Below are 71432 nucleotides of genomic sequence, written 5' to 3'. Positions count from 1 at the left end.
CAGGCCCTATGCTCTTAAGTTCTTTCCCAAAAATGATTTCAAGTTACGCCATTAAAATTCTGAGTTATATTTGAAAGTAGTAGATACAGCACATAAACATTCATCCTCTGGAGCCAAAGCAACCCGAGTTAAAATCATACCTTAGCTGCTTGCTGTGTACCAGGGATCAAAGACACTTCCAGTTTCGATGTTTTCTGATACCCTGCCTGCCAACATCCTCCGTCGCCCCGCCCCCTCACCACCAAGCGCAGGGAGCCCAAAGGCTACATGAAAGCGGGCAAATTTGTTCTGTTTTTACTTCCCCATATCCTCAGCTATGTTGACGCCTTGACACTGAGCAACCCTTATTCTCTAGGATGCCTCGACTCTCTTTCTCTCAGTCCGAACGTTCCCAGCTTCTGCAAAAGAATAAAACTCACGCCGCTAGGCGGGGCCACGCGTTTCCCTTCCCTAACAGGGAGGAACTAAAGTTAAAGTGCCAGGGTTGTTTATCAAATGACTTCCCTGTTACTATGGTAAAGCCGCCGCCACCATCATCTTTGTGGTCGACAATTACTTGCGTTAGCCTAAGGAAAAAATGAATAATAAGAAATTCTATAAACTAAAAGCCTTCCAATTAACCGAGCTCTAGCTCAGAACCGGTTTATTCTCAAGCGGGTTACGGGGAGAGGGGGGCGGGGCGGGGGCCCTGGCGCTCCAGTGGCAGTTATACGTGCCGACTGTGACGGAATGACGCCGGGGGAGGGACCCTGCGTCCGTCCGGCCCCAGCGTCGGCTCAGGCGCTTCCGGCTCACGGGCCGTAGGGAAGTGTGTTCCGCGCTGGGCTCGAGCGCTGTCCAGAAGTCTTCGGCGCACCGGAAGCCGCCAGAAAAGAGCGATGGCGGGTTTGACTGTGAGAGACCCTGCGGTGGACCGTTCTCTACGTTCAGTGTTCGGTGAGAGGAATTCTGTGGAACCAAGCATCGGGGAGGGACAGAAAAAGACTGGGAGCGGCGGGGGATCCCCTCCCTGCGCCTCAGGAATCGCCATGGGAGCCATAGGTCGGGCTTACAGTTCGACCTGCCCATCCTGTGGGGCCCCCAGCCTGATAGACTCGTGATAAAAGTGATGCATCCCTTCCCCCAAGGTCTCTCAGCAAAAACTACAGTGTTGTAAAAAACTACCGTTTAGCTTCTATGCGTTTCTCTTTTCATGAGCTTCAATTATTAGCCAGAAGCGAGGGATCATGGCAACTGTCCTGTGGTACTTCTCACCCTCTAACTAGAATACAGGTTGTGTGCTGAGGGTATTAGAGCCTGTGTTCACTTCCCGCCCTCTCATAAGGGCTTTCATCCTCTGCTTTTTACCGGTTACATTTTAGTTCGTGTTTAGTAGTAGTGGCTACCTGGCGTCTTAAGGTGGATTGTAAATGAAAGAATGAATGAATGAACGAACAATTAAAACCACGTTGAAGAAATTTTAAAGAGGGTCGAGTCTATTCTGAGTAATCTTCAGCCAAAATAAGTTTTTTTTTTTTTTTTAAGTACCCGTGGTGATTTTAAAGCGTCTTTTGGAAGAAACGTGAGGAAATAGTTCCCAATATTTTTTGTTATAGTTGTTTTACAACAGAATAATTTTTAAACATCCTCTAGTACACTCATGGTCATTCTCCTTTGAGTGCATGTATATGTGAAAATAAAGACATATGCGCCAGCTTTAAAAATTATAATATTGACATTTTTAGTAGTTAATGATAAAACTTAAACAACTTCAGATAAATACCAATGTCTAAGTATTTATTCTCACCATAGTTAAGGGAAATCTAACATTTGTCATTCTAGTCTGAGAACTGATACTTAGAGTGCCTTCTTCTTTTGTGTCCAGTCTCAGTGGTTTATTTCTCTTGTAATTGAAGTCAGCAGCCAGAATTAAAATCTTATCTAAGGGACTACCAGGGAACTGAGGTTGAAGGATCATTGTATTTGAACCAGTTGTTATATTGTCAGTGATATATTCAGATATTTTGTCACTAAAGATCTAGGTTAGAAAAATCAGAATTTTGTTATGTTATCTATTTTCTTCCTTAGTGGGGAACATTCCTTATGAGGCTACTGAAGAGCAGTTAAAGGACATCTTTTCTGAGGTTGGACCTGTTGTTAGTTTCAGGTGAGATCCTCTTTTACTACTTGGTGGAAGTTTCTTAAGAATCACCACAGACTTGGCCCTTAGTAATAATGGCAAGGTTTTTACTGTTGAGTTTTCACATGCATTTTTCTTCTTTGTTAGTCTGTAACAGCTTTATTGAGATTCAGCTTTATTGAGATTCACATACCATAGGACTCACATTCATTTTTACTAAGATGCATTGTTTTCAATTAAAAAGATTGTAAACAATGTTTCACTGGGACAGAGCAATGGGGTTATTTGTCTTACCTAGACCAAATTACAAGGCAGTGATAGTGGGAGGGGCTTCCCAGGTAGCCCAGTGCTAAAGAATCCTCCTGCCAATGCAGGAGACTTGGGTTCAATCCCTGGGTTGGGAAGATCCCTTGGAGGAGAGAATAGCAACTCACTCCAGTATTCTTGTCTGGAAAATCCCATGGACAGAGGAGCCTGGTGGGTTACAGTTCATGGGGTTAGCAACTAAAACAACAGTAATGGTAGTAGGAACCCTATGTGTTTGTAACATTTGCACCTGATGCTTGCTTCTGCTCTCCAGGTTGGTTTATGATAGGGAGACAGGAAAGCCAAAAGGTTATGGCTTCTGTGAATACCAAGACCAGGAGACAGCACTTAGTGCCATGAGAAACCTAAATGGGCGTGAATTTAGCGGGAGAGCACTTCGAGTGGACAATGCTGCCAGCGAAAAGAACAAAGAAGAGCTGAAGAGTGAGTATACATCCAAGCTGTATATAACATGAGTTAGTGAAGATGTAACAATGAAGATTTCTCACTTAATGATATGTTTTAGTATCTGTTGAAATGGTTATCAACCTTTTTACTTGACCTACCTAAAGTGCCTGCATTAGGGAAGTGTATGTGTATCTTTGAGAAATAAGGTAAAATTGGCTTAAGCCCTTCCATTTCCAAGGAGTTAATTTCCAGTTGAAGATGAATTTCAGGCTTACCAAGCCATAAGTCATGTTAACTGTCATTAGTGTTTGCCACTCCTGTAATTATGTTGCCAGATCTGTAACTGGTGGGGATACCAAGGCATTCTTATGGCTTTTGCAAAAGGCAAAAGATCCAAAAATTCCATTTTGAAATTAGAATTTTTTCTATTTGAACCTTTTGCTTCTGAAACGACTTGTGAAAGGAAATGGATATGCCTAGTCCCTAATTTAGGTTAACACTGTTCACCTGTATGCTGTTGGTCTCAACTTTCATCAGAGAACAGAAAATACACTCTGTGACTTTACTTCACAGAAATAAAATATTTGCAAATCACTTATTTCTAGGCTCCAGAAAATTTAAAGTTATCAACAAGTTTTTACAGCAGCCTTGGAAAGTAGATACATGAAATGATTTAGCTCTTTATTTTACCTCCTTAACATTTGTACCTTCTTCCCAATCAGGCCTTGGAACTGGTGCCCCTGTCATTGAGTCACCTTATGGAGAGACCATCAGTCCTGAGGATGCCCCTGAGTCCATTAGCAAAGCAGTTGCCAGCCTTCCACCAGAGCAGATGTTTGAGCTGATGAAACAGATGAAGGTGGGAGGAGGGATTAGGTTATGATTAAATCATATTTTGTCATATCAACTCTTCAAGGAGTCATTGATAAGTTAATGGAAATGATATCCTGAGCTCAAATAGTAGATTTGCCTGTTGACCAACATTTCTTACACCTTCAATATTCCACATGTACACAGTGTATTATATATTTCATACAAAGAGTTTTCTATTTTTTGTGCACAGACACACCTACACAATCTGGCTGGGTTTTTGTGGCCCATAGATATCATATGTAGATATTAAAATGTGGCTTTTTCCCTAAATGGTGATATTATGGTATTTGAAATACCTTCTCCTATTCTGGCCTGCCATGCCCAAGATTTTCTGTGCTATGTAAAAATTGATAATTGCTTCTTTTTAAAAAAGTAATTAATTATCTATGGCTGTGCTGGGTCTTCATTGCTGCATGGGCTTGTTCTAGTTTCAACAGGCGGGGCTATTCTAGTTGCAGTGTGCCAGCTTCTGATGTTGCAGAGCATGGGCCTTAGAGCATGTGGGCTCAGGAGTTGTGGCACATAGGCTTAGTTGCCCTACGGCATGTAGAATCTTCCTGGACCAGGGATGGAACCAATGTTTCCTGCATTGGCAGGTGGATTCTTAACCAGGAGACCCCCAGGAAAGTCCCAGTAATAGCTTTAAAAGCTTCTTGTATATTACATTTCTCAGATGAGAATAGCTCTAAATCACTGTCAATTTCTAAGTAATAAGTATTGAACCTAATGATGAATCTGTTTATCTTCACAGCTCTGTGTCCAGAATAGTCCTCAAGAAGCACGGAACATGCTGCTTCAGAACCCTCAACTGGCTTATGCTTTGCTACAAGCACAGGTAGTCATGAGAATTGTGGATCCAGAAATTGCCTTGGTAAGTGCTTCTGGTTCTTTTATGGAAATGCTAAGGTAAACCATGAGTAGGAAAGAAACAGATAGCATATAGATTTGTCTTCTCACTTTTTAGAAAATTCTGCATCGCCAGACAAATATCCCTACGCTGATTGCAGGCAACCCTCAGACAGTCCACAGTGCCGGACCTGGCTCAGGATCCAGTGTGTCAATGAACCAGCAGAATCCTCAGACACCTCAGGCCCAGACTTTGGTAAGATTTTATCCCTTAACATTTTTAAAAATTTGCCTTGAAAATGTCAATTTCATTTTAGAAAGGTATATTGAAAGAAGAATGTTCAACAGCCAGAGATGATAATTTAAATTTCCAGGCATAAAAACAGTTAACAAGGTTGCATAGTACATGACATCTGAATGAAGACATATTTGGTGCCAAGTTTGTAAAACAAAGATCCTTGCTTTATGTCCTTTTTTATAAGCTAATTTTGTGTGTATGCAGGCATGGCACTGTGGTTGGTACTTTGTTCTTCCATAGATATTATCTCATTTAATACTTAGAGCATTGTATGATGTTGGCACTCTTATCTCCATTCTTACCGATGAAAAAAGTGAAGCTAATTTTCTAAGTGTGACACAAAACCTTGAAGCCATGAAAATCAATATATTTGAAAACTGAAAAATCCTGTATGGAGAAAAAGAAATAAACACCAAAGACAAACAAAAAATTGGAAAAAAGTATTTGCCACACACACGATGCACTGCAGGCTGACTAGTTAAGTTAGTCCTGTTCTAGAATGTTTATCACCACTTTATAATAGTGAAAATTGGAAACATCCTAAATGTATAACAATGGAAGAATGGAGAAAAGTGTGTTTATTTAATGAAATACTCTATAACAGTTCAATAAAATGCATTGTGTCACCATGAATAACTTTCAGAATGTAGTTTCATGTAGCAGTTAAGGTGAACTAGGATACATGTTATCAACACAGATAACTCAAAAATGTAATGCCATACAGAAGTGAAAATAAGTAAATGTGGAAGTATTTCCAAAATATGGAATGTATGTGTCTGTATATCCCAAAAGCATGTTGAGTGAGTTGCAAAGAATATGTTCAATATGTAATTGTTTACATAAAATTTCAAAACATCCATCAGAATTGTTCCGTGGTTGTCTTAAGAGGGAGATACAGGATACAACTGGCGAAGACCTATGGGAGATTTCAATTGTATATGTATATGTGTATATATATGTATACACATATATGTGTATATATATGTATATGTGTGTGTATATATATAATATGTTTCCTTGGGCTGGATGAAGCAGAAGCTAGAATTAAGATTGCAGGGAGAAATATCAATAACCTCAGATATGCAGATGACACCACCCTTAAGGCAGAAAGCAAAGAGGAACTAAAGAACCTCTTGATGAAAGTGAAAGAGGAGAGTGAAAAAGCTGGCTTAAAACTCATTGTTCAAAAAACTAAGATCATGGCATCCAGGTCCCATCACTTCACGGCAAATAGATGGAGGAAGAAATGGAAACAGTGACAGATTTTATTTTCTTGGGCTGCACAATCACTGCAGATGGTGACTGCAGCCATGAAATTAAAAGACGCTTGCGTCTTGGAAGGAAAGCTGTGACAAACCTAGACAGCATTTTGAAAAGCAGAGATGTTAGTTTCCTAACAAAGGTCCTTCTAGTCAAAGCTATGGTTTTTCCAGTAGTCATGTATGGGTGTGAGAGTTGGACCCTAAAGAAAGCAGAGGGACAAAGAAATAATGCTTTTGAACTGTGGTGTTGGAGAAGACTCTTGAGAGTCCCTTGGACAGCAAGGACATCAAACCAGTCAATCCTAAAGGAAATCACTCCTGAATGTCCATTGGAAGGACTGATACTAAAGCTCCAATACTTTAGCCACCTGATGTGAAGAGCTGACTCATTAGAAAAGACCCTGATGCTGGGAAAGATTGAAGGCAGGAGAAGGGGATGACAGAGGATGAGAGGGTTGGATGGTATCACCGACTCAATGGACATGAGTTTGAGCACACTCTGGGAAATAATGAAGGACAGGGGAGCCTGGTGTGCTGTAGTCCATGGGGTCACAAAAAGTTGGACACAACTGAGCCACTGAACAACAAAGTGGCCTCACTGCACAGACAAGGCTTGTGTATCTCTACTTTTAGAATATGGTCTCTCTCAGTCATGTTCTGTGTAACCAGGTTCATTGTATGTATTGCAACTTCTATTCAAAGTGTTGTAAATCTAATGTTGCATTAGACATGCGGTAAGAAAAGCGTATTTGGTAGAATATTTGGTGCTGTCCATTTGAAGACTTTGCATGTTGAGTCTCCACAGAGGCATATACATACTCTGGTTTTTCTCTTGGTCAGAGTGGAATGCATGTCAATGGTGCGCCGCCTCTGATGCAAGCTTCCCTGCAGGCTGGAGTTGCAGCACCAGGGCAGATACCAGCCACTGTAACAGGACCTGGCCCTGGTTCCTTAGCTCCTGGAGGTATGTTTTCATTTAGAGTCTTTGCCATTTTGGTGTTTTGCTAGTGTTTTGTTACGGATAAGGCAATGGCACCCCACTCCAGTACTCTTGCCTGGAAAATCCCATGGACGGAGGAGCCTGGTAGGCTGCAGTCCATGGAGTCTCTAAGAGTTGGACACGACTGAGCAACTTCACTTTCACTTTTCACTTTCATGCATTGGAGAAGGAAATGGCAACCCACTCCAGTGTTCTTGCCTGGAGAATCCCAGGGATGGGGGAGCCTGGTGGGCTGCTGTCTCTGGGGTCACACACAGTCGGACATGACTGAAGCGACTTAGCAGCAGTGTTTTGTTATAGCAAATGGCATAGTATATAGCAAAATTATGATGTGGCAACGAGATCTTGATACTAATGTATAGCTAGGCAGTATATATCCTAGGTGGAACAAATAGTTGATTTATTGTATACAAATTTACATGTCTGATTATGAGAGCAAGGCAAAGAATGACAAAATTCCTAGTTAATGAGGGGGAAAATAGAATGAATGGAAACTAGACCAAATCAACAAATACAGAGAAAAGGAAATGACATTGTGAAGTTATAATAATAAACACAGAGTTAAGGTGGAAGGAATAAAGTCTCATGTAGTCATTCTGCTAAATGTGAATGGACTCAGTTCTCCCACTAAAAGCCAGAGACTGTTAGGTTAGGTTAAAAAGTACATGGGATGGGTGGGGGCAAGAAAGAAAAACAAAATGCCTGGTCTTGTTACCATTATGTTTAACAAACATAACACTGTAATTTCATGAACTATAGTGAGACAACAACAAGAGGAAAAAAGATTTTTAAAAACAAATATGTTCACTAAAATTGTGTATGTAGGAATTAATATTACACTTACAGCTTTTCATCATTCAGCAACCATAACTAAAAATGTTATGGGTGGAATAGTGATTCCTCATATGAAACACCTGTGTGAACATATGACATGTATTTAAAGTTTTTTATGCAACAAACTTGCTTGTTATTTTATCTAATCTGGGTTAGTTTAACTGCAACACAACTAATAGGTGATAATTTGGATTTAAATTTTTCTGCTTTATAAAGAAACCAGTCTAAAGATCTAAGTTGACAGGGAATGGGAGAAGGGATTTTTTTTTCATTTTAATTGGAGACTAATTACTTTACAGTATTGTAGTGTTTTTTGCCATAAACTGACATGAATCAGCCACAGGCACACATGTGTTCCCCATCCAGAACCCCCCTCCCACCTCCCTCCCCATCCCATCCCCCAGGGTCATCCCAGTGCACCAGCCCTGAGCACCCGGTCTCATGCATCAAACCTGAACCGGCAATCCGCTTCACATATGATAATATACATGTTTCAATGCTACCCTCTCAAATCATCCCACCCTCATCACCCTCTCCCACAGAGTCCAAAAGACTGTTTTTTACATCTCTGTTTCTTTTGCTGTCTCACATATAGGGTCATCGTTACCATCTTTCTAAATTCCATATATATGCATTAGTATACTGTATTGGTATTTTTCTTTCTGACCTCCTTCTCTCTATAATAGGCTCCAGTTTCATCCACCTCATTAGGACTGATTGAAATGCATTCTTTTTAATGGCTGAGTAATATTCCATTGTGTATATGTACCACAGCCTTCTTATCCATTCATTTGCTGATGGACATCTAGGTTGCTTCCATTCCTAGCTATTGTAAACAGTGCTGTGATGAACATTGGGGTACATGTGTCTCTTTCAATTCTGCTTTTCTCTGTGTGTCTGTCCAGCAGTGGGATTGCTGGGTCGTATGGCAGTTCTATTTCCAGTTTTTTTAGGAATCTCCATACTGTTCTCCATAGTGGCTATACTAGTTTGCATTCCCACCAACAGTGGAAGAGGGTTCCCTTTTCTCCATACCCTCTCCATCATTTATTGTTTGTAGATTTTGGATAGAAGCCATTCTGATTCTGACTGGCATGAGATGGTACCTCACTGTGGTTTTGATTTGCAGTTCTCTGGTAATGAGTAATGTTGAGCATCTTTCCATGTGTTTGTTAGCCATCGGTCTGTCTTCTTTGGAGAAATATCTGTTTAGTTCTTTGGCCCATTTTTTGATTGGGTCATTTATTTTTCTGGAATTGAGCTTCAGGAGCTGCTTGTATAATTTTGAGATTAAATTCTTTGTCAGTTGCTTCACTTGCTATTATTTTCTCTCATTCTGAAGGCTGTCTTTTCACCTTGCTTATAGTTTCCTCCATTGTGCAAAAGCTTTTAAGTTTAATTAGGTCCCATTTGTTTTATTTTTGCTTTTATTTCCATTACTCTGGGAGGTGGGTCATAGAGGATCCTGCTGTGTTTTCTGTCAGAGAGTGTTTTGCCTATTTTTTCCGTGTTTTATAAATTTTCTTGTGTTATAGGTTCCTAGCTCATCTTAAAATATCACAGGTTGTATGTAACGTGGTCCTAGTACACATGGCAAGTGGGCAACTTGTGACATGCAACTCATTACTGAGTTGAGAAACACCTAAGCTGGTTTATGCCCTGTTCAGGGAACCTAGTGCACATCATGCATTTGTATGTCACAGCAGTGTCAAGCTTCTATAAAAATGTCTGCTCTCCATTTCTGTACTTAACATTGTCATGAACTGTTAACATACAGTGTATAAATATTGTCATCTGTAGACAAAACATAAGTAAGAATGTTGAGATATAAAATAATGGAACCAGTAAGCTTGATTTAATATATAGAGAGAACCTTACTATTTTGACTAGAAAATATACTCACGTCATTAAAAAGTGACTGCTGCTGCTGCTAAGTCGCTCCAGTCGTGTCCTACTCTGTGCGACCCCACAGACACCAGCCTACCAGGCCCCCCTGTCCCTGGGATTCTCTAGGCAAGAACACTGGAATGGGAAAAAAATAAAAACAAGTTTTAATATGTAGAGATTTTACATGCTGCATTCTTTGCTTATAAACCAATAAAGATAGGAATAAATAATTTAAAAAACCTTTTAAAGTTAAGGAGCATAGTCTTGGTAATCCTTGAATTAAAGAGGAAATAAAAAGAAATTTATAAATTATCAAAAATACAACAAAAAGTAATACACGCCATTAAAAAGTGTGTGGGGAAATAGTGAAAGCAGTATTTAAAGGAAAGTGAATATCCTTAGCACTTTATTAAAGAATAAAGGAACTTTGCTAGTTCTAGAGTATTAGACAGAGAAGGCAGTGGCAACCCACTCCAGTACTGTTGCCTGGAAACTCCCATGGACGGAGGAGCCAGGAAATGGCAACCCACTCCAGTGTTCTTGCCTGGAGAATCCCAGGGACGGGGGAGCCTGGTGGGCTGCCGTCTATGGGGTTGCACAGAATCAGACACAACTGAAGGGACTTAGCAGCAGCAGCAGAGTATTAGAAACTTAAAATAAGTGTAAAAGGAATTTAATTGAATTTTCAAGTTTTTTTTAATGAGTTTGTAGCATTTATAGTTCTAAAGTTATTAAAACTTCACTACAAGTTTTGGGATACCCTGTACGAAGCTCTTTGGCAGTTGCTGAGAAGGAGAAACAAACTAGTAAAAAATAAGCAAAGAAAATGAGTAGGCACTTCATAGAAGAGCAAATCCAGATGGCAACAAAAACATTTGTTTCTTTTCAGGGGATTGCAAATTAAATAAAAAGATTTCACTATACTTGAGCCTAGCAGACAAGCAAAAGTTTTCAGAGATGACACTTGGTGGAGGGAGTGATACTATACATTGCTAGTGGAAATGTGAAGTTTTTCATCTTTTTAATAGTCTCACATTAAAAATTCATGTATACTTTATTTAACCTACCAGTTCCACTTCTGGGAAGCTAACCCATATAAACAAAGGTGCCGTTACGTGATAGTGTAATGAGAAATTAGGCCCATGGTGCCTTCTGCTACTGCTTACCTCAGATCCTAAATCTTTGTATTGTTTTGGTGAGTGGTCTGAATAAATCATGGCATGTTATAGCTAAAAGAGAACTTTGAAATCATTTAGACCTCAGATGTTAATGTGCATTAGCTTCACCTGAAGGGCTTATTAAAACACAGATTACTGGTCTCCACACCCAGACTTTCTAATTCAGCAGGTCTGAGGTAGGGCTCTGAGCTTTGCAGTTCTGACACATTCTTGGTGATGCTGATGCTGCTCATCTGGGGACCACGTTCTGAGAAGATACTCATTCCCTGTACAGATGAGCAAGCCTGGAGGCTATGTTAATTTTATCAAATCAGTTGTCTAAAATGACAATTACTTAGTAACATTGTTAGAGCTAACACAGATTCAGGTTCTCAATTCATGGCTCTTTGGTGCCTGACATGTTAAATGGGATAAGAGAATGTGACATGTACTTGGGTATTTTAGATAACTGCTACAGAACTGCAAATAGTTCAGCCTGTCTTTTCTCCCCTTTCACAGCAAATATTACTGTTTTGAGGAAAAGAAAATTACTGCTGTGTGGGAAGGACCAGACAAGTACTTATGGTATATGTTTAGTCTTTGTATAGCAATCATACCCCTGCTGGTTAGAGCAGACCTGTCATTCTCAACACTGTTAGACACAGTGACTCCTTTTTGTAACAGATATCTTACAGTGATGCTTTACTATCCTAAAATGAAAAGTACAGATGACATAACATACTTAACATGGTTTCCAAGAAAATTCGGTATAGTTACCCTAACTATAATATAAGGGGGAAGTAAAAGGAAATTAACTTATAATAAAAAATATTATAAATATGTAAGTATTTAAACAAAAGTATACTAGAAAACAAAAAATAACAGATGCTTGCACCTATACTATAAAAGACAGATCCAGGTATGTTTTGCAATTCAGATACCACAAGGACCATTGACATTGATGATGTGATTTTCTAAATGGTGAAAATGAAAACTCTTGGTCAAGTTATTTACAAGAGACAGTACCCATAATACTCAGTAATTGCATTTTTGGAAAATTCAGTGTGTGTATGTGTTGGTGTAAAAACAGGGCAAAGAAGCTCTTTGCTTACAAATAAAACAGACAAGTTTTAAGTTCAGACGGTTGTAAAAAGATTTTCATTTATGTGAATATTCAGCAAGACGTGAAAGTTTTGCAAGATAGAGTAATGCTCAGTTTGATAGAACTGTCTCACACTTTGCAGGACATCTATTAATAGTATACCTGTTGGCTTCTCATAAAATGCCCGCTGTGCCCCCACAAATCTTTGTCACCACTGAAACAGTATATTCACAGATTTATAATACAAAGTACCCTGGGAACAGTACTACCTCTTGTGGGAGGAAGTATGTGCCATTATGCTGTATTATAGAACCCCCTGCCAAGGTTTTGGTAATGAGTGAGATTAAGAATCTTAATCTTAACTTGCTTAATCTTACTTAATCTCACATAACTCATTTTTCTGTCACTGAAGCTTAAGTATACTAACAAACTTCCCATCTTCTGTATAAATCCATTATTTAGTGGTAGTTAATGATCCTCCTTTGTAGGTTTCTGCTTGTGGGGCAGAAAGAAGAAATTTGTTAACTCAGCCGCTGTCCAAAATTTTCCCCTACTGTCTTTATGTTTACTTTCCTGCCGTTTATCTTCTAGGAGGAATGCAGGCCCAGGTTGGAATGCCAGGAAGTGGACCAGTGTCCATGGAGCGGGGACAAGGTAAATTAATACTAATATCCAATTAATGTGTAATAGACATGGAAATGTTCTATATCTGCACTGATATGGCAGCCAGAAACCACACGTGGCTATTCAAATATGAAATTAATTAAATTGAATTAAATGGAAATTAGGTAAAATCTAAAACTCAGTTCCTCATGCACACTAGCTGCATTCTAAGTGCTCAGGAGCTGCATATGGCTAGGATACCATACTGGATATTGCAGATATAGAACATTCCCATCATTGCAGAAAATTATGTTGGACAGCACTGTCAAGTGATTTAGAGCCCAACTCTACAAGAATTAATGATGAAGCAAATGAACCCTTTATTTCTATTTAACTTGTATCACATTTTCCTGGTAGTTTAATGCTTCTACTCACATGTTCTCTCTGCCTCTATGGAGATCTGAGTAAGGAATTTTAGTAACGAGCATGTAACATATGGCTAGATATGTGGAAGACTAAAATTAAACCCCAGAGAAAACTGGGGGGGGTGGGGGCTGGGAATCAAAGGTCTGTGATGCCTGCTCGGTAAGTGTGTTATACTGTGGTAGTAACACTGGATTCCACCACAGCAACAGCCACTCCAACATCACCATGTTATTTCTATTACTGAAGTTTGAAGAAAAAGAATGCAGTGATTTGTTTGAAACCAACATTGGGAAGCGAGGGAAAAAAAAAAAAAACAGAGGGAACTAACAATAAAACTGAGTGCATCCTCTAGGCCACGCACTTTGGTTTTCATAAACAACCTTGGGAGTTGGGGGTGGTGACGGGGCTGGCAGCACTTCAGTTTTCAGATGAAGAGCCGGAAGCTCAGAGTTCTAAGTTACTTTCTCAAGGGGACAAGGTAAGTAAATACTGGTATCTGAATAATGTAGACTGGGCTTGGTGCACTCCTCTTCTCTTCCAGCTAATAAGTTGCAGAACTAAGATTCCAAAGTCTCTGACTCTAAAATCTCTCCTCTTTCTGTCAGTCCACACTGCTTCTATTAACTTCCAAAAATGCTTTTTAATGTATTCTGTTCTAATTCATGGGCTTCCCTGGTGGCTCAGATGGTAAAGAGTCTGCCTACAATGCGAGAGAGTGAGCGAGCTGGGTTCGATTCCTGGGTCAGAAAGATCCCCTGGAGGAGGAAATGACAACCCACTCAAGTATTCTTGCCTGGGAAATCCCATGGACTGAGTAGCCTGGTGGGCTGCAGTCCATGGGGTTGCAAAGAGTTGGACACAACTGAGTGACTAAGCACATATTCTTGTTCATTGTGTCCTTGTGATTAGAAAGAACTGCTTTGGATAAGTATAGGGAAGCTTAAATTACTTAATAGCATGTGGTCTATAAGTAAAATCCATTTTTGAATTAGTTTTTAATTTTTTTTTTAGCTATGCCCCATGGTTTGGGGGATCTTAATTCCCCAACCAGGGATTGAACCCAGGCCACCTCAGTAAAAGCACTGAGTCCTAACTACTGGACTGCCAGGGAATTCCCCCAAACCCTTTTTTTTTTTAAAGCAGAATACTAAGATAAAAGTCTATGCACTGTACTCCTTGTCTGTGGTTTATAAGTGACAACGCATAATCTTGTCAAGCTGTTGACAGTGGAACAGGCTTTCATCCAAACACCTCATCTGAGCAGCCCATGCTTTTGTGGTGTTGTGCCCTACCCAGCTCGGCCACTATCAGTACTATGTGTCACAAAGTATTTCTGCTTTGAATACTTAGAAAGAAGGAATTAGAGTTTCAGTCATACCTTTGCCTCTCCCCCAGCCATGAATAAATCAAACTTTGTTTAATACATACTTCCATAAGACATCTTCCCTCTTGATGTAGTTATCTTCACCTTTCTGGTCAAAAGTTAACAAAGGGAAGTGAGTTTTGAAGGTATATCAAGGATGTATTCATGAAGAGATAAAATGAGACTTTCCTCCTAGTTTTCCTTTAGTACCCAGCAGAAGAAGCAAGAATCTTCCATTTGTACCCAGTTTGTCATTCTTTTCCTGCAATCCATACTTCTTTTGAACATTTGTAAAGGTGGAAAGAGACAGTGAGATGTTTAAGAAGAGACTTCTTGCCCTCTGCTGCCTTAGTTTAACATTGGTGCCCTTGTCATCTTATTAGTCTTTAATGATGTCGTGGTGTTTGTTTATCGAAAACTTACAGTGGCTGAGTACTTCTTGAGAAGTGATATTCTCTTTCTTTATCTAAAGTTCATTCACTGTATTTCCCCATTTGATAGCAGAAATTTTTGTGCCTTAAAGTATGATAGAAGTAATACTGTCCCACTTTTGTTATGGGCTTTTCCAGAATAAATCTTGCCTTCCAGATTCACTGCGATTTCTTCCATTTTTTGCTTATGAAAATATGTTTGCCTTCTTTGCCTAACTAGAGAGAGATTCAGTAGCATCTGTTTTATATTTTGTTCCTTTTTTTCATAGTATCATAAGATTTAAGGGGAATCCTAGTGGCAGAGGTGAAAATTACAAGTGGCTGGTTATTCCTGCCCAGATAAAATCAGTGGCCTACAAGTTTTACCTTAGGAAGCAATCTCATCAAAGCAGGACAGTTTCAGATCATATAGTTTAGGAAGATTTTGTAGCCCAAGGCAAGCTAATGACCTCTTCAACTTTTTAACTGATACTATGAATAAATCTCCAGTGTCTGTATGCTTCTGCATGTGTGTGTGCAAGCTATTTTAAGTGTCTGCTCTTTCTCCTTTTGAACTTGCTGCTCACTTAGGAACTGTACAGCACTCGCCCGTGGGACCCACCGGGCCTGCATCAATTGAGCGAGTTCAAGGTACCCATTGTATCTGCGGGTTTCCTTTTGCTTGTGATGTTCAGGGTGGGACATTGAGAGGGTAAGGACTGCTCGGCAGTCATCCTCACGTTCGGAACCCAAAAGGGTAGCATTTGGGGTTTGTTTGTTTGTTTCCTCTTGGGGCCACAGGCCTAAGATTGATGTCTTCACACAGGGCAGAGAACATGGAGGATATGGGCATCTGTCTGAGGCTGTACTCCCTCCCTACTGGTGTCAGGAGGCTTGGATGGAATAGCAGTCTGTAAGGAGACAGCCAGTTCTCACAGAGCCATGGCAGTGTTCACATATGCCCAGACCCTAACTTTTGTGGCTCTGGTCCTTGAACTAAGATTGATTCTAAGCAAAACCACGGGCCCAAGTTTCTTCTTCAGATTGCAGTGCTAGGCCTTGGCAGGTTGCTCCCCAGTTTGCTCTTTATATAATTCCATCCATACCTCTGACCTGGCACAGATTCTGCCTATACCCTGCTTCTGTTCTTGAACTGCAAGAGGACTCTGCTGTGGTGAGCTTTCATCCACTCTACAGTGTCTGAACTACGTTGTCAGTGGTAGAGTCATTCCTTGTTGCCATATGTGTCCTTCACAGCAGTAACTCCCCGTTTGTTTCCCTGTCAGTGCCAATGCAAGACCCCAGAGCAGCTATGCAGCGTGGGCCCTTGCCTGCCAACGTCCCAACGCCTCGAGGTCTATTGGGAGATGCTCCAAATGACCCACGTGGAGGCACTTTACTTTCTGTAACTGGAGAGGTAGAACCTAGGTAAGCCCTGACACAGAAGAAAAAGATTGGAGGAATTAGAGTTTTCCCTTGCTTTGAGAACAAAGTCTTCTTATACCATTTGTGCCTGTTTGCTTATTTCAAAAGAGAAATAAATATTCACGACCACTGTCCAGAACGAAGCACTTGCTGGGCAGAATTTATAGTTGAAGTATGTCATTTTGAACTAACCATTGCTACTTCATCCTGAGGAATTAGAAATTCTAGCAGACATATCAGACTGGGAAAAAGCTACTAATAATAGCAATAATAATAATAATGGATATTAATGGAGTTTATGACTCTGAATCTGCTTTGAATACTTGAATACTTTATTGAGATTATTTCATTAAATCTACACAACAACCCTGTTACTGATACTAACCCTGAGGTTGATACTAATATCAGTCCCATGTTACAGATGAAGAAACCAAGGCATCAAGAAGTTAAGCAAATGTGCTGAAGATCAACACAACTAATACGTGATAAAGCCCAGATTTGAACCTATACAGTAACCCATGTTCTTAAGCACCATATTGTGTATTCATTATATATAATGAATATCCATTAATTCCTTCTTAATATGAGTTCCCTGACCAAATAAGAAATTCTGAAATACATGGGTTTACATCTCTATAGTTTGTCTTTGATCTTTTTTGTGTTATTCTCTTAGAATTTGCAGACTGATGTTTGTATCAGTTCTTTATCTAATTTTTACTTACTGATCTGGTTGACACTTCATGTTGTTTTGTTCTCTTTTAAAATATAACATTTTTTTCTCCATCTCTAGAGGTTACCTGGGACCACCTCATCAGGGTCCGCCCATGCACCATGTCCCTGGCCATGACAGCCGTGGCCCACCCCCACATGAGATGAGGGGAGGGCCGTTAACTGAGCCCAGACCTCTAATGGCAGAGCCAAGAGGACCCATGATAGATCAGAGGGGTCCACCCTTGGATGGCAGAGGTGAGGGGAAACCATGTCACAAAGCTGACTGGTAGTTGTGGACTCATGATGAATGCTCTGTCTTAGGCTCCAATCTGGGATACAGAATGCTGGGGCAGTAGAGTTGGCAAACATTTTTCAAGTTTATCTGCAAATTTGAGAAATTGAGAAGGAAAAAGCAATCTCATGTAGCTGGGGGACATGTGACTGGAGAAAATAGATTTCTGTCTTTCTTTGATTATTGGTTCCTCTTGCAGTAAATGTGGGTAGCTACCGAATAGTTTTCTTTCAACTTTTTTTTTATAGGTGGGAGAGATCCACGAGGCATAGATGCACGAGCCATGGAGGCTAGAGGATTAGATGCTAGAGGATTAGAAGCCCGTGCAATGGAGGCCCGTGCAATGGAGGCCCGTGCAATGGAGGCCCGCGCTATGGAGGCTCGTGCAATGGAAGTCAGAGGAATGGAGGCCAGAAGCATGGATACAAGGGGCCCAGTGCCAGGCCCAAGAGGCCCTATACCTAGTGGAATCCAAGGTCCCAGTCCAATTAACATGGGGGCCGTTGGACCCCAGGGGTCCAGACAGGTATGTGTAGTACTCTCACTTCATGTGAAGTCTTGATCTATTCAGGAATTGGTTATTGAGGCTGATTATTACTGCTTTCTGGTTTCTGAGCTTGTTGGGGAAGATTAGGATCTCCCTTCCTTTTGTTTCTCTGTTCCTTAGGTTGTGGGGGTTTTCTGACTGCCAGGAGTATAGTCCATAAGTGTAACCTTGTCCCACAATTTCAAATTCCATTCAGAACAGAGCCCCTGATTTTAAGAGACAGCGTGTACATCAGTAGAATCTAGGCATGGATAATTTGAAAAGCCTCCCCCAAATGATTCTAATGTATAGCCCTAAGAACTACTGCATTCAAGCATATGAAGAGCTATTCGTGGTCATTTAGCTAATCTTAGGTTTGCAGAAATCTGTTTTAATTTACTTTCATCACATAGCCTAAAGTGAACAGTGGAGTATGAATGGCAGTTTACTAATGCTCACCTTAAAAGCTGTGCAACTGAATTTTCTCTTCTTTCTCTTTATTTGGCTTTCTCCAGCTATGTGTTATGATGGGCTATGATTATCTATATGTTGTCATCTCCATCCTTTTTACCATTCAGGTAGTATGTATGTATCTTCTCCGTGCGTTTGTTTGCTTATTTTGTTTTGTTTTTTTTTCCTGCTAATACTTTTGTTTGCCTCTAGCTCTTCCACCTTCATATTTCTTCAGTGTGACTTCCTCCTTCCTATATGTATTTGTGTTTCTCTCCCATATGTTTCTGTGCCTTATTCCCTCTCATGCATGCATGTGTATGTGTGTATGAGAGAGAATTGTATTGGAATGGAACATGTCAGACATCCAGTTCTCTCATTTTATAGGTTTGGAAACTGAGACCCAAGAATTCAGGTGACTTATCCAAATTCACAAAACTAAGAAGTGGTAGAGCAAGGAACAGAACCTATGTTGTTTCCTACTATACTGCTATGTCTCTGTTGCCTGCACATTGTATGTTGTGTATATGTGTATTTGTCCCTCCTCTTTAATATGAAATGTGAATATGTTGTTTTCTGGTATGTGTAGGAAAAAACTTGGTTACTGTTTTTCTAGTTGTACTTTTTTAAAAAATGTGTTTTGGGGCTTGATTTTTATTGTGCCCTCTATGGTCAGTAAGCCTCATAATTAAAATGGGTTTTTAATGCTTTCATTCAGTCGTTCAACAAATATTTGTTGAGCACTTACTGTATATCAGACAGAGCTATAGGTAGTGGGGATAGAGCAGAGTGAGCAAAATAAAGTCCTGCCCCTGTAGAGCTTACATTCTAGTAGAGAGATAAATAACAAATACCTGCATGATGTCCTTATATAATTCTGTTGAGAAGCCTTTTGAGAAGGATGTCAAAAATAATGGTTGGAAGACTGTTTGTCAATAATTCCTTGGTCCTTTATCTTCTAGTACTCGGACTTGTTACTCTGCAATGTTAAATTTGTCATAGTTTTCATTAGTAGATTTTGTAAAGCCAATTAGATTTGAGGTAGAGAAAAAATTTTCTCTTCAAACTTTTAAAAATTGTTCAATGTGTTTTCTTATACACAAATAAAATACATTCACTCGTGTATAAAAGATAGACAGTAAGAACCTCCCTTCCTCTCTCTACCTGTCTCCCTGTGACCCCCATTTCTTGTAGATAACCATACTTTATTATAATGTATCTTTCTAGCAAATCAGAATACATACTATTTTTATAAATATGAATATACATGTATTCTTATTTTTTCCTCCTTTCACTTTTTTGCACCTTGTTTTTTAACCTAATAGTATATCCTTAATTCATAATTTTAAATCAAATTTTGAAATTAACTTCCATCCACCTAATTGGAAACTTGTTGATAAATGCTTTTTATTACTAGGGTAATTATATAACTTATTGTCTATACAGAGACACATTTGAGGGTGCTGTCAGTAATTATTGTGAGGTAAAAGCATAAACTGGGACTGTCTTAGTAAACCTAGATTCATGCTTACCTGTATTATTACTTGTCTGCCTAGAACAGGTTCTTCTAGAAACTTTAAATGGCCATTATTAAATGGTTATACATTACAGTACCTCAAATTAGTATTGACTGAAGCCTCAAAAATGTTATTCTCATAGATATTTCAGGTCCATTACAGATCATGGAGGTTCAGACTGGTCCCTGGATCCAGTATTGATAAAGAACTGAAAGTGATAGTATGTTAGCAATCTGTACCAAGCTGTTTTAATGCTTCATGTCTCTAGTGTCTTTGGGAACTGAGTTAATGCATGCAAATGAATATTCCAGATAATAGAATTATTCAACCAAGTTTTTAAACTATTTTAATGAAAAATCATTTATAAAATATACTATGCTTTCTTCTTTTCTTAAACAGGATGCAAAAATGATTTTGATCTTTTTGATTACTCAAGGTCATCATTAAATATACCCACTCATTATTATGTATGCTATAATAGAAATCATAGTTATTTCCTGCTTTGCTTTTTGGTGTCCTTCACTGTCAGACTGACACCTGGTTCTTGACAATGCTATTATGATATCTGCTCCTGATGGTTTATCCACATTTCTTTTATGCTCTGCTGCTTTTCATCTGCTGGGGAAGCAGGTAACATGTATATTAACAATTTGTGTTTAATAAGAGCAGAGATCAAATTGCCAACATCCATTGGATTATAGAAAAAGCAAGGGGATTAAAAAAAAAAACATGTACTTTTGCTACATTGACTATGCCAAAGCCTTTGACTCGTGGATCACAACAAACTGGAAAATTCATAGAGGTGGGAATACCAGACCACCTTACCTGTCCCCTGAGAAACCTGTATGCAGGACAAAAAACAATAGTTGGAACCGGACATGGAACAACAGACTCGTTCCAAATTGGGAAAGAAGTACGTCAAAGCCATTTATTGTCACCCTGCTTATTTACTTATATGCAGGATTCAGTTCAGTCACTCAGTTGTGTCCGACTCTTTGCGACCCCATGAATCGCAGCACGCCAGGCCTCCTTGTCCATCACCAACTCCCGGAGCTCACTCTAACTCATGTCCATTGAGTCAATGATGCCATCCAGCTGTTTCATCCTCTGTCATCCCCTTCTCCTCCTGTCCCCAATCCCTCCCAGCATCAGAGTCTTTTCCAATGAGTCAAACTCTTCACATGAGGTGGCCAAAGTACTGGAGATTCAGCTTTAGCATCAGTCCTTCCAGTGAACACCCAGGACTGATCTCCTTTAGGATGGACTGGTTAGATCTCCTTGCAGGCCAAGGGACTCTCAAGAGTCTTCTCAAACACCACAGTTCAAAAGCATCAATTCTTTGGCACTCAGCTTTCTTCACAGTCCAACTTGCCCATCCATACATGACCACTGGAAAAACCATAGCCTTGACTAGACGGACCTTTGTTGGCAAAGTAATATCTCTGCTTTTCAATATGCTATCTAGGTGGGTCATAACTTTCCTTCCAAGGAGTAAGCATCTTTTAATTTCATGGCTGCAGTCACTATCTGCAGTGATTTTGGAGACAAAACAATAAAGTCTGACACTGTTTCCGCTGTTTCCCCATCTATCTCCCATGAAGTGATGGGACCAGATGCCATGATCTTCTTTTTCTGAATGTTGAGCTTTTAGCCAGCTTTTTCACTTTCCTCTTTCACCTTCATCAAGAGGCTCTTTAGTTTTTCTTCACTTTCTGCCATAAGGGTGGTGTCATCTGCATATCTGAGTTTATTGATATTTCTCCCAGCAATCTTGATTCCAGCTTGTGCTTCTTCCAGCCCAGCGTTTCTCATGATGTACACTGCATAGAAGTTAAATAAGCAGGGTGACAATATACAACCTTGATGTACTCCTTTTCCTATTTGGAACCAGTCTGTTCTTCCATGTCCAGTTCTAACTTGCTTCCTGACCTGCATACAGATTTCTCAAGAGGCAGGTCAGGTGGTCTAATATTCCCATCTCTTTCAGAATTTTCCACAGTTTATTGTGATCCACACAGGCAAAGGCTTTGGCATAGTCAATAAAGCAGAAATAGATGTTTTTCTGGAACTCTCTTGCTTTTTTGATGATCCAGCAGATGTTGGCAATTTGATCTCTGGTTCCTCTGCCTTTTCTAAAACCAGCTTGAACATCCAGAAGTTCACGGTTCATGTATTGCTGAAGCCTGGCTTGGAGAATTTTGAGCATTGCTTTACTAGCGTGTGAGATGACTGCAATTGTGCAATAGTTTGAGCATTCTTTGTCATTGCCCTTCTTTGGGATTGGAATGAAAACTGACCTTTTCCAGTCCTGTGGACACTGCTGAGTTTTCCAAATTTGCTGACATATTGAGTGCAGCACTTTCACAGCATCATCTTCCAGGATTTGAAATAGCTCCACTGGAATGCCATCACCTCCACTAGCTTTGTTTGAAGTGATGCTTTCTAAGGCCCACTTGACTTCCCATTCCAGGATGTCTGGCTCTAGATTAGTGATCACACCATCATGACTATCCAGGTCGTGAAGGTCTTTTTTGTACAGTTCTTCTGTGTGTTCTTGCCACCTCTTCTTAATATCTTCTGCTTCTGTTAGGTCCATACCATTTCTGTCCTTTATCGAGCCCATCTTTGCATGAAATGTTCCCTTGGTATCTCTAATTTTCTTGACGAGATCTCTGGTCTTTCCCATTCTGTTCTTTTCCTCTATTTCTTTGCATTGATCACTGAGGAAGGCTTTCTTATCTCTCCTTGCTATTCTTTGGAACTCACATCCATTGCCTTCTCCATTCAGATGCTTATATCTTTCCTTTTCTCCTTTGCTTTTCACTTCTCTTCTTTTCACAGCTATTTGTAAGGCCTCCTCAGACAACCATTTATACAGGTTACATTATGTGAAATGCCAGGCTTGATGAAGCACAAGCTGGAATCAAGATTATCAGGAGAAATATCAGTAACCTCAGATATGCGGCTGATACCACTCTAATGGCAGAAAGTGAAAAGGAACTAAAGAGCCTCTTGATGAGGTTGAAAGAGGAGAGTGAAAAAGCTGGCTTAAAACTCAACATTAAGAAAACTAAGATCATGGCATCCACTGCCATCACTTCATGGCAAATAGATGGGGAAACAGTGGAAACAGTGTCAGACTTTATTTTCTTGTCTCCAAAATCACTGCAGATGGTGACTGCAGCCATGAAATTAAAAGACGCTTGCTTCTTGGAAGAAAAGCTATGACAGACCTAGACAGCATATTAAAAAGCAGAGACATCACTTTGCCAGCAAAGGTCCGTATAGTCAAATCTATGGTTTTTTCTAGTAGTCATGTATGGACGTGAGAGTTGGGCCATAAAAAAGGCTGGGCACTGAAAAATTGATGCTTTCGAGTTGTGCTCAAGAAGACTGTTGAGCGTCCTTTGGACAGCAGAGATCAAACCAGTTAGTCCTCAAGGAAATCAACCCTGAATATTCATTGGAAGGACTTATGCTGAAGCTGAAGTTCCAATTCTTTGGCCACCTGATTGCAAACAGCCAATTCATTGGAAAAAAACCCTGATGACAGGAAAAATTGAGGACAAGAGGAGAAGGGGCAGCAGAGGATGAGATGGTTAGGTAGAATCACTGACTCAATAGACATGACTTTGAGCAAACTCCAGGAGATAGTGAAGGACAGTGAAGCCTGGCATGCTGCAGGTCATGTGGGTTCACAGAGTTACAAAGAGACGACTTAGCAGCTGATCAACAACCACCACCTAAGCTCTCGGTGAATGCTTTGAGTGTGAACATAATTCCAGCATAGGGACCTTTTAACAAGTATTCTGGGTGCTCTGAGGCCTTTTCCTTGGGTTCTGTTTGTTTTCCAAAAGATTGAACCCATTGAAGATCTTAAATACCAGTAAGAATGATATAACTGCACTTGGTTAACTCAGGTCAGTCATGTTTCTTGGTCTGTATTTAGCAGAAAGCATCTGCTGTGTATTCTCTGAGGGAAGTTATAAAAAAACAAATGTTGGGCTAATAATAGTCGTTTCCCCAGAGACCTTCCCGTCTCCTTTCTGCCTCTGCCATTATCATCGTTTCTGCCTTACTTATGGGATAGGGCCCTTTGGGACAACCGTGTTTGATTGAATTAGAGGTAGGCAGTATCCCTGTGAATGTAACTCCCCAGTGGGCCAGCATATGTTATTCTACAATATGTCAGCTTTCGTTTCTGTTTCTACTGAGCGATGGTTTCTCAGATGCTGTCAGTTTTCCCTGTGCTTATGTGGCTGAATTTTGCTTGATTTAATAGTATCCAGTTGTGCTTTGTGGAGAAGTAAATGGCAACCCACTCCAGTATTCTTGCCTAGAGAATCCTGTGGACCAAGGAGCCTGGTGGGCTGCCATCTGTGGGATCGCACAGAGTTGGACACGACTGAAGTGACTTAGCATGCATGCATGCATTGGAGAAGGAAATGGCAACCCACTCCAGTATTCTTGCCTGGAGAATCCCAGGGACAGAGCAGCCTGGTGGGCTGCTGTCTATGGGGTCACACAGAGTCAGATACGACTGAAGCGACTTAGCAGCAGCAGAAGCAGTTATGCTTTGTGGTATTTGTTGATGATGCTGGTGCTGTCATAAGCAAATGTATCAACTTACTAGTTGATCTCTGGCTAAACCCTGCCTTCTGCGGTTGCTAACAGTAGGAACTGATCTTGAGAGTCATTTATTTGCCTTTTTTACTCGTCTCCACAATCTGATCCTGTTTTTTCACGTTGCTAATATTACTGGATTCTGGTAACCTAAATGAGAAGTACTGAAAATCTCTCCTTGTCTCTGTGCACATAGGTCCCAGTCATGCAGGGAGCAGGCATGCAGGGAGCAAGCATTCAGGGTGGAGGCCAGCCTGGTGGCTTTAGTCCTGGCCAGAACCAAGTCACTCCACAGGACCATGAGAAGGTAAGTAATGTTGTCCAGCTGCCTCCATTTGTACAAATCTTTTGGAGTCTTCTTTTCATAGTCACCATGTGGAGGTCCTGGGTCTTCAGAGTCCCTTTGGAAATGATGCTTATACTCTTAGAATTCTTTATCATCTTGTTACCTGAAAATCTGTGGGCCCGGTCCTAAAATTCTTAAATGGCTATACGTCAGTGGTAGCTTGTCTTAACTTTTCAGACTCATCTGCCAATAGATACTTTGTGTGCAGGCCTGATTGACCTGGAAATCCAAATCCCTTTCTTCCTCCCTTTTATACCTTATCCCTAAAGATGATAGCAGATTCCCCACAAGCATATCTTTCTGTTTCTATATTTGACCATTGTGGAGAGCTCAAAACTTGTGAAAAGGAGCAACTTTCAAAGCTCCTTTCAAAGGATTCAATTCTTTCAAAGGATTAAAAACTGTAGATTTCCCAGGGGTTACCAATATCATCTTAATCTGTAAGAATTTGGAGTTCATGAACGTGTCTGCTTTGAATCTTCTAATCTTAGGCATTGTACCTGTGCTTTTCATTTTGCCTCTTCTCACCAGCTGGTTTTGTTTTTTTCTTTGGTTTGGTTTGATTTTTAAAAAAATTTTTTTGGTTTTCTGTATGTGAACTACCCTTCCGTCTTGGACAGAAGCCGGTGGTAGTTTTTTAGCCACCATCGTTAAAACTCATTATGTTTTTTTTCCTCTGTGCAGGCTGCTTTGATTATGCAGGTTCTTCAACTAACTGCAGACCAGATCGCCATGCTGCCTCCCGAGCAGAGGCAGAGTATCCTGATCTTAAAGGAACAAATACAGAAATCTACTGGAGCTCCTTAAAGGTGAGCAGACTTACTGTGCCTGAGTCAGACAAGCTTCTTGTGCATTTGGGGTATGTACTTTTCAAGCTTAACCAACAAGAGTCTCTTGATCTCAAGACTACCTGAAGCCTGTACCCCTCTTGACTAGACCCTTCACTCTTCAGTAACTCAGTCCCTGTCATGGTAGGGGAAGGTGATAGGCATTTGTTCAGTTGTTGAATTGATTGTAATCTCATTTAACCTTTTTTTCCCTAAAATTGGCAACAGTGACATGTGATCAAATTATGATTAACCAAATCAATCAAAATCAAATAAAAATTAACCAAAATCAAATCAAAATTAACCAAGTCAAATCAAAATATGATTAACCAAATTAATCGAGTACAGAAATGTAGATAATTCAGGGTAAAAGCTCTGGTTTCTCAGTCTCATTCCAAAGACATAACTGCTAACTATAGTTTGGTATGTATTCTTCCAGAATCAGTTGTTATTTTATTCTCAACTCTCCCATCAAAATGAAAATACAAACCATTTCAATAAAATATGTAAACATTTTAGTTTCAAGTATTTATTTTACATTGAATATTTTGAGGTTAAACTGTTACAGCACATAATTTAAGGTAGTGAATGTCCACCATCACCATCAGTCCCTATACATTTTGGAGGTTGCTGTACACTACTGCCCTTAGTTTCCTTGCTCTTCAGTCAGCTAGAAAGGAATATAATCATGTGACCTAACCTGATTACATGTACAGGGTTTTTAAAAAAATTTTTCCCCAACATCTTGTATTTCATAAACAATTTTGCTTTTTAAAAACAGTTTAAAATTTACATTGTCCCAATATCAATTGGAATTTCACATTTTGAATTTCTGCTTTTTATTCCCTCTTTGTAATAATTTCTGTCCATATATCATTTAACAGTGGTCTCATTTACACTAACTAGCAGTCTTTACTAAATATATTGTATTTTAATCCATATTTATAATATAGTTAAAACTTTTATACTGTAAATATGCATTATATCTGTATCTAGACATTAAATTGACTGAACTTTAATGGGAAGCTGTCATAGATGGATGGCACCAGACTTACAGTGCAACTAGATTTTTAGTCCAGATACCCAAGGCATTCTATTTTCTTTAGTGAAAGTGTAGACTGCCTATTATAGTTAGAGGAATAGATTTTAAACAACTAGTCCTCTCTTACTTTTTCTAATCTATTTATGCCGGAAAAGGTATCCCCTAGAATGTGAGAAAATTATGTATTGGGATAGTAGAGGTAAAAAGTGTTTCTGAAATTTCTCTCCTTGTGTATTCTTGCTTATAAGGTACTTCATTTCAAAGCCTTGCACATAAACCACAGAGCAGGGTTTTTTGTTTGTTTTATCTTTTATTTTGAAATAATTAGAAATTCACAGGAAGTTGGGAAAATAGTACAGAGAGCCTCATGCACCTTTCCTTTAGCTTCCCACAATGATCAAATTTTGGGAATCTATTGTACACAATACCTTTTTGGTTTATAGTGCAAAAGGAAGAAATATACATTGGTACATTACTCTTAACTAGACTACAGACCTCATTCACCTTTTAACTCTTTTAAAACCTCCACTAATATGTACGTGTAGAGCATGTAGTTCTTTGCAATTTTCCACTGGAAAGGTTTTAATGTGTATTTGCTGGTATTGGTGCATACTGGAGCCAAGAGGTTGGCTCTCCCTCCATCCTATACCTTACTGGTTGTGATCCAGCTCTGCTATCACTGACAGGCTTATGTACTATTACCATTAGGTGAGTGGTTCTCAGCCAGAGGTGGTTGTGCCCCCTATATGATACTGGGAAATGTCTGGAGTTGGTTATCACAGCTTTAGCAGATATGGTGTGCTACTGGCTTTCAGTGGGTAGGGACCAGAGATACTGCTAAACCTCCTGTAATGCTCAGGACACCCCCTGATAACAAAGAGTTACCTGGCCGCAGATGTCAGTAGTGCTGAGGTTGAGAAACTCCACTGTAAGAGATGATTATTTTGGGGAAGCAGGAGGCAGACACCTTAGGAATCTGTTCCTGGTGATTTGTTCTTATGCATAGCCTCCTTCCCCTACCTTTAAATTCTTTTCTTGCTGATGTTTGGGGAAGAGAACTTTGTCTCCACTTGTAATGGCTTTCTCCCAACTTTTCCTTACAGGTTTTCAAAAATACCTGGCAACAGATATGGAAATTAATTCCATAACTTTGTTGAAATGTTGCAAAAAGATGACTTCTGCATCCTAACCCTTGAATGACTCAAATTGGTGCCAGGTGGAGGACTCCTATCACCTTCTCTCAGAACAAAATCAGATCATTCTGTTGTCTTAGTTTGTATATTTTCTGTGACTTGAAATAAACTTTGAACACAATTTTAGTATACTGCAAATTGATATGCATAACCTTTTTGCTTTTAAAAGGCTGAACTCCAAGGGTGAAACCTCACACGTGTTTTCTACCCTTACTGCAATATTGTACTTTAATGTTGCATAGCTGTTTTTCCTTTTAAGTTAACCATTTATTCTTAATGATATTTGAGAATTTCTCAGAAACAGGGTTTTCTGGAACTTAGTTTTTGCTTAGTTTGCTTCCAACAGAAATAATATTTGCCCTTTGAGAACTTGCTAGAGCTTCTGAGTCTACTCAGAAAATAGCATGTGCTTAGAGCTGTAAAATGGTCACAAGGCCAGCGAAGCAAAGAACCTACATAGCAGAGCAGTGTATTTAGTCTAGAAAAATCCAAATATCAAAATGTATTTTTTGGTCAGTACCAGGAAGGGGATGACAGGAAGAGATGTTTGGATGGCATCACCAACTCAGTGGACATGAGTTTGAGTAAACTTCGGGAGTTGGTGATAGACAGGGAGGCCTAGCATGCTGCAGTCCCTAGAGTCACAAAGTTGGACAAGACTGAATGACTGAACTGAAATGAACTAAAGTCTATTCACATACATAGTTCAGAGTTAAGACAAGGACTTTTAAGTTAAGACAACTTAAGATAAGGACTGGTTTTAATGTGTCAGCAACACAAGAGACTGTTGACATTTGCTTATTCTAAAACTCTTCAGTCTGGGTAGTTAACTTTAAAAGTTTAGAAAACCACTAATTTTTCCTATGTTCAAGATGAAATAAACACTGAACAGAAATCAAACAATACATTTCATCTTACCTTCTAAATAATTACTAATGTGCAGCCCTACCCAGTAACCAGATTTATTCTAGGAAATTAAAACCTAGAAATTCTAAAATTTTTACATTTACCTTTTTCTCATTTATTTCAAAAGGACCAAATGTATAAGCAGTCAGATTGCCCATTAGGCCTGACCCTGCCTTCTTCCTTTCAGATGGGTGTGAACACAATCAGTGCCACTGGCTATAACCTACAGCTCTTCCTGCCTAGTATTCTCTCTCATAGTGGCATTAAGGAGAAACATGATTTATCTCCATCAGGCCAACCTCAAGAGGTTAAGAGGTGCCTTAATAATTAGTAAAGTTCCACTGGAACTACTCCTGAATCTGTTTATATTCTCAAAGTCCTAGCCTCTGCGTTAGGATTATGGTCAAGTGAATTAAAAGCCTGCCATAGGTGTAGAGAATGTAATAGCATATTGCTTACATGTCAAGCAAAAGAATGCAAAGATAATCAAAATTATGAGGGACATTAAAATTGAGAGATTTTCTACTCATGTATAAGCATTTACTACAACAAAAGTTTGCTGAGAAAGATACTCGATAATTGCAACCTACACAGAAAAACTTGATCAAAACAGCTGAGAAGCTTTCTAGGTAGCCTGCTCATCCCTAATTTGGGCTTAGATGTTGATTGTATGTAGGATTTATTATTATCATTACCTTTTCTGCTAGCTTCCATGAACATTCTAGGCCTTGATATGTTGATTTTAGCAGCAGCCATGTCTTGAAGTGTCAATATATTGAGACATCGAGACCGAGAATACAGTCTTTCTCCTTAAGAACACATTATAATAAGTTTTAAGGAAGACTAAGATTCCAAATCAGACTCATTGGAGATCAAATTATAATTTGGTCAGCAGTTGTCTAATAGGAACCAAATAATCAAAGCTGCAGTGTGCATGTTCCTGAAGCCTTATTAAATTTAAATTAGCTGAAATCCGGAAAATTGGTAATAGCAGGGGTATCCCAATCTATTCTCTTGGAAACGTCCATTAGTATTTTTTCTTGATGTCCAGTTAATACATGAAACACAATTAGCTACCATGAGTTCATGACCTTCCTTTATTTTGTTCAGACTAGTTACTGAAAAAATTCAGTTTTTCTAATCCTTCAAGTCATGTAGGTTTCTGGACAATTAGAAGTAATTCATTTTTGGTCACAATGGTAGAGAGAGAGGTGCACTAATGTTAATTCAGTGGAAACATTCTTGTAAATCTTATGATTTGAATTGTCTTTGAGCACAACAAAATGTGTATTATTTTTCCTCTTTCAAGGGCCCCAGTCTTCTACTGATTCACTGTGACTACTGACACCCCAGAGCCAGGTGGATGGAAAAAATAAAAGACCATCTTGATAGGAGAAAGAAAAGGCATTTTGCTTATGTTACTAAACGATTCCTTAATAGGTACATAGGAGCCAAGGAAATGTCAAAATTTTAAATTATCTTTTTAAGACAAGACATTAATCACTCCCCTTGAGTAAAATGGTAATAAAGAGTCCTTGTTGACTAAATAATCATCCTAAGATGGAGTTCAAGTTTTCACAATTATTTCCGACAGAACAAGGCAAGCTAATGACAACATAGCTGACTTTCATTATGATACAATTTCAGTTACGATTAGCATACTTTCAAGATTATCTTTCCTAAATGGAGAGCCTAGATAAAGTAACAAAAGATTTATTCATTAAACAGAGAAAAATCCTTCATTTTTTGATAAGCAAAAATAAGTAAAGCGTAAGTTGCCGTTCACACTGGATAAGACCATGTTTAACAGAATGTACATACTGTTATATAGGGATTGAGTTCTTGGTAATTTTATGTTTGTTGTTTTACTATTTATGTTTATTATATTTTGTCATTAATTCTTTAATAAATTTTTATTTGAAAAAAAAATCACCTTACTTAGAAATTTTCTTGGTGGGTAGGAGGACTAGGAGAATGACCCAGAGTCCAGGATATGGTTAACACTTGGAATCAACAAAATCACCCGAGGTTAAATTATGTAACTGTCAACCGCATCTGCTATCAGGCCTTGCTGCAATCAGGGCATTCCAGAAGGATTTACAATGATTTCCAAAGAAAGAATCCATGGGCTTTGCAATTATGATAACTTCTGAAGTTCTTAGGTCCATGAAGCTCAGTGATGACTAAGTTGAATCCAATCAAAAAAGAGTGCCAGGCTTGAAAGAAATATGTTACTGTTTTTAAGTGGTTGCCTCAACATAACCAAACCAAGTAAATTGTTGAAGATGAAGAGACTTAAATGCAGGTTACTATCTTTATTCCTGTAGTTCAGAAATTTTCTTTGTTGAAGTAGAATTGAACCTTCCTAGGATCCAGGCTGGAGTACTGGCGACAGCATTTGCTCAGGCTCTTTGCCAAAGTCTGCGGACCACATAGGAAGACTCCCACCGCCGACCTGCAAGAATAGAATGGTAGCCAGAGCTAGAAGGCAGCAAAGGCTGCTGATGGTTTGTGGGAATGTTTTCTACCTCTGCTATGCCTCTCCTCCCACCAACGTTACATAAAAATTCAGTTATTGACGGTCTCACGTTCTTTATGTTCACCTCACCTTTTCTGTTTGCAATCCCCAATATGCTTCCAGCCCTTAACTCTCTCAGTACTTAGCCTTGCCTATTCTACATAACCCATAGGATATGGAGAGCAGTGTACTATGAACTACTAGACTCTAAAGCCAGGCTGTCTAGGTTCTAATCCCCGTACTGACATTTGTCCCAGCTGTATGACTTTAGGCAAGTTTCGTAATCTTTCACCATTCCCCCCGACCCTGTAAAATGGGGCTAAAAATAGTATCCAGCTCATAGTCTTGTTTGGAGGTTTAAACAAAAACAACATGTGTAAAGCAATTAGAAAAATGCCTGGCACATAGCAAGTGCTTATGTTAGCTGCTGTTAAAGCCATTCAGTGTTTTCTCACATTGAAGAGGTGGTGATTCTTCTTGCCAAAGATACTCTTTCTAACTAGGCTCTGGGCCTCACTCTCCTTCCTTCATATCTACCTCTCCTCTCTTTTATTTGAAATGTAATTCCCATGACATAACATCTACTCTTTTAGAGTGTGCAGGTGGTGCTTTTTAGTATAACCACCAAGTTGTGCAAAATCTGAGAACATTTTCATCTCAAAAAACCCATACACATTAGCAGTCATTTGCCATTTTCTGCCAACTGCCCCCATCCCTGCCCTAGATAATCAAATCTACTTCCTGTCTCTAGATTTGCCTAATCTGGAATCAAATGATATGTGGCCTTTTGTGTTGGATTTCTTGCACTTATCATACTGTTTTCAAGGTTCACCCATGTTGTAGCATATAACAGTACTTCATTCCTTTTTACAACTGAATAATATTCCTTTGTGTGAATATATCATATTTTGTCTATCCATTCATCTGTTGATGGACACTTTTGTTTCCACAGTTTTTGGCTATTTTACATACATTCATACACAAGTTTGTGTGTGGACATATGTTTTCATTTCTTTTGGGTATATACTTAGGAGTCAAAATGCTGAGTCATGTGGTGATGGAATTTAACATTTTGAGGAAATGCCAGAGTTTTCCCAAAGTGGTGCACTGTTTCCCATTCCCGTAAACAATGTGGGAGAAACCCCTTTTGCATGTTTATTTTGCATGTTTATTTTATTCCTATCTACTGGCTCCTGATCTGTCTATAAGTATGGTTAGATCATCCTTAAACTAAGCATTCGCTGGACCCTGCCATTCCTCTGACAATGTTGACAACACTCCTCTACTACATCCTCTCTTTCTGTGACACTGTTTCTCCACATGACACCACTGAGCGACTTCACTTTCACTTTTGACTTTCATGCACTGGAGAAGGACATGGCAACCCAGTCCAGTGTTCTTGCCTGGGGAATCCCAGGGACGGGGGAGCCTGGTGGGCTGCCGTCTATGGGGTCGCACAGGGTCGGACACGACTGAAGCGCCTTAGCAGCAGCAGCAGCAGCAGCAGCTTCTCCACACACTCCTACTTCCCTGGCTCATCTTTCTCCTTTCCCACATAATGTAAGCATTCCTTAATGCAGCTTCAACTATGGTCAACCTGACACAATAATTAACAATCTCTTGTTTATATGCTGCTTTCCAGTTTACAGGGCACTTTTTATATATTGTCTTGCCTATTATTCATGACAATCCTGCAAGTGAGTAGAGCAGGCGCTTAGTCTCAGGAATTTATGTAATACAATCAGCTTAATCTCCTTCCCATCTGAATGGCTGATTTTATGACTGCTTCTCATGTTCCAGCGTGTCTGAAAACCCCTCAGAAAACAGGTCAGGTCATCAGTTATTTAGTTTTGTGCTCAGTCATGTCTGACTCTGCAACCCCATGGACTATAGCCCGCCAGACTCCCCTGTCCATGGGATTCTCCAGGCAAGAATACTGGAGTGGGTTGCCATGCCCTCCTCTAGGAGATCTTCCTGACCAGGCATTGAACCCACGTCTCCTGTGGCTCCTGCCTTGCAGGTGGTTTCTTTACTACTGAGCCACTGGAGAAGCCCATACATAGTGGTGTGTATCAGTTAATCCCCTACTCCCAATTTATTCCTCCCCCTCCCCTTTCCCCTTTGATAACCATAAGTTCGTTTTCTGTCTCTGAGTCCATTTCTGTTTTATAAATAAGTTCATTTGTACCATATGTTTTAGATTCCACATATAACTGATATATCTTTGACTTACTTTGCTTAGTATGGTAATCTCTAGGTCCCTCCATGTTGCTGCAAATGGCATTATCTGAGTAGTATTCCATTGTGTGTGAGTATGTGTATCACACCCTCTTTATCCATTCATCTATCAATAGATATTTAGGTTGCTTTCATGTCTTGACTATTGTAAACAGTGCTGTTATGAACATTGGGATGGCATGTATATTTGCAAATTAGACTTTTCTCTGGATATATGCCATAGAGTGGGATTGCTGAATCACATGGTAACTCTAGTTTTAAAGAGACCTCCATACAGCTTTCCATAGTGGCTTTAGTTTATATTCCCACTACTACTGTCAGACGATTTCCTTTGCTTCATACCCTCTCCAGCATTTGCTACTTGTTTAGACATTTTGATGATGGCCATTCTGACTGGTCGGAGAAGGCGATGGCACCCCACTTCAGTACTCTTGCCCGAAAATCCCATGGATGGAGGAGCCTGGAAGGCTGCAGTCCATGGGGTCACGAAGAGTCAGACACGACTGAGCAACTTCACTTTCCCTTTTCACTTTCATGCATTGGAGAAGGAAATGGCAACCCACTCTGGTGTTCTTGGGTGGAGAATCCCAGGGATGGCAGAGCCTGGTGGGCTGCCGTCTATGGGGTCACACAGAGTCGGACACGACTGAAGTGACTTAGCAGCAGCAGCAGCATTCTGACTGGTGTGAGTGATACTTGATTTTTAGTTTTGATTTGCATTTCTCTAACAATTAGCAATGCTGAGAATCTTTTCATGTGCCTGTTGGTCACCTGTATGCCTTCTCTGCAGAAATGGCTATTTAGGTCTTCTGCCCATTTTTTAATAGAGTTGTTTTTTTTTATATTGAGCTGTATAAGCTGTCTGGATATTTTGAAAAGTAAGCCCTTGTCAGTTGCACTGCTTGGAAATATTTTCTCCCAGATATTTGTCTTTTCATTTTGTTTATGGTTTCCTTTGCTGTGCAAAAGCTTTAAAGTTTGATATGATCCTATTTTTTTTTTTTTGCTTTTATTTCTTTTGCCTTGGGAGCCTGATCTAAGAAAATATTACTATGGTTTATGTCCAAGAATATTTTACCTAGGTTCTCTTCTAGGAGTTTTATGGTGTCGTGTTTTACATTTAAGTCTTTAAGCCATTTTGAATTTATTTTTGTATATAGTATGAGGGAGCATTCTAACTTCACTGATTTACCTGAGGCTGTCCAGCTTTCCCAACACCATTTGCTGAAAATACTGTCTTTTTTCCATTGTATATTCTTGCTTCCTTTGTCAAAAATTAACTGGCCCTAAGTGTGTGGGTTTATTTCCGGGCTTTCTGTTCTGTCCCATTGATCTCTATGTTTGTGCAAATACCAAGATGTTTTGATTACTGTAGCTTTGTAGTATTATCTAAAGTCTGGGAGAGTTATGCCTCCAGCTTTGTTATTTTTCTTCAGAATTGCTTTGGCCGAAAACAATGCATTTGAATGGTTCTAGTTCTCTTTTTTATTTGGTAATACAGCCAGAACTGAGTTTCTTTGCCTCACTGTTCGAATGCAGGTGGGGACAACAAACTTCTTCTCATCAATTACAAGATCAAGACCCCTATTTGGCTGAAACCTCAGATGAAATTTCCTCACTTTTAAGCAAGAATCTAAGATTGGTGCAAATAGTTTTAGCCCCAGAGATCTTTTCCCAAGAGTCTTCAACATGCTGTAATAGTTTTCCTAAACCTAATTCTGCAAAATCAACCAACTAGAGGAGAATACACTTACTTGGGGTGAGCGGTAGCTATTGTAGAGAACTCATTGTCCCACTTAGGTCTCCCAAAGGAGGTTTTCTGTTTCAGACCTGTCAGGATGTCATTGGCTTTATCAAAGTTTAGTGCTGCATGACCAGCCTGGAGTTGGAGAAATAGGAAGTTAGAAAAAGCAGGTCTTGATAGCTGCCCTTCCTTCAAGCCACTTTTAAACATGGGTGTGAAGGTGAGAGCAGGTAGGAAATCATAAGATGGTTATTTCTGCTCAGCATGCATTATGTTTAATCTGACCTTCATCTTAGGGAATTAGTGTGTTGTTTGAACTCACAAAGTTGCTGTCCCATCCGGTGAGAAAGAGACGGTAGTTTAGAAAACCCACTTTGCCTAATTCCTCCATCTCCTGTTCCAGGGAAGCCAATAGGTCATTGAACCAAGCAAAAGCACCCATCTCCCTGCAGATCCAGTAGAAATAGATCTGGAATCAGCAAAAGAGAATATAGCCTTATTAAGTGCCTCTTACAATGTGCACTATGGTGACATGATTATGCACATATACACTATATTTGTTGATCAAGTCTAAGAGTGACCTGGAAAAAATCACTTCTACAGAGCTGCTGACCTCAAGTGGCATTAATATCCAGAGTCCTGACAACTTCCCTTATGGAAAGAGCTCAAACATCAGCTTCAGTTCAAGGTGCTTTTAAACTCCAGTTGAAGATGAAGAGCCGGTTCTTATGGCAAGTCTGCAGAAGTGGATGCCTTGGCTAGGAGAGGTTACTCTCTTACTAATTGTAAAATGCTTAGCCCATGAAAACCATGGACCTGTCAGGCTCAGACCAGATGAAAAATGTTACTCAGGAGTGTACCTTTTGTGTTTTGAGGTTCTGATCTGCATGCTGAAATTTGTACCAGATGGATTTCAAGATAGAAGCAAAGGGGGTAACCCCAATTCCCGCTCCAACCAACACAGCCACTTCATACTGGAAAACATCCTCACTGGCAGTGCCAAAAGGTCCGTCCACCTGGATCCTGGCAGAAGGCAAAAGACAATGGGCAAAAGTGAAGTCTCACCTCTACCTGCAACCTCAAACGTCCTCCCAGAGGCATATGCTCCACGCCTCGTTGCTTGTTTATTTTAATCATATTCCATTTTCACCAGACTTAAGGTTCAGTGACGAATTACTTTCTCTTTTCTGCCTGTCTGCATTCTGGTCTGGGTCTCTACTGCTCTTAAGGACCTACCTGGGAACTAGCGAATACTGTTTTTCAAAAGTCCTTATGAGATTTTCTGTCCAGTCCCCCACTGCTCGGATATGAATGGAGAAGAAGTCTTCCTCTGGAGCAGAGGTCAGGGTAAAGGGATGCCACTCCAGGTTAGAGATTGAGGGGCAATTAACAAAAATATACCGTCCCACTTCCATACTGAAGCCATGCTTGTGCATCTGCAATTCCAAAACTTTGGATGGGTGCATGACAACCTATGAACGAAGCACAGAGGCCAAAAGAGGCAAATTCAAATGGCGACAAGGGCAAGCAGATAAAGTAAATGAGTAAAGCTGGAGGGCTGGTGATGACAGTAAATTGCAAACAACTCCTTTCTGAACGGGGCAGCAATTACCAAGTCCAGACAATGGTTGCACTATGGAGTGGAGATTCAGCATTATCAAGTTGCTTGATTCTTCAAGAGAGGCTAGAAATGCCAGTTTTAAATTGAAGCATAGTTGATTTACAATATTGTGTTAGTTTCAAGTATATAGCAAAGTGATTTAGTTACTATTTTCAGATTAAATTCCATTCTATCTTGTTACAAAATATTGAATACAATTCCCTGTGCTACAACTGGATAAGCTGGAAAACCAACAAGAAATGACATTTTTTTGATGTGAAAGCCTCCATCCAGATTTCTAAATGTTAGCGACCAATTTGACTTTCTAAACAATCAGTGTAAGGGCCAAACAAAATATGTCTGTGGGCTAGATTGTTGTTGTTGCAGTTCATTTGCTCAGTCATGTCCGACATTTTGCAACCCCATGGACATGCCAGGATTCCCTGTCCTTCACCATCTCCTGGAGTTTGCTCAAACTCATGTCCATTGAGTCAGTGATGCTATCCAACCATCTCATCCTTTGTCATCCCCTTCTCCTCCTGCCCTCAATCTTTTCCCAGCATCAGGGTCTTTTCCAATGAGTCAGCTCTCCATATCAGGTGGCCAAAGTGTTGGAGAAGGGAATGGCTACCCACTCTAGTATTCTTGCTTGGTGAATCCCATGGACAGAGGAGCCTGACAGGCTACAGAGATATGGCATAGACTGCCTGTTAGCAACTTCTGACATAGACCCATGCTGATTTCTGCCAAACCTCTCCAGTTCTGTCCAGCACCAGAGGAACTCAAATATATTGCCCTCAAGTTCTTTTTTATTCCTGTGAAGGTGACAACATGGCAATTTATTTCTATAATCAGGAAGAACAGAACTCTTAGCACAGCAAGAAGAAAGTGCATATTCTTTACCTTGGTAATCACAACCTTCTGCTGAGAGCGGTAAAATCGAAGGATCCTTTCAAAGATGTAAAGAATGCCTGGTGCAAGGATCCATCTCCAAGACTGCACACAGACACAATAAAAAGCGAGGTTACACACTAATCTCTTCTCTAGGATTTATTTGTGTAGCAGTTCATTCCTTCATTCAATAAATAAATATTTTTGAGTGACGTATATCATTATTAAGCCACTAATTTCACCAAAACTTGACGGAAATGGAAAGGAGTGATCTACAACAGTTTTACTAATCTGTTACTCATAAAGCAGATCATTTCCTGAAATTTTACAAGTCTCACCAGGAAACAAGAGAAAAGCACAGAAATAAACTACATGGTAATAATATATATTTTAAAATTATATTTAAAGTTTAATTTTAACAATCTAAGGCTGGGACTTCCTTGGTGGCCCAGTGGCTGGGACTTCACCTTTCAATGCAAGAGGCATGGTTTCGATCCCTGGTCAAGGAGCTAAGATCCTGCATGCCTCTCAGTCAAAAAACCAAAACATGAAACAGAAGCAATGCTGTAAAGACTTTAAAAAAAAAAAAAACTGAAGACTCTCTTCCAGGACAACTTGTCCAATCTGAAAAGCCAACAAAGAAGGTTGATGTGAAATAGAAGCAGATGATCAAAAACAAGGCAAACAAAAAATTGTGTGGCTCACACTATTGATAACAGCAATATATAAAATTTGGTATTTATTCATCACCTCTTTTCTCAGGTGCTCAAAACATCTAACATAGTAATACACTTTTTACCTTGTCTACTTTTTTAAAAAGCCTTTCTATCCCTTAGATCTTCTCAAAGGCAGCAGGTTGCTTCCATACCCACAGGGGCTTTGAAAAATGTATTTCCTAGCAGTGCTAAGTCATGTTTATTTTTGCACAATTGCTCGATCACAATACATTGGAACTCTGTGGAAAGAGATTTCTTATGCTGTTTCAGGCAATCAGCTGTTTGGGTATCTCTGGGGAAAAAGGGGGCAGAGAACAGGGCCAGTAAACCTGAGAAGGGGCATATTAAAATTTGAAACTACCTCTTATTTGGGAAAAAAATCCCCAGATGATTCAGAAGACATGAAAAAATATATTTAAGAAGTGGCTAGGGGGGAATGTTAGCTTTGAAAGTAATCAGAGAAAATGAATATTAAAACAAAATAGCATATTAGCCTCTCAAACTGGAAAACAGCTTTAAACAATGATGCCCACCATTAACTGGGATGCACAGAAATAGATGTGCACCATTCACATGTGTACCTGGGAAGTACAAATAAGTAGCATCTTCCCAAAGAGAAAATTGGCAACACATCTAACAGCCTTGGAAGTATTCATTCTCTTTGACACAGGAATTTTACTCCTAGGAAATGGAGCATAAAGGAATAATTAAGGCATGCACAAAGTATATAAGTATAGTCATGACTATTTATTAAGGGAGAAAATTATAAAAATGGCATACTATATAGATTTTTTTAGAGACCAAACTGTCTTTTCTTAATTTTATTTTTTTTTGTATTGAGATATAATTGACATATAACATATTAGCTTTATGTGTACAACATAATGATTTAATATTTGTAAATATTGCAAAATGATCACCACAGTACATCTAGTTAACATTCTGCACCATGCATGGTTACAAAAATTTTTTTCCTGTCATGAGAAAGCCTAAGATTCACTTTCTTGGTACCTTTCAAATATCCTGTACAGTATTATTAATTATAGTCACCATGTACATTAAGTCCTCAGAACTTATTTCATAACTGGAAATTTGTACCTTTTCACTACTTTCACCCATTTAGCCTACTCCCCAACCCCTGCCTCTGATAACCACCAGTCTGTTCTCTGTATCTATGAACTTTTTTCCTTTTTTTTTTTAAAGTAGAGTCTTGAGAAAAACTATTAAAATTTCCAACATATGGAGGCTGAACAACATGCTGCTGAATAACCAACAAATCACAGAAGACATCAAAAAGAAATAAAAAATGCATAGAAACAAATGAAAATGAAAACACAACAACCCCAAACCTATGGGACACTGTAAAAGCAGTGCTAAGGGGAAGGTTCATAGCAATAGAGGCTTACATCAAGAAACAAGAAAAAAATCAAGTAAATAACCTAACTCTACACCTAAAGCAAGTAGAAGAAATGAAGAACCCCAGGGTTAGTAGAAGGAAAGAAATCTTAAAAAATTAGGGCAGAAATAAATGCAAAAGAAACAAAAGAGACCATAGCAAAAATCAACAAAGCCAAAAGCTGGTTCTTTGAGAAGATAAATAAAATTGACAAAACATTAGCCAGACTCACCAAGAAACAAAGAGAAAAATCAAATCACCAAAATTAGAAATGAAAATGGAGAGATCACAATAGACAACACAGAAATACAAAGGATCATAAGAGACTACTATCAGCAATTATATGCCAATAAAATGGACAATGTGGAAGAAATGGACAAATTCTTAGAAAAGTAGAACTTTCCAAAATTGAACCAGGAAGAAATAGAAAATCTTAACAGATCCATCACAAACAGGGAAATTGAAATGGTAATCAGAAATCTTCCAGCAAACAAAAGCCCAGGACCAGATAGCTTCACAGCTGAATTCTACTAAAAATTGAGAGAAGAGCTAACACCTATCTTACTCAAACGCTTCCAGGAAACTGCAGAGGAAGGTAAACTTCCAAACTCATTCTATGAGGCCACCATCACCCTAATACCAAAACCTGACACAGATACCACAAAAAAAGAAAACTACAGGCCAATATCACTGATGAACATAGATGCAAAAATCCTTAACAAAATCCTAGCAAACAGAATCCAACAACATATTAAACAGATCATACATCATGACCAAGTGGGCTTTATCCCAGGGATGCAAGGATTCTTCAATATCCACTAATCAATCAACATAATACAACACATTAACAAATCGAAAGATAAAAACCATATGATTATCTCAATAGATGCAGAGAAAGCCTTTGACAAAATTCAACATCCATTTATGATAAAAACCCTCCAGAAAGCAGGAATAAAAGGAACATACCTCAACATAATAAAAGCTATAATGACAAACCAACAACTAACATTATCCTCAATGATGAAAAATTGAAAGCATTTTCCCTAAAGTCAGGACCAAGACAAGGGTGCCCAGTCTCACCACTACTATTCAACATAGTTTTGGAAGTTTTGGCCACAGCAATCAGAGCAGAAAAAGAAATAAAAGGAATCCATATTGGAAAAGAAGAAGTAAAATTCTCACTGTTTGCAGATGACATGATCTTCTAAGCAGAAAACTCTAAAGACTCCACCAGAAAATCACTAGAGCTAATCAATGAATATAGTAAAGTTGCAGGATATAAAATCAGCACACAGAAATCCCTTGTATTCCTATACACTAACAATGAAAAAACAGAAAGAGAAATTAGGAAACAATTCCATTCACCATTGCAACGGAAAGAATAAAATACTTAGGAATATATCTACCTAACGAAACAAAAGACCTATATATAGAAAACTATAAAACACTGATGAAAAATAAATCAAAGAGGACACAAATAGATGGAGAAATATATGTGTTCATGGATCAGAAGAATCAATAAAATGAAAATAAGTATACTACCCAAAGCAACCTATAGATTCAGTGCAATCCCTATCAAGCTACCAACAATATTTTTCACAGAACTAGAACAAATAATTTCATAGTTTGTATGGAAATACAAAAAACCTTGAATAACCAAAGCGTAACATAGGTGAGGAGATTAAAAGGTACAAACTTTCCGTTATAAAATAAGTCACGGAGATGTAATGTACAGCATGCAGAATATAGTCAATAATATTTTAATAACTCTCTGTGGTGACAGATGTCATCTTATTACAGTGATCATTTCATAATATATCAAAATACCAAATTACTCTGTTGTACACTTGAAACTAATATATACTGTAAGTCAATTATACTTCAATTTGAAAAAAAAAAGTTGAACTCAAAAACAAAGTAGTAAGGGAGAGCTGGAAGGTGAGGGAAATTGGGAGATGCTGGTTAAAAAGCACAAGCATTCAGCCATAAGATGAATAACCTATAGCATATGTCCTCCATAGGAGTCAGCACCAGGCTGAACTAATAATGATTATAAGATGAGTGATAATAACAACAATGACAATAACATCTCCTAGCAAGAGTCTACTATCCTTGTCCTGGTCGTACCTCAGCAGGGAGCCCTTCAAATTGGGGAGGTTTGCAGTGGGAGGCAGGATCATCCCATTTCTCAAAAACCTCTGCACACTTGTGAGGATGATTCTCAGCCATGCTCTCTTCTGTTTGACCCCGGACAATTCCACTGAGGCAGAAAAAAGGACAATATGTGGCAAAGAATTATGCAAATCAGGAACCGGGGCATGAAAAATGGGAGTTTGAGGACCTTACCCAAGACCATGAATTCCTAAGCCAATGAAGTAGATGATAAAAATGTGGTGTGTATACCAGAAGACCTCAAAATAACTCCTCCGGATAAATTCCATAGCTGAAGTCACCATGAGAACCAGAGCCATTGTGATGATCACTCCAGTGAGACCAGCAATGCTGGTGAATGTCACATACACCACTGTCTATGAAAGGAGAAATTTCAGCCAGACACAATGTCCACCAAGGACACCATGACCTTCCTGCTCATGTTCAGATCCCAGATGCTTTTCCCTTGAATCAACTCACCATGTTTGGGGACTGGATGGGATTTAGCCATGAATAATTCTCCTGAAGAGGTAGGTTGGAGAGAATGGAAGCAAGGGATCCATCTATGGCCTGTCTGCTTCTGCTATATCGTTCAAGATTAAACAGGTGTGCAATGATGTGAATAGCTAAATGGAAAGATGGAGAGAAATGTGAAAGTTGTCTCAGAAACATCATGGAGGCATGCCTCACTAGAAAGGGAAAATCCTACATGTGGTACCAAGCAGAATGGTGAGTCCACATAAAGTGCCCAATAATGATTACAGAGAGAATTAAGATTTTTTTTAAATATTCACTCCCAAAGGAATAGAATGTAAATTCCATGAAAGCAGGTCTAAAATGGTGCCTGACAAATAGTGCAGGTGTTCAATAAATATATTTTGAATGTTTATACACATGGATGAATGAAACTAGATTCTGAATGTCTGGAAGCCTGCAGGTTCATCTGTTTCCCCAGTTACCTGTGTGTAGGCAGATCATATATCTCACCAGTTTGTGGAAGGCGAGGTTGTGATCCAGTTGCTTTCTCAGGGTACTCCTATAAAACTACAAATGTGAAATGATCATGGTTAGGTGTCTCCAGGCAGCTTTATGAAATTCACTATATGGGCTTCCCTGGTGGCTCAGATGGTAAAGAATCTGCCTGCAGTGCAGGAGACACAGGTTCAGTCCCTGGGTTGTGAAGATCCCCTGGGGAAAGAAATGGCTACCCACTCCAGTATTCTTGCCTGGAGAATTCCAAGGACAGCGGAGCCTGGGACCCTACAGTCCATGGTATCACAAAGACTTGGACACAACTGAGCAACTACCACTTTCACTTTCAATATATAACCAACATGTCTTACATAAAGCATGCCAATACCCACCCACTCTTGCTCACCCCCTAACCTCACCCCCCAAAGGAGATCTCTGGCTTCCATTCCTAGGGGTTTGGTGTTGAGCTGTCCTACTGAGCTGTACAGAGTCTTTTGTCTTTAATGTGAAAGATGACCTACAAGTGGTTAGGACTCACTGAGCAGGTGCCTCTCAGGAAAGACAGCAGATTTCGACACACGGGAAGAAGGATCAGCATGCTGTTAAAATTCAAGCAGCGAGCAGAGGCTCGGGCCCAGGCCAGCGCTGACTAGAACAGAGGAGACAAGAAACCATCAGCTGCTTCATCTCTTCATCTAGCAGGTGAGCACGGGCCTGGTACACTTGTCTGAGACCCGGACAATGAGTCCAAACTCTCTGTTTACAAATGACAGAAAATTTGCTAAACTTAATATTGAATTGAGAAATCCTCTTGATAGTGGTTTGGAAATGTTTGACTACACATTTATCAATATGAAAGAGAACAGGATTTAGTGATTTGACAAATAAATTCTATGAATGTAACACTTTGCATTCAGGATTTTTGCTTAATACAGTCAATTGTGAATTTAGTTCATCATTTGTAAAACAATCTTGAATATATATATATTGTATTTTAAATATAGCTTCAATATTTTGAGTTATAATTATAGTGACTATTTTTCTCTTTTCTATACTTTCTAATGTTGCAGTTATAAGTATGTGATAATCATGTAATAAAAACAATAAAAAATTAACTGTTTATATTTAAGATCCCTTTAATAACTGAAAAAAAAAAAACAAAGAAACCTCTCAGAGTAAAAATTTAAACTTAGGTAGAGATTTGAGAAGGGAGAACTTCTAAGAACAGAATTTCAAAATTATTTCCTTGGGTGGTCAACAGCATACATCAGTTCAGTTCAGTTTAGTTCAGGCACTCAGTCATGTCCATCTCTTTGTGACCCCATGAACTGCAGCACGCCAGGCCTCCCTGTCCATCACCAACTCGCAGAGTTTACACAAACTCATGTCCATTGAGTCTGTGATGCCATCTAACCATCTCATCCTCTGTCATCCCCTTCTCCTCCTGCCCTCAATCTTTCCCAGCATGAAGGTCTTTTCAAATGAGTCAGCTCTTTGCATCAGGTGGCCAAAGTATTGGAGTTTCAGCATTAACACCAGTCCTTCCAATGAACATCCAAGACAGATTTCCCCTAGGATGGACTGGTTGGATCTCCTTGCAGTCCAAGGGACTCTCAAGAGTCTTCTCCAACACCACAGTTCAAAAGCATCAATTCTTCTGCACTCAGCCCTCTTTATAGTCCAACTCTCACATCCATACATGACCACAGGAAAAACCATACCCTTGACTAGATGGACCTTTGTTGGCAAAGTAATGTCTCTGCTTTTTAATATGCTATCTAGGTTGCTCATAACTTTCCTTCCAAGGAGTAAGCCTCTTTTAATTTCATGGCTGCAGTCACCATATGCAGTGATTTTGGAGCCCAAAAAAATAAAGTCAGCCACTGTTTCCACTGTTTCCCCATCTATCTGCCATGAAGTGATGGGACCGGATGCCATGATCTTCGTTTTCTGAAGGTTGAGCTTGAAGCCAACTTTCTCACTCTCCTTTTTCAATTGCATTAACAGACTCTTTAGTTCTTCTTCACTTTCTGTCATAAGGGTGGTGTCATCTGCATATCTGAGGTTATTGTTATTTCCTGTGGCAATCTTGATTCCAGCTTGTGCTTCTTCCAGCCCAGCGTTTCTCATGATGTACTCTGCATAGAAGTTAAATAAGCAGGGTGACAATATACAGCCTTGACGTTCTCCTTTTCCTATTTGGAACCAGTCTGTTTTCCATGTCAAGTTCTAACTGTTGATTCCTGACCCGCATATAGGTTTCTCAAGAGGCAGGTCAGGTGGTCTGGTATTCCCATCTCTTTCAGAACTTTCCACAGTTTATTGTGAGCCACCCAGGCAAAGGCTTTGGCATAGTCAATAAAGCAGAAATCGATGTTTTTCCTGAACTCTCTTGCTTTTTCGATGATCAGCGGATGTTGGCAATTTGATCTCTGGTTCCTCTGCCTTTCCTAAAACCAACTTGAACACCTGGAAATTCATGGTTCATGTATTGCTGAAGCCTGGCTTGGAGAATTTTGAGCATTACTTCGCTAGCATGTGAGATGAGTGAAATTGTGCAGTAGTTTGAGCATTCTTTGGCATTGCCTTTCTTTGGAATTGGAATGAAAACTGACCTTTTCCAGTCCTGTGGCCACTGCTGAGTTTTCCAAATTTGCTGGTATATTGAGTGCAGCACTTTCACAGCAACATCTCCATGTGAAATAGCTCAGCTGGAATTCCATCACCTCCACTAGCTTTGTTCGGAGTGATGCTTCCTAAGGCCCACTTGACTTCACATTCCAGGATGTCTGGCTCTAGGTGAGTGATCACACCATCATGATTATCTGGGTCGTGAAGATCTTTTTTGTACAGTTCTGTGTATTCTTGCCACCTCTTCTTAATATCTTCTGCTCCTGTTAGGTCCCTATCATTTCTGTCCTTTACTGAGCCCATCTTTGCATGAAATGTTCCCTTGGTATCTCTAATTTTCTTGAAGAAATCTCTAGTCTTTCCCATTCTATTATTTTCCTCTATTTCTTTGCACTGATCACTGAGGAATGCTTTCTTATCTCTCCTTGCTATTCTTTGGAACTCTGCACTCAAATGGGTATATCTTTCCTTTTCTCCTTTGCTTTTCGCTTCTCTTCTTTTCACAGCTATTTGTAAGGCCTCCTCAGATAGCAATTTTGATTTTTTGCATTACTTTTTCTTGGGGATGGTCTTGCTCCCTGTCTCCTGTACAATGTCACGAACCTCCATCCATAGTTCATCAGGTACTTGTCTATTAGATCTAGGCCCTTAAATCTATTTCTCAGTTCTACTGTATAATCATAAGGGATTTGATTTAGGTCATACCTGAATTGTTTAGTGGTTTTCCCCACTTTCTTTGATTTAAGTCAAAATTTGGCAATAAGGAGTTCATGATCTGAGCCACAGTCAGCTCCCGGTCTTGTTTTTGCTGACTGTATAGAGCTTCTCCTTCTTTGGCTGCAAAGAATATAATCAAACTGATTTCAGGGTTGACCATCTGGTGATGTCCATGTGTAGAGTCTTCTCTTGTGTTGTTGGAAGAGGGTGTTTGGTATGACCAGTGCATTCTCTTGGCAGAAGTCTATGAGCCTTTGCCCTGCTTCATTCTGTACTCCAAGGCCAAATTTGCCTGTTACTCCAGGTGTTTCTTGACTTCCTACTTTTGCATTCCAGTCCCCTATAATAAAAAGGGCATCCTTTTGTGTGTTAGTTCTAAAAGGTCTTGTAGGTCTTCTAGAAGCATTCACAGCATTACTGGTTGGGGCATAGACTTGGATTACCATGATATTGAATGGTTTGCCTTGGAAATGAGCAGAGATCATCCTGTGGTTTTTGAGATTGCATCCAAGTACTGCATTTTGGACTCATTTGTTGACTGTGATGGCTACTCCATTTCTTCTAAGGGATTCCTGCCCACAGTAGTAGATATAATGGTCATCTGAGTTAAATTTACCCACTCCACCATTTCTGTAATGGCTGCTTCCCTGAAGTAGGCGCTGTCATGTGGAATCTCTTAGCCTCAGCATCCGGAGCTGCTGGAAGGGAGTCAGATTGAATTCAGTACCGCCTTCTTTGAGATCTTCATCCTTCAAGAACCAGCCACATCATGATCTCAGTTTCAACACAGTTGTTCCTAGTCCTCTTTTCATTGCTTTTGGTGCTGCCTGTTGTTGAAGCAGTAGAAGCCGGAGATGCAATTGCTCTCTTGTTAGGTGTGATTCTCAGCATTACAGGCATTTGTGCTTGTTTGGGGGTGTATGCACGAGAAAGAAATGGACAGATGTGACTTTGAAGGGCCTCCTGAATCAAACCTTCCTCTGCAAACCTTTGTGCTATTGAGTTTCAGAACTGAGCTTTGGTGTCTGAAAGTTGCCAAGAAACAGTTAATAGAGAAGTTTCATATTATTGGTTATTTTCCTATGAAAAGGAACAAATTGATATACTCTGTTTAAGGGAAAACAACATGTTTTTGTCACAACAGATAATGCACTGAAAAATGCCATCTGTAATTTGCATTTGCTGAAATTTGCATAAGTAATATTTCATAGTTTCAGAATTCTCAGTAGGAAGAAGGAAACTCTTGCCCAGAATCCTAGGAAATTGCCACTGTTCAGTTATAATCACTGCCTCTTGCATCATTGAGGAATTTTTTCTCCATATTTTTATTGGCTTTTTGTTTTGTTATCTCCCAAGTTAGTACTGTACCTAGACATTAAATACAGTTGGTCAGAAATTAACACTTATCTCTGTGTGGGGAAAAGTTCAGAAAATGTATTCAATGTATCTAACACATTGAAATGGAGAGAGTTAATGTAAAAAAATATATATTGACATTGAAATGGAGAAGACATCTATTGTTTAACAAAAACAAAAAATGTTTATATTAACTGAGTAACATCTCCATGGTGAGAAGTACTATGTCAAGTATAAACCTATTATGTAAGTTAAAAAAAATAAAAAAATAAATTCACCCACTCCAGTCCATTTTAGTTCGCTGATTCCTAGAATGTCGATGTTCATTCTTGCCGTCTCCTGTTTGACCACTTCCAATTTGCCTTGATTCATGGACCTAACATTCCAGGTTCCTATGCAATATTGCTCTTTACAGCATCGGACCTGGCTTCTATCACCAGTCATATCCACAACTGGGTGTTGTTTTTACTTTGGCTCCATCCCTTCATTCTTTCTGGAGTTATTTCTCCATTGATCTCCAGTAGCATATTGGGCACCTACTGACCTGGGGAGTTCATCTTTCAGTGTCCTATCTTTTTGCTTTTTCATACTGTTCATGGGGTTCTCAAGGCAAGAATACTGAAGTGGTTTGCCATTCCTTCCTCCAGCGGACCACATCTGATCTAATAGTAGAAGCTGCCAGAAAAGGAGACAAGGAATCAGTGCTTCAAAGTATTGAGCCAAGAAACAGGCTTGATTAGGTATAGACTGGACAGAATATGTTCAACTCTGTGGTAGCTAATTTCGATTTCTCTCCTCAACTGTACAACTGGTCTCTGAGTCAGCTCCATGTACTTGGGACTGCATACAATGTAGTATGACAATTTCACAGCAGCAACAAAGGTGGTGGCAGCAGCCAGACAATTTTTGTTGCACTTCATCTGACTGGCCACCCTTACATTTATGCCTGTCAGTGACTTGCTAAAAGGAAGAAGATGAGGCAGTTAACAATTTCTTTGCCTTTTTCTTGGAGAAGGAAATGGCAATCCAGTCCAGTATTCTTGCCTGGAGAATCCCAAGGACAGAGAAGCCTGGCAGCCTAAAGTCCATGGAATGTCAAAGAGTTGGACATGACTTAGAGACTAAACCACAACAACTAACGAAGCAGATAGATATATTACTCTATCACAAATTTGTTTTATTGCATATTTTGATTATATTTCAATATAATTGGTTTCTATTATAATCCCATGTATTTTATTGACTATGTTTAAAAATATTATTCTGAAAGGGAGTTGGTAGGTAGGCTTCACTAGACAGAGTAATCCATGGTATTGAAAAAGGACCCCTCTAGTTATGCAATTGGTTTTTACAATAAACAATTTGTCACTGACTTTGGATCAGGAAGATCCCCTGGAGTAGGAAATGGCAACAATGGAAAATTCCATGGACAGAGGCGCCTGGTGGGCTACAGTCCATGGAGTCACAAGAGTCAGACATGACTGAGCAACTAAATCATCACCACCACCCACTGTTTTCTAATCATCTTTTTGCACAATGACTCTTTTTCCACACAACCTAAACCCAGACAACGAGACACTGGTTTAATAAGCCAGGTCAAGATCTGCCTCCATCCATAATGGCTTACAATGGCTGGCAGTACAGTGAACATGAGCTGCCCTACTGTTTTCCATTTCTGACTCTTCCACATGACCTGTGTTTTCTCCCTCTGCTGAGTCACACCCCAACTGTTTTCGGTAGAGATAGCCTGTTCTGTTTCTGAGTAAATTTCCTCTGCTCATCTCAAAGATCCTGCATTTCCACATTAGTTCCCACCGCTTGCTTATTTGAATCACAGAGGTTCCTTAAAGCTAAATTGACAATTGAATTGAAAAATAGAGGACTACAATTTCACAGCTTCATATTCTGTTGAGGATATCTGTATGGGATGATTTTTTTTTCAGAGAAAATCTTTTTTTCCCCATAGCTGCACATTGAAATACACCCATTTATGTTCACTTTTCAACACTAACAATAACTGATGTTTTAATTCAATTGCAACTGTCATTAATGCTTCATTGACTATGGATTTAAACTCATTCCTCTGAATAAAATAACTCTGTATTTTCCTAAAGGAAGCATAAATTTAAGACTTACCCTTGGGAGTGATTAAATAAATTATGGTGCTTCAATGCCATGAACTGTTATTCTCTTAAAAGAATGAGCGTTATCTATATGCAATAGTGTAAGGCTGGTAAATGCTTCACAACCAGTTTTCAGGGGAAGGGAGATTCTTGATTTCCAGTGTTTGTCAATTTGCCTGTTGTAAATACTCCCACCATGGCAGATTTCAAGATACCAACCTTATGTCATTAAACAGCACTGGACGTAGGGTTGGGAAGAGATGCACAACTGGCAACTGCTAGTTCCAGCACATCACTGGTTATGTACTTACATGGAGAGATATCTGAGATACAAGAAGAGTGAGAAGAAATTTCCAGCCAGTATCTACAATGTGATCCTTTTTTTTCTTTGGTTAATTTTTTTTAAGTGTTCTATTGAATGTGTTTATCAAAACTCATAGAAACATACACCAAAAAGAGCAAGTTTTACTGTTTATATGGAATAAGTGAATAAAATATTACCTTTCTCAAAAACAAAACCTATATATCTGATGCATTTGTGAGTATACATCAGTGTGTCTTTAGAGACACAGAAGTCAAACCATTAACAAAGGTTATCTCCATGGAATGTGATGGGAGAGTGATCTTCACATTTTATTCTAACACTTCTATATCATTTGATCTCCTTGAAAGCAGTATCATTTATAGTTAATTTTTTATAGAAAGGATTTTACAAAATGAAATCTCCACAGGATATCAGCATGATTCATTTTTCTGGTGCTGACTTTTTGATCATAAAGCAATTCTGTTAATAGTTAGTCACATTTATTACATCATTCTCTTAGTAAAAAACTATTTCTTAAACAAATTAATACTTCCTTTGGAGTTATAGTTTCCAAAGAAGGATCAAGGACCAACATTTAAAATGGAAAACAGCAGGGTGAAATAAGTCTGAACAGAACATTCAAATGAGTTGTGATCTCAAGACGAATCGTTTGATTATGAAGAAACAAGGATTTTCAAAAAGGACAAGTTGTCTTTATTTTTTTAAGTTCTTTTTTTTAAAATATAAATTTATTTATTTTAATTGGAGGTTAATTACTTTACAATATTGTATTGGTTTTGCCATACATCAACATGAATCCACCACAGGTATACACGTGTTCCCCATCCTGAACCCTCCTTCCCTCCTCCCTCCCCGTACCATCCTTCTGGGTCGTCTCAGTGCGCCAGCCCCAAGCATCCAGTATCATGCATTGAACCTGGACTGGCGATTCGTTTCATATATGTTATTATACATGCTTAAATGCCATTCTCCCAAATCATCCCACCCTCCCCCTCTCCCACAAAGATTATTCTATATATCTGTGTCTCTTTTGCTGTCTCACATACAGGGTTACCATTACCATCTTTCTAAATTCCATATATATGCATTAGTATACTGTATTGGTGTTTTTCTTTCTGGCTTACTTCACTGTATAATAGGCTCTAGTTTCTTCCACCTCATTAGAACTGATTCAAATGTATTCTTTTTAATGGCTGAGTAATACTCCATTGTGTGTATGTAACCACAGCTTTATTTTCCATTCATCTGCTGATGGACATCTAGGTTGCTTCCATGTCCTGGCTATTATGAACAGTGTTGCAATGAACACTGGGGTACACGTGTCTCTTTCAACTCAAAGAGGACACTAACAGATGGAGAAATATACCATGTTCATGGATTGGGAGAATCAATAGAGTGAAAATGAATATACTACCCAAAGCAACCTATAGATTCAGTGCAATCCCTATCAAGCTACAAATGGTATTTTTCACAGAACTAGAACAAATAATTTCACAACTTGTATGGAAATACAAAAAACCTTGAATAACCAAAGCAATCTTGAGAAAGAAGAATGGAACTGGAGGAATCAACCTGCCTGACTTCAGGCTCTACTACAAAGCCACAGCCATCAAGACAGTATGGTACTGGCACAAAGACAGAAATATAGATCAATGGAACAAAATAGAAAGCCCAGAGATAAATCCATGCACCTATGGACACCTTATCTCTGACAAAAGAGGCAAGAATATAGAATGGATTAAAGACAATCTCTTTAACAAGTGGTGCTGGGAAAACTGGTCAGCCACTTGTAAAAGAATGAAACTAGAACACTTTCTAACACCGTACACAAAAATAAACTCAAAATGGATTAAAGATCTAAACATAAGACCAGAAACTATAAAACTCCTAGAGGAGAACATAGGCAAAACACTCTCCGACATAAATCACAGCAGGGTCCTCTATGACCCACCTCTGAGAGTAATGGAAATAAAAGCAAAAATAAAAAATGGGCCAAAGAACTAAAGAGACATTTCTCCAAAGAAGACATACAGATAGCTAACAAACACATGAAAAGATGCTCAACATCACTCAGTATCAGAGAAATGCAAATCAAAACCACAATGAGGTACCATTTCATGCCAGTCAGAACGGCTGCAATTCAAAAGTCTACAAGCAATAAATGCTGGAGAGGGTGTGGAGAAAAGGGAACCCTCTTACACTGTTGGTGGGAATGCAAACTAGTACAACCACTGTGGAAAACAGTGTGGAGATTCCTTAAAAAACTGGAAATAGAACTGCCTTATGACCCAGCAATCCCACTGCTGGGCATACACACAAAGGAAACAAGCTGTCTTTAAACATGTACACTGGGTGAGTCTTCCTGGAAAGCTAATGAAACAAGGCACCATCAAGATGAAAGTGACTTCTTCAAATCCTTACATGTTACTGAATAACTGACAAGAGTTAACAGTCAAATTTGTTTCTTTAACCAGGCAGTGGCCAGATTAACGAGCCTGTGAGAGAACCATCCTCATCTCCAAGCTTCCTCTTCTTCACTTCCATGCCAACATGCCATACTCACTGCACCCTTCTTCTCCTGTCCTTATAATCTGCTCCTTCCCCAGGCTTCTCTATCCTGTTACTCTGACTTGACCCCATCATTCTACAGGCCTTGAATTTGGCAACACCACCCACTCCACAAAACTCGCCACACCAAGTATCCCTCTTGTTTGATAGGTAGTTTTCTGTGAGATCAGTCCACAGCAATGGTTTTCAAGTTGTTCATTCGTTTATTTTCAGCCAAACTCTTTCTTAAAATCATAAGCAGGAATCCACAAGACAGATAAATGCTGCTTTGGTTGATGTAGGGACACTGTCCTGTTAGCTTTCCCCTCACACTCTGCAGGGACACCTGAATTTCTATGGAAACCGGTTTGAAAATTACTCAATATTTCTTTATTGTGTGTTTTCATTATTGGAGCCGTGGAGTGTGCCCTGGATAAGGCTGTCAGATTTAGCAAACAAAAATATAGGATGTTCAGCTAAATTTGAACTTTAAAAAATGAATCACTTTCTGATATGCCCCTGTCTCATGCAATATTTGGAATAAATGATACCCCCCAAAAATACTTGTTGGGACTTGCCTGGTGATCCAGTGGTTGAGAGTCCACTTTGCAATGGGGGAGGGGGACACCGGTTCAATCCCTGGTGAGGGGAACTGGGATCCCACCTGCCACGCAGCAACTAAACCCACCCGCCACAGCTACTGAGCCCAGGTGCTACAACGAGAGAGCCCGTGCACCGCAGAGCCACAAGGAGGGATCTCTCATGCCACAACTAACACCTGACACAGCCAAATAAATAAATACTAACTAAAAAAAAAAGATTTGGGGCTTCTCTGGTGGTCTAGTGGTTAAGAATTCGCCTTGCAATGCAAGGGGCACCTGTTCGATCCCTGTTCCGGGAAGATCCCACGTGTGGTGGAGCAACTAAGGGGCCACAACTATTTAGCATGTGCTCTAGAGCCTGGGAGCTGCAACTACTGAAGCCCAGACGCCCTAGAGCCCGTGCTCCACAAGAGAAGCCACCACAGTGAGAAGCCTGGGCACTGCAAAGAAGAGTGGCCCTGGCTCAACACAACTAGAGAAAAGGCCCACATAGCAGTGAAAACCCAGCACAGCCAAAAATAAATAAGTAAAATAAATAAAACAGATTTGTTATTTTTCTGGAATTCAAATTTACCTGGGTAGCCTGAAGTTTTTTTTCTGGTGACCCTAACTCTAGGGGAAATGAGGGCATTGGGTCACAAAGGAGCCAGAGTTATAGACAAGAAAAAACAGAGAAATTTTCCCACATCACAACTGCGATACTCACCCCCAGTATTTGTCTTGTGTAGTAGTACTTGGTGGCCTTCTCAAATGACCAGAAGGCATGCACGAACAGGAAAACATTCAGCCCCAACCAAGCAACCTAGAGGAAGAAAAATGAAGCAGGAATAAAGTAAAATTTGGGTATGGGAAGGAGTAGAAAAGGGGTAAAGAATTGTTTCACCATTTGGCTATTTTGTGTTTATGTTTTCTTTTTTTGGTAGAGGGCATGCACTGCGAGGCATGTGGAATCTTATTTCCCTGACCAGGGATCTAATCTGTACCTCTGCAGTGAAAGTGCAGATACCTAGCCACTGGATCATCAGGAAAATCCTATATCTGTTTTCATTTTAAATGAGTAAACTTAATTTCAAAGTGAGTCAGGACTTCAAGACATGCACTAATGATGCTAATCACCAAGGTCAGCCAATCAAGGCTCATAGGCCAAATCTAGCTCACCACCTGTTTTGTACAGCCTACAGGCTAAAGAATGAGTTTTATATTTTTTCCCATTTTTAAATGGTTAGAAAAATCAAAAGAAGAATATATTTCATGACATGCAAAAATTATATGAAATTCAAATTCCAGTATCTATAAATACAATGGTATTGGAACTTAGCCACACCTACTTATTTCTGTATTGTTTATAACTGCTTTTGTGATTCAATGGAAGTGTTGAGAAATTGTGACAGAGAACATATGGCCCACAAAGCCTAAAATTGTACAATCTAGCCTTCTGCAGAAAACATTCATCAACTTCTGGACCAGATCATTCAAACTATTACACCTAGAAGATGGCAATAAGTGAATAAATGGATTTCTAAAGAAACAAAGAATAAATTCAACATCTGTAACAATACCCATCTGAAGGGAATAAACCATTCCAGATGGGCCTGCCTCTTTAATTATACCCTGATGTACACTTCCCTGTTTTTAGGTTGCAATTCTTTTCTTCAAATTAACCTATCATTGGTGTGGACTCATTTGAGTGCTTAAGACTTTGTCTGTCCCAAGATCTGTCTCCATTGGCAAAGAGAGAAATTTGGAACCTACTCCCCATTGCTTTGGAGAACAAAGTCTGTAATTGATCAGGACTCTAGGGGCACTGGAATACATACCTCTAATATATATCTATAGCCCTAGGATGGTCCAGAACCATCTCAGCCCTATGGGTAGAGGGCCTTTAGTCTAGAATATGGCCCATTCAGATTCCCTAGATCTGGACCAGTCACATACCTGTAGCATCATAACATAGTGATTTGAAGCACGATGTTGGAGTCAAACTCCCTGGGCTCAAATTCTAGTTCCACCACTTTCTAGCTCTGTAATCTTAGATCTGTGATTTAACTTTTCTGAAATTCAATTTCTTCACTTATAAAATGAGGATAATAACAATATCTACACGACAGCAATGCTGTGAATGTTACATGAAATAGTACATGTGAAGTGATTAATACAATGCTCAGTGCACTGTACAAGCTCAATAAATTCTGGCTGTGTCATCACCAGACTGGCTTTTCCACTCAATTTCTTTCTTCATTCTTTGCCCACACACCCTTTCCAGAGTTGTGTGTCTTCCAGAGATCTTTGACCTTAATGGAAAAAGAGAGGTGAAAGCCACAGATAATTTAAGAGTTTAGAAGACAAGGTAGAGAACCCTATTTAGAGAGAGCAAAAATATTTCAGAATCTGACAGGGACACAGAGGCAAAGAACACTGTGTCAGCCAAATAATCAACTGCAAGAAAGATGAATTATGAAATACAGTGACATCTGTAAGAAATTCCATTCCCTTCCCCACCTAGACTATAATTTCCTCCACTATGAATGGAAAAGAAAGTCAAGTAGAAGACCTGGCAGGAAAGAGAAGTAAAAGTATTTGGGGGGTAATTTATTTTTCATTAAAAAAAATAGCAAAGGAGCACATGTCAGAGATGAAAAGAAGTCTGAGCCCTCTGAAGAGATTGGTGCAAGGTGGAAAGATATTTAAATCATCATCACCTAAGAGAGGGATTATAAAAAGAGGATTTTCGAGCTAGAAACACTCATATTTATATGTAATCTAGTTTTCATTAATCCTCCCCCATCTATAATACAAGTGACCTGAAGTCTAGAGAAGATAAGTAATTTGATCTTGGTCAGTCAGTTAACAGCAGAAAGGAAGCTAGAGTTCAGTTAGAGAGCGTGTTAGGAGAAGGGGATTGGGTACATGTAGTGTGGTAAAGGAGTTCTGGCTTGAACACTGGGGAGCTGGAATTGAGTGATGGCTCTGCAACCAATTCACTGTGTGACATCTGGATCTTACTTTCCCTTGTAAAATCAAAGAGTTGATTTCTTTCTGCACTACCTAAAGCCATAGCCACTAACCACATGTGGCAACAAAGTACACGAAATATGTTTAGTTTTAATTGAGATGTGCTGTAAGTATAAAATACACATTGGATTTCAAAAACAGTAAAAATAAAATAATATCAATTATCTCATTAATATTTTCATATTGATTACAGTTTAAAGGATAACATTTTAAATATACTGGGTTAAACAAGATATATTACTGGACATTCATTCCACCATTTTCTTCTTACCTTTTTCAACATAGGTATTCAGTTCAGTTCAGTTACTCAGTCGTGTCCGACTCTTGGCAACCCCATGAACTGCAGGACGTCAGGCCTCCCTGTCCATCACCAACTCCCAGAATTTACACAAACCCATGTCCATTGAGTCGGTGATGCCATCCAACCATCCCATCCTCTGTCATCCCCTTCTCCTCCTGCCTTCAATCTTTCCCAGCATCAGGGTCTTTCCAAATGAGTCAGCTCTTCATATCAGGTGGCCAAAAAACTGGAGTTTCAGCTTCAGCATCAGTCCTTCCAATGAACACCCAGGATTGATTTCCCCTAGGATGGACTGGTTGGATCTCCTTGCAGTCCAAGGGACTCTCAAGAGTCTTCTCCAACACCACAGTTCAAAAGCATCAATTCTTCTGCACTCAGCCCTCTTTATAGTCCAACTCTCACATCCAAACATAGATATTAGACAATTTTAAAATTGCATATGTGACTTCACATTATATTTCTAATGGACAGTGCTAGGCCATAATCTCTAAGATCACTTCTACCTCAAACATTCAATGATTTGATGATTTATTGGTGTGAGCAGGATAGAAAGAATGAAGAGAAATGAGTGCTCCATAGCAGTAGTTAGAAGTGAAATGGAAAAGAAAAAGAGAAGAAAAAAAAAAACAGATTGAAAGTCCAAACACTTGTGGTTTATATTCTTGTCTCTTTATCAATCAATTTCTGGAGATGGACTGATTTTTTAAATACTGAAATACATCATACACAGAAAAGTATATTAAACATATATATGCAATCCTAGGATTGGACCTTTCAGTGATAACTGACCTTGAAAAGTTCAATATTATCATGGAATTTTTCCTTTTCCAGTAACTGTACACATATTAACAAACGTAACATCTCTTTACTCTAAGAGTAATTAATAGAAAGTGAAAAATCACTTACCAGAAACAAAACTGAAAACCAGTGATTAACCACCCAGTTTCCCATTGTCAAAAGGTGGTTTGGAGCCTCTGCAGGCAGCAAGGAAGATTCAGGAACTTGGATTCTGGAGAGGTTCTTCAGGGTTAGCACCTCTGTCCAGCTCAGAGTCTGTGAAACTTTAATATTGCAGATTACAGAAAGATGCACATCTACCCACAAAGCTTTCGGAAATGAATAAATGCACTCTATCTTCCTCCTCTGGTCAGAATTGTGTTATCAACCTTGGTAAACCAGCCCTAACTATAAGTACCACAGGGGTTTTCCCTGGTGGGGTTTTATCCCTTCAGGAAATAACAATCTTCTTAGGTGAGGATATTCTCTCCCATTAACTTACCAGCATGACTTAATGTGAGGCATTGTCTTCCTTGATAACACATTCACTAAGGTTTCTCAGAAGGAAGAGTTTAGGCTGAAGCTATAAACAGATGACCTCTGGAAAAACAGGGCAGAACAGAAGCATGTTAAGGAAGCTGCTTTGAGGTGGGTTTTCAGAAGAGTTATTGCCTCTGCTGGCTGCAATTTGGACCTCAGCTTGGCTAGCTCAGAAACTTAGTTTACCAATTCTCCTGGAAGATGACCTGGTTCTGGAGAGCTCTTGACTGGTTGGAAGGACAAGTGAAAAGAATGGCCACATAGAATAAAAGAAAATTTAGCAGGTATAAATGTACACCTCAGCTCAGAGGAAAATAGAGGCAAAGTATTTGTCTCAAAATACTTGGGAATTTTTATGTTATATAGATAGATAAAGCTGAAAGCCACTGTTGAGTTAAGACTATATAATAAAATCAGTACAATACTTTTCAGTTGAATGATTTGTCAAATCAGATTGTAGGTTACTTATAAAAATATTCTAAGAAGATAGCACACCCATATGCATAAATGTGTCTGATAATTTGTTATATAAGGGGGTATTATGAAAATGAAGGAAATGGCAACCCACTCCAGTGTTCTTGCCTGGAGAATCCCAGGGACGGAGGAACCTGGTGGGCTGACGTCTATGGGGTCGCAGAGTTGGACACGACTGAAGCGACTTAGCAGCAGCAGCAGCAGTAACATTTAACATCTAGTTTATAAAGTTTGAATTCTTCTCCATGAATGCAACTAACTTTCATAAGTAAATCCTGGGTTTTATGAGCTTCCCTGGTGGCTGAGGGGTAAAGAACGCACATCTGATGCAGGAGATGTGGAGACCCAGGTTTGACACTTGGGTCAGGAAGATCCCTTGGAGAAGGAAATGGCAACCCACTCCAATATTTTTGCCTGGAAAATCCCAAGGACAGAGGAGGCTGTTGGGCTACAGTCCATGGCGTCAGAAAGAGTTGGACACAACTGAGTTACTAAACAAAAACAGCAAAATATTTAAAATGAGGGAGGTGATTTTCTTCTAGTATGATGGATTAGCTAGAGTTGTGTGTTCAGTTCTGGGCATTGCTATTTATCCTTTTCTAAAATGATGAAATATATGCAGATGAATGTGTAAAACATATATATGTAATTTTAAAATAGTTTTAAGGAGTGAATATCTATGTATTCAGTACCCAGGTTTAAAAAATTGAATATTCATTTCCAGTATCTTAAAGTCCTCTGTGCGTCCCTCCGTGATCAGTCTCCCTTCTTCCCCAGATGTAACTAATATCCTGAAATTTGGAGTAATCATTGCCCTGTTTTTCTTTATAGTTTTACTAACTAAATGCATTCCTAAACAACATATTGTTTAGATTTTCTCTGGTTTTGAACTTTTAAATAAATGGAATCTAGCTGTTTGTATGTATGTATATATGCTCCTGTGATTTGCTTCTTTCACTCAACATTATTTCTGAGATTCATACATGTTGACACATGTAGTTCCCATGGTATGCAGTATCTCAGTTCCCAGAACAGGGATTGAACCCAGGCCACATCACTGAAAGCCTGGAATCCTAACCGCTAGGTCACCAGGGAACTCCCAGTTGAACATCTTTTAATTCAACTGTTGGCCATTTGAGTTTTCTTCTTTAAGAAACTGCCTACTTTTTGACCTTTCTTTTCTTTGATTTACTTTCCTTCCTTCCTTCCTTCCTTCCTTCCTTCCTTTTTTCTCTGTGTAAATTCCCAAGTCTTTTTTGTGTGGTTACAGAGAGTGTGGTCACTGATTTCCGGAGTTTGGCTGTGATGGGAAAGACACTGTATTCCCTGAGCTTTTCTGTGTTTCTGTAGGATTCACAGCGCTTGGCTCGGCATCCTTGTTTGGCCACCTTACACCACATGACTGTTGTGGAAACCAAAGGGTCAACCTGTCTTGGGCCCCTCTTGGAAAGGTGATACATGAACTTGTTTCTTCCCTTTTTCTTCTCTTTCTTTTTTCTTGGTGTTTCATCTTTTGTTCCACCTCATTAAGATTCTATCTTTATATCTTTAGTTGTATTAATAGGAGATCTTTTCTGCTAATCTTTTGTTTAATTCATCAATAGTTTCCCTGTAAATATCTGTAATTTCCGTGTGCCCACGGGAGGTGGTGAGCTCACAGTATTTCTGCTCTGCCATCTTGACCACTTTGCCCTCTGGCCTGTATTTCTGTTGGCTTGTTTTTCTTTGGCTTAAAGATTATTAGAGTTCTGTTTATAATTGGATATCAATCTTTAATTGATTATGCTTATAGCGTGTGATTTCACTCTCCTAATAGAGTTTTCTGATAAGTAGAAGTTCTTAATTTTGATATAGTCTGATTTACCATCTTTTCCTTTATGAAACATACATTTTATGTATCCTTTTAGAAATCCTTCACTTACTCAGAGATCATTAAGGTATTATTTTATATTCTCTTCTAAAATTTTATATTTTGCTTTTCACATTTATGCTTTGGATCCATCTGGAGTTGGTTTTGTGTGTATGGTGTGAAGTAGGGGTCCAATTAATTATTTTTCTATATGAAAAACTAATTGTTCCAGCACCATTTTTGAAAAGTACACTTTCTTCACTGATCTAAAGTATCAGTTCTATTATACATTAAATGTCTATATACAGGTGGATTTGTTCTTGAACTCTCTATTTAGTTTTCCCCACACTACAGCCTTAATTTTTATGACTTTATAATAAGTCTTGACATTTGATAGGGCAAGATTCCTCATCTTGTTTTTCAAGAGTGATTTGGCTATTCTTGGTCTTTTACACTTTCATGTCAATTTTAGATTCAACTTCTTCTTTCTTGCACCTTTTTGCTAATTTATTGCTAAATACTTTACATTTTTCTAAGAATGTAAATTATATCTTTTAATTGAAATTGTGGTTATTATATAGAAGTGCAACATATTGACTTTTGTGTCCAACAATGTTGCTAAATGCACTTGTTAGTTCTAATAATATCCCTGTATTTAGTCTTTCACATTTTCTATAAACAGTCATATTTTTTGGTATAATAACAATTTTACTTCTTCCTTTCTGATTTTTAAATCTTTTACAGTTGACCCTTGAACAACATGGGTTTGAACTGTATGAGTCCGCTTAAACATGGTTTTTTAAAATAGTAAATATTACAGTATTACTTGATCCCCAGTTGGTTGAATCTGCAGATGTAGAACCACAGATATGGAAGTACCACAGACCCTAAGCAGAGGGCTGACTATATGCAGATTTTCAACTGGGTGGAGGGTCGGTATTCCTAACTTCCATGTTGTTCAAAAGTCCACTGTATTTTTTTTCCTGGCTTATCTTACTTGCTAGAACTTCTAACACAATGTTGAACAAAAGTAGTAATATCAATTCCTTTGTCTAATCCCCAGTCTCAAAGGGACTTCTTTCAACATTTCACCCTTAAGTATGATGTTTGGTGTAGCTTTTTATAGATACCTGGCTATATATTCTTATTTTACTTTAGGCACAAAAGTGAATATTTATTTAAAATAAAAAAAGAAGTTACAGCACATTTTAACAACTTTTTTGAGATATAATTTACATACCATAAAATTTCCCCATTGTAAGGGTACAGCTCAATGCATATAGCACATTTTATATTTTAAAAAGCTGTAAAATTTCTTCAATACCACAAAGCTCATAAAATAATATAACACTTTCTTTAACTGTCTAACACACCTGTAACCTAGTGTTGCAATGCTGTGTGAAATTAGCACAGTTAGTGGTAGGAGTATTCCTGGAAGCCATTCCTACACTAAGACAATCAGCTGACTTACACGAAAGTATCAGTGAACCACATAAAGTAAATTCTTTTAAATTCAAACTAAATACATTACCAGTGCAACTTCCCCTTTGCTCTATTCCAGAATTCACATGGCCACTCCAGCATTGCCTGACAGGAGGGGAATTGTCACAGAGGAGAAGGAGGAATGGAAAAAGACACTCGTTTTAGCGATTTGTGATGAAGATATTTTAACTTTTGCAACTTTTACAAATACCCTCGACCCTGTCTAAGACCACAGCTTAAAAGAATAATTAAAGCCTGTCCATGGGAGGGTGACCAGGATGCTGTAATGATTTGAAACTACTCTATATTAGGAAGTTTTAAAAATTTGGAGAGTTTGGCCTGGAAGAGAGGTTTGCCAAGGACATAAGCTTATCTATGGTTTCTTGTTTTTGGAAGCTTAGTTTGTTTTGTAGCTGGATACAAGGAGTCAAGCGAGGACTGGAGCCTCTAAAGCGATACACTTTTGTTCAATATAAAACAGAATTTCCTATTACAGGTGTTCAAAGAAGTAAAGAGATAGTAAATTTCCTGTTGCTTGAGATGCTCAAGGAAAAATTAACGACCCTCTTGCCATTATAGGGCTTTCCTGGAAGCGTCTGCTTCCAATGCAGGAGACCCAGGTTCGATCCCTGGGTCGAGAAGATCCCCTGGAGAAGGAAATGGTAACCCATTTCAGTATTGTTGCCTGGAGAATCCCATGGATGGAGAAGCCTTGTAGGCTACAGTCCACAGGGTCGCAAAGAATCGAATACAACTGAGCAACTTCACTTTCACTTTGCCATTATAGGAGGAATTTCAGTTACAGATGGAGAGTTAATTAAATGGCTTTGAAGTACCCTCCAATCTTGAGATCTTGTGATTCATTGGAGAATGACATAATTTAGATGATAATTTACGTACTACCCAAGGGATTATATAGGCCGTGCTGGAGGACCCCCATTCCCAATGTGCTAGGAAGTCAACTGATAAGTTGGTGAGCACAGAATCTGAACAAATCTTACTGGAATATTATTAAGCTACAGCAGCAGGATCAGTTGGGCCCTCTGAAAATAAGATTATATCAGCTAATCCAACTAAAACATTCATGACCCAAAACTGAAGTCTCTCTTCCTTAGGCAATGCTGAACATACTAAAAACTTTTTTAGCATCAATTTCCTTTCTTGTAAATTCTTTAAGAATATTTTTCCTTCTTTTGGTTCTACATATTATAATGCTTTTCCTCCCTCTTTGTTTCACCAGATTATCTTAATGTTTGCATTTCCCAGGTTTATAGACTGACATTACTTAAGTGTGACATTGGCTGCTTCCTGGAGACCTCTAGGGAGTATTCAAATGTCATCAGTAACTTATCCATAGTTATGCTATTGATGTAAATAGGCTGCAGTCTTTTTGAAGGATTTCCTGTAGACAGTTGATTCCACACATTGTAGGTGGATTTTGTAAACTGCAAACACAGAGCCCTTCTCTGACTTGCTTGCTCTCTTTTCTGATCACTTGTCTCTGTCATTGTTTGTCCTAAACTTACTTTCACATTTATAACTCTTGTATACAATTTCTAGGAATTAATATGTAACGGTCAATGCTGAATTACTTAACAGTTTAAACATGTACTTGGGACATCCAGAAAAATGTTTTTAACAATTCTTCTAAGAATTTGATTGTTGGTGTTTCAAAAAGAAAAAAAAATTAAGTAGTCATGATGGGGAAATTGGTACTTTGTTACATTTATTTTACTGTTTATAAAGGCTTTTAATTCGAATCAATAGAGAATGGTGTTGGAATCCTTCTCTTTTATAGCTTAGAGTCTAATGGCATTAATATGGCCTTCACTGAAGTGTGCAGAAATGAAACACCCCATAGTGATAAAAGGGGTTGATGCATGAGGAATCATTTGAAATCAATTATTTTTACCATGTTGGATCAGAACCAGACTTCACAAAGTGAACATAAAGATAGCATAGAACTTCCCTGCTGTGGTTAAGAATCTGCCTTCCAATTCAGGGAATACAGGTTCCATTCCTGGTCCAGGAAGATCCCATATGCCTTGGGGCAACTAAGCCCTAGAGCCACAACTGTTGAGTCCACACAACCTAGATCCTGTGCTCTGCAACAAGAGAAACCACTGAAATGAGCAGCCCACATACCACAGCTAGAAAAAGCCCACATGCAGCAACAAAGACCCAGAGCAACCAAAAATAAATAAATACATAAATACTATTTTTTAAAAGATAGCATGCTGTGATGGAACCAGATTTAACTCCCCACTCCCCAGCCACAACCAATGCTGCCTTGGAAAGTCTAACTTTTCTAGGACTCAGTTTATTCATCTATAACTTAGTGCTCTGGTTCCTCATGAAACAACTGTCCAAGCAGCAACCTACACTGACAGGCAGAAGGTGGGGTGGTGGTAGAAAGAGACAGTGAAGCAATATGGTATAATGGTTGGAAACACAGATTCCAGAGCCAGTCTACCTGGGTTTGAACACTGCCTCATTTTACTTTTCCATAAAATGGCTTGTTGTAAGATTATGAACTAAAATATATAAAGCATTTAGAACAATGCACTCCATAGCTGTTTACTACTCTGATGATGATGATCCATAAGAAAATATAAGCAGATGCCCTGAACCCAATGGTACTTCCTTCTACTTTTGAAAAGGGGAACAGAAATTATAGTTTACAGGCCATAATTATATGAACTTTGTAAGATTATAGAACGTTTGCCACTCCCTTATGTCTGTTAATTTTATTCCCTGTTTCTCCAGGGTAGTTAGCAGATAAACCTTAAAATTAAATGAGCCCTATACTTGACTTCAATGTCAGCAAACAAGTAGGGGAGGTGAAGACACCATGTATCATTCTGCAGCTAGGTTTAGGAAGACAACAGCAAAAGAAGAGAAAACAGTGTGTTCCTGTGGCTACAAGGAAGAAGGAGCATGGAGAGCTGACCTAGACCTGGGAAGGGGTCTGAGGACTTGATTGCGGCAAGGCTCTTGTGTTTTCTTGTCCTCTCTGCTTCCCTCAGAGGACTGTGATAAGCACCAAGTGACCTTATAACATTGCTTTTTAAGCTGGTAAGTGTTACAGAGACATCTCTTTAATAGCAGTGAGTACTTTCATTTTTACAGCTGTTGCATTGGAAAGCTGAACTCAGAAGTGTAAATTATTTACAGACAAACAGGCATATTAAAAATATTAACAGTTTATCTGAGCAAAAAACGATTTGGATAGAGCAGCACCAAACCAGAAGTGGTTAGGAGCACTCCACCAACAGGAGTGATTCTTAACCACTAAGCCACCATGGAAACCCAAGAAAAGGTATGGAAGCAAAGAAAGGACGTTATTTGGCCACAGCTTAAAGCCTCATTGTCTATTTGTGATTGGTTATCCTTAAGTTTCTATTTCCTAACATTGAAGCATGTACAGGTATAGGTTTTGATTTGGTCACCTAAGTCACGAAAGCATTAGAGCCACCTCGGTCTAATGACCTGCTTGTTTAATTAATTTAACAGTATGTAACACATTCAACTCATTGAACTCAGTTCAATGGGTTAAATGTCATTGAAACAATATTTCAGTCTTGCCTTTTCTTTAAAACTGATTATACAAGTTCTGCTTCTTCCAGGAAGTCCTCTCTGAATACCTTAACAATCACATCACATTGTTCTAATTTTCATAACAGAAGTTCCTCTTATCTTCTTACCTCTCCTGTGGCCTGTGAAACCTTCCTTATTTAATCTTTTCTCAATAAATCCTACCACACCCAAATGACTCCCTAAGACAGAGTATGAAACTCTCTATGCACAGTAAGTGTTCAGTAAACATTGTCAAGTGATGGCACAGTAGGTGGTATCATGTTCCCCCCCTCCAAGACATTCACATTCTAATCACTGGACCCTGTTAATATGCCATTTTACATGGAAAAGAGGAGTTAAGTTTGCAGATGGAATTAAGGTTGCTAATCAGTTGATCTTAAAATAGGAAGATTAGTCTGGATTAGCTTCAGTTCAGTTCAGTTCAGTCACTCAGTCCTGTCCGATTCTTTGTGACCCCATGAACTGCAGCATGCCAGGCCTCCCTGTCCATCACCAACTTCCAGAGTTTACCCAAACCCATGTCCATTGAGTCAATGATGCCATCCAACCATCTCATCCTCTGTCGTCCCCTTCTCCTGCCTTCAATCTTTCCCAACATCAGGGTCTTTTCAAATGAGTTAGCTCTTTGCATCAGGTGGCCAAAATACTGGAGTTTCAGCTTTAACATCAATCCTTCCAATGAATACCCAGGACTGATCTCCCCTGGGATGGACTGGCTGGATCTCCTTGCAGTCCAAGGGACTCTCAAGAGTCTTCTCCAACACCACAGTTCAAAAGCATCAATTCTTCTGCACTCAGCCCTCTTTATAGTCCAACTCTCACATCCATACATGACCACTGGAAAAACCATAGCCTTGACTAGACGGACCTTTGTTGGCAAAGTAATGTCTCTGCTTTTTAATATGCTGTCTAGGTTGGTCATAATTTTCCTTGTAAGGAGTAATCGTCTTTTAATTTCATGGCTGCAGTCACCATCTGCAGTGATTTTGGAGCCCCTAAAAATAAAGTCAGCCACTGTTTCCACTGTTTCCCCATCTATTTGCCATAAAGTGATGGGACCGGATGCCATGATCTTAGTTTTCTGAATGTTGAGCTTTAAGCCAACTTTTTCACTCTCTTCTTTCACTTTCATCAAGAGGCTCTTTAGTTCTTCTTCACTTTCTGCCATAAGGGTGGTGTCATCTGCATATGTGAGGATACTGATATTTCTCCTGGCAATCTTGATTCCAGCTTGTGTTTCTTCCAGCCCAGCGTTTCTCATGATGTACTCTGCATATAAGTTAAGTAAGCAGGGTGACAATATACAGCCTTGATGTACACCCTTCCCTATTTGGAACCGGTCTGTTTTTCCATGTCCTGTTCTAACTGTTGCTTCCTGACCTGCATACAGGTTTCTGAAGAGGCAGGTCAGGTGGTCTGGTATTCCCATCTCTTTCAGAATTTTCCACAGTTTATTGTGATCCACACAGTCAAAGGCTTTGGCATAGTCAATAAAGCAGAAATAGATGTTTTTCTGGAACTCTCTTGCTTTTTCGATGATCCAGCAGATGTTGGCAATTTGGTCTCTGGTTCCTCTACCTTTTCTAAAATCAACTTGAACACCTGGAAGTTCACGGTTCATATATTGCTGAAGCCTGGCTTGGAGAATTTTAAGCAGTACTTTACTAGCATGTGAGCTGAGTGCAATTGTGCGGTAGTCTGAGCATTCTTTGGCATTGCCTTTCTTTGTGATTGGAATGAAAACTGACCTTTTCCAGTCCTGTGGCCATTGCTGAGTTTTCCAAATTTGCTGACATATTGAGTGCAGCACTTTCACAGCATCATCTTTTAGGATTTGAAATAACTCAACTGGAATTCCAACACCTCCACTAGCTTTGTTCATAGTGATACTTCCTAAGGTCCACTTGAATTCACATTCCAAGATGTCTGGCTCTAGGTGAGTGATCACACCGTCGTGATTATTTGGGTCGTGAAGATCTTTTTTGTACAGTTCTTCTGTGTATTCTTGCCACCTCTTCTCAATATCTTCCACTTCTGTGAGGTCCATACAATTTCTGTCCTTTATTGAACACATCTTTGCATGAAATGTTCCCTTGGTATCTCTAATTTTCTTGAAGAGATCTCTAGTCTTTCCTATTGTTTTCCTCTATTTCTTTGCATTGATTGCTGAGGAAGGCTTTCTTATGTCTTCTTGCTATTCTTTGGAATTCTGCATTCAAATGGGTATATCTTTCCTTTTCTCCTTTGCTTTTTGCTTCTCCTCTTTTCACAGCTATTTGTAAGGCCTCCTCAGACAGCCATTTTGCTTTTTTTGCATTTCTTTTCCATGGGGATGGTCTTGATCCCTGTCTCCTTTATAATGTCATGAACCTCCATCCATAGTTCATCAGGCACTCTATCAGATCTAGTCTGATTCGTTTAAAGGCCTTAATTGAAAAGACCCTGATGCTGGGAAAGATTGAAGGCAGGAGGAGAAGGGGAGGACAGAGGATGAGATGGTTGGATGGCATCACCGACTCAATGGACATGAATTTGAGTAAGCTCCGGGAGTTGGTGATAGACAGGGAGGCCTGAGGTGCTGCAGTCTATGGGGTTGCAAAGTCAGACACAACTGAGTGACTGAACCGAACTGAGTTTGGATTATGCAGATGGTCATAATGTAATCACAGGGATCATTAAAAGTGGAAGAGGGAGGCAGAAGAGGTCAGAGTGATGTGATACGAGAACACAGCTCTCTACTCCTGGCTTTGTAGGTCAAAGAAAAAGGCCAGGAGCCAAGAAATATCGGCAGCCTCTAGAAGCTGGTAAAAGGCAAGGAAATGGGTTCTCTCCTAGAGTTACAGCAGTCAGGTAGCTAGGTATGATCAGAGAAATGGGGGCAGGGGCAGGTGGCAGGAAATCACACATCTTGTAAATAGCGAGGATCCACAGGCAGACAGAGGAAAGCAGGAATTTCCAGACTGACAGGAAACCACATGTTTTGGGTGGTAAGAGTTCCAGTAGCAGACAGCGAAAAGTGGAGAAAGGCAGGAGTCTCCTGAGTCTGAATGGTACCTTTTGCTCTCATTACAATAAGATTAGCCTTGCAGGTAAGATGTATTTCTGATCTAAGCTAAACAAGGACAAAAATCCCTCCTCCCCTCAGGGAAATGAAGCTGGGATGAAAAGCCAGGACAAAGACCCCCAAACTCCTCCTTCCCCAGTGAATATTCCACCCTTTCAGTTGTAATCCTCTCATTTCCCCGCTTGTCAAAGAAACCCAAGGCAGCAGGTCCACACCTGTCTGACTGCTCTACCTCTTAAGAACCTATCCTTCCTTAAATAAACGTTCACTTTATTCTCTTAACCTCTACTGCTTGTCTCTGAATTCTTTCACGATGAAGAAAGAACCTTAAATTTACCAGGCACACTAGAACCTACAGAAAGGAATGCAGTCCTGCCAAAACCTTGATTTTAGCCTAATGGGTCCCATTGCAGATTTCACATCTGAAACTGTAAGATAATAAATTTGTGTTGTCTTTAGTCACCAAGTTTGTAGTACAATGTTACAGTAACAACAGGAAGCTAATACAGATGGCAAGAAATGCCAGTCCTGTGACTGTATTCACTGGTTCTGAACTTTCTACTCTGCCTGAGGAAGAAAATAAAGCCTAAGTTTTCAGAGCCAAAGGTTGATAGTCTATAGTTTCAAGAATTAACATGTGCTGTGGGATAGATGAGCTAGAACTGTTTTGTTTGCAAGTAAAGCAAGATGTTAATGATTGGTCTTTTTAATATATGCCAACTAAAAATAGATGCACAGCTTGAGAGTTGTGAATTGCTTCATTTGGGCCAAAATGAGAACTGCAGCCCAGTAGTCAAAATATGTATGATTGTATTTATTTTTGGCTGTGCAGGGTTTTTGCTTCTGTGTGGGCTTTTCCCTAGTTTCAGCGATCAGGGGCTACTCTCTAGTTGTGGTGTTAGGGCTTCTATTGTGGAATGCAGGCTCTAGGGCTGTCAGACTTCAGTAGTCGTGGCACACAGTCAGTAGTTGCGGTTCCCAGGCTGTAGAGCACAGCTCAATTGTGCTTGGGGTGTGCAGGTTTAGTTGCTCCAAGGCATGTGGGATCTTGCTGGATTAGGGAATGAACCCTCATCTATTGCATTGGCAAGTGGATTCTTAACCACTAAGCCACCATGGAAGCCCAATGATTTGGTCTTTTTAACAAGGAAATGCAACTGCTTTTTAAAAAACCTTTCTAGGTGTAAGGAAATGCTCTCAGAACAAGATGCAAATTTTGGCTCTCCCTTCCAAAGAGTACAAGATGAGATTACCTAAAATTTGAAGACTGAGACTTTCTTGCTGTCAAGAAAATGGTTTTTCATTGTTAAGGACATAGACTCTGGTTTGAGGCTCTTTACCATGGGTCATCAAAGTCTGTTGGTAAAGAAAACAGAACTGGGCTTTGGATGGAAAGGAAGTATCCTGAAACCTAGGGAAGATCTGGAGTGGGAAAGACAAGGAAAAGAATTGCTGGATGGGTTAGGGAAGGGTGGCTCAGGTGCTCAGAAGTTCAGTCCTAGAGTGGTGTCCCCAAGTCTATAACTGTTCGAGTAAACTGAGAGACATGCCTTGCTAAAGGGCATCGGTCCTCCAGTCTGTGCATGGGCAAGAACATGACTCTGTTCTGCCAAGTGCTTTACTGTCATCTGATCAACTTATTGGAGGGAGCAATAGTTGAACTTCAATAAGATTTGTGTCTGTGTCTCCAGGGGCTCAGATGGTAAAGAATCTGCCTGCAATACAGGAGATACAGGTTCAACCCCTGGATCAGGAAGATCCCCTGGAGAAGGGAATGACTGCCCACTCCAGTATGCCTGCCTGGAAAATCCCATGAAGAGAGGAGCCTGGAGGGCTACATTCTAGGGGGTTGCAAAGAGTCGGACACGACTGAGCCTATAACACTTTCACTTCATTTATAAAATACACATGACATTAAAATTCACCATCTTAACCAGTTTAAAGTGCACAACTCAGTGACATTTAGTACGTTCCCAATGTTGTGCAAATCATCACCAGTATCTAGTTCTGGAACATTTTTGTCACCATGAAAGGAAACCTTGTGCCAAGTAAGCAGTCAATCTCCATTCTTGCCTTCCCTTAGTCCTTAGTGATTGCTTTCTGCTCTCTGGTATCTTCTTTCTGACTCTATGGAGTTGTCTGTTCTGGACATTTCAATATAAATGAAACATTACAGTATGTGTTTCAGGGAAAAGCCAGTTCTGACTCTACATTGGAACTGTTTCTTTGACTTGCTTTTCATTGCTTTAGTTATTATCTGCATGCATGCTAAGTTGCTTCAGTCGTGTCTGACTCTTTGCAACACTATGGACTGTCCGCCAGGCTCCTCTGTCCATGGGATTCTCCAGGCAAGAGTACTGGAATGGGTTGCCATGCCCTCCTCCAGGGGATCTTCCAGATCCAGGGATTAAACCTGCATCTCTTACGTTTCGTTCATTGGCAAGCAGATTCTTTACCACTAGCACAACCTGGGAAGCAGATACGTAATAGCTTGCCTCAGAGAATCCTGCCCCTCTGCCTGTTAAAGTGCCTTTGTTCAGTGCACATAGAGATAATCTGACCCTGTCCACCTGTGAATGACTGCAAGAAAGAAGACATTAACACATCCCTTCCCCAAGGCTCACCATTCTAGAAGTTATTTGCAGGATTAATGGCCTTTTTATTTTATTTCCTCACCTCCGCTCATCTCTGTTCTATAAAAGAACCTGGCATCCAGACCCTGACAAGATGGTTATTTTGAGACTTTAGTCTGCCATCTTCTTCGTCAGCCAGCTTCCCAAATAAAGTTGTTATTCCTTACCTCGACAGGCTTCCTGAGTAGCACAGTGGTAAAGAATCTGCCTGCCAATGCAGGAGATGCAAGAGACAGGGTTCAATCCCTGGGTGGGGAAGATCCCCTGGAGAAGAAAACAGCAAGCCACTCCAGTATTCTTGCTTGGAAAATCCTAAGGACAGAAGAGTCCAGGTGGGCATGGGGTTGCAAGACTCAGACACAACTGTTGCAGGAAGGGGGACCCCTTCCAGGGTCCAAAAGTGGGCTCTTGTCTAACACTCGGA

The 71432-nt window shown here is 39.5% G+C and overlaps 3 protein-coding genes and 1 long non-coding RNA gene across 8 annotated transcripts in view; 2 read left to right on the top strand and 2 right to left on the bottom strand.

The window, feature by feature from the left end:
- The window catches only part of LOC120881324, a 16642-nt gene extending 16006 nt beyond the window's left edge, over positions 1-636 (bottom strand). Inside the window, exon 1 of the long non-coding RNA XR_005725285.1 lies at positions 141-636. This is a non-coding gene — a long non-coding RNA (uncharacterized LOC120881324). The remainder of the gene's footprint in view (positions 1-140) is intronic.
- Positions 637-767: 131 nt separating this feature from the next.
- CSTF2 (cleavage stimulation factor subunit 2) lies at positions 768-27984 on the top strand. 3 transcript variants are annotated; one of them, XM_040264960.1, is made up of 15 exons: positions 768-936; positions 2068-2146; positions 2700-2869; positions 3556-3692; positions 4458-4577; positions 4671-4808; positions 6953-7076; positions 12684-12746; positions 15486-15545; positions 16181-16322; positions 17110-17285; positions 17571-17848; positions 24635-24745; positions 25469-25593; positions 27757-27972. In XM_040264960.1, exons 1-14 carry the CDS (start codon positions 879-881, stop codon positions 25589-25591), a joined length of 1779 nt encoding a protein of 592 aa, XP_040120894.1. In that variant the 5' UTR covers positions 768-878; the 3' UTR covers positions 25592-25593; positions 27757-27972. The 3 variants fall into 3 exon arrangements, with proteins under 3 accessions (XP_040120894.1, XP_040120895.1, XP_040120896.1); XM_040264961.1 differs by lacking the exon at positions 15486-15545 and having other exon boundaries at positions 785-936; positions 27757-27984; XM_040264962.1 differs by lacking the exons at positions 15486-15545; positions 16181-16322; positions 17110-17285 and having other exon boundaries at positions 789-936; positions 27757-27967.
- A 2690-nt stretch (positions 27985-30674) lies between these two features.
- NOX1 (NADPH oxidase 1) lies at positions 30675-57561 on the bottom strand. Of its 3 annotated transcripts, XM_040264965.1 has the most exons (13): positions 57499-57561; positions 53986-54081; positions 43517-43627; positions 42966-43050; positions 42487-42632; positions 42202-42383; positions 41983-42115; positions 37756-37848; positions 36489-36724; positions 36113-36275; positions 35575-35721; positions 35263-35387; positions 30675-31207 (listed from the first exon to the last, which is right to left on the bottom strand). In XM_040264965.1, exons 1-13 carry the CDS (start codon positions 57541-57543, stop codon positions 31081-31083), a joined length of 1689 nt encoding a protein of 562 aa, XP_040120899.1. In that variant the 5' UTR covers positions 57544-57561; the 3' UTR covers positions 30675-31080. The 3 variants fall into 3 exon arrangements, with proteins under 3 accessions (XP_040120899.1, XP_040120898.1, XP_040120897.1); XM_040264964.1 differs by lacking the exon at positions 35575-35721 and having other exon boundaries at positions 57499-57543; XM_040264963.1 differs by lacking the exon at positions 43517-43627 and having other exon boundaries at positions 57499-57543.
- On the top strand, positions 46977-47935 carry LOC120881322 (small integral membrane protein 30-like). Its single transcript, XM_040264966.1, has one exon. It carries the CDS (start codon positions 47096-47098, stop codon positions 47273-47275), a length of 180 nt encoding a protein of 59 aa, XP_040120900.1. The 5' UTR covers positions 46977-47095; the 3' UTR covers positions 47276-47935.
- Positions 57562-71432: the final 13871 nt, after the last annotated feature.

Source organism: Oryx dammah, unplaced genomic scaffold (assembly GCF_014754425.2).
Source record: "Oryx dammah isolate SB20612 unplaced genomic scaffold, SCBI_Odam_1.1 HiC_scaffold_23, whole genome shotgun sequence".
NCBI classification, from domain to species: domain Eukaryota; kingdom Metazoa; phylum Chordata; class Mammalia; order Artiodactyla; family Bovidae; genus Oryx; species Oryx dammah.
Note: the sequence above shows the minus strand (reverse complement) of the source record. Positions and strands in the feature narration are given on the sequence as shown.

What these genes read in the sequence shown, in the direction of transcription:
- LOC120881322 (XM_040264966.1), top strand. Translation starts at nt 47,096, where the DNA reads ATGATCTCAGTTTCAACACAGTTGTTCCTAGTCCTCTTTTCATTGCTT.
- NOX1 (XM_040264965.1), bottom strand. Translation starts at nt 57,543, where the DNA reads ATGGGAAACTGGGTGGTTAATCACTGGTTTTCAGTTTTGTTTCTG. An exon ending in TTGAAGGGCTCCCTGCTGAG is followed by an intron (nt 37,849 to 41,982) that starts GTACGACCAGGA and finishes GTCTGTGTGCAG; the next exon opens with TCTTGGAGATGGATCCTTGC. An exon ending in AGAACCTCAAAACACAAAAG is followed by an intron (nt 35,722 to 36,112) that starts GTACACTCCTGA and finishes TGCTGATTCCAG; the next exon opens with ATCTATTTCTACTGGATCTG.
- CSTF2 (XM_040264960.1), top strand. Translation starts at nt 879, where the DNA reads ATGGCGGGTTTGACTGTGAGAGACCCTGCGGTGGACCGTTCTCTACGT. An exon ending in AGCTGATGAAACAGATGAAG is followed by an intron (nt 3,693 to 4,457) that starts GTGGGAGGAGGG and finishes TTATCTTCACAG; the next exon opens with CTCTGTGTCCAGAATAGTCC. An exon ending in GTCCATGGAGCGGGGACAAG is followed by an intron (nt 12,747 to 15,485) that starts GTAAATTAATAC and finishes CTGCTCACTTAG; the next exon opens with GAACTGTACAGCACTCGCCC.